Genomic DNA, 72,089 nt, shown 5'->3' with positions numbered 1-72,089 from the left:
ATCATCTTTGACATAAATAGCAGTAAGGTCACTTTTTACACACCTACTATAGTAATGAAAATAAAGACAAAAATAAACAAATGGGACTTAATTAAACTTAAAAACTTTTGCAGAGCAAAGGAAGCCATAAACAAAATGAAAAGACAACCCTCAGAATGGGAGAAAACACTTGCAAATGAAGCAACTGACAAGAGATTCATCTCCAAAACAAACAAACAGCTCATATAGTTCAGTATCAAAAAAAAAAAAAAACAATCCAATCAAAAAATTGGCAGAAGATCTATAAAAATATTTCTCCAAAGAAGACATATAGATGACCAAGAAAAAAAATTTTGTAATGCATTACTTGTTGACACTCCCAGAGATTAGTTTAATTGATTAGAAGGAGAGTCCAGGAATCTGTTTTCAAGCACCATCCAGTTTATTCCAATGGGCAGCCAGGGTTGAGATCCTCAATTCTGAAAAGGGAGTTTCCTCATACAAATGGGCAGCTCCCTCCTCTGAGTTTATCCCACAACTTGACTACTGCTCTGCTACCCTCCACACTGACAGAGGATGAGATGGATGGCATCACTGACTCAATGGACATGAATTTGAGCAAATTCCAGGAGATGGTGAAGGACAGGGAAGCCTTGCATGCTACAGTCCATGGGGTCGCGAAGAGTTGAACACGACTTAGCAACTGAACTACAATCCTCCACACTGACAACCTTGCTTTGAGCTCCACACCTGCCCCAGGAATTCACCTTCCAGTTCTGTGTGCTCTGACACCTAATGAAAAACACCTTCTCCCCCTAGTCCCTGCCCCTTGCCAGGTAACCATTGTCACAGGGAGAGGGACTGAATTGATTTTTCTAAATTAATGAAAAGACATGATACAAACTGGATTATTTTTTAAAGAAATAAAGTATCAGTATCTTGACCACTGCCAACGGATTTGCTGATTTTGTTTGTTTGTTTCTTCTTAGTTCCAAATACGTTAGATATTTTGCAAATTTTCTGTTAGCAATATTTTCCATGAGGCTATGTCATTTTCATGGCCATCACTTTAAATGTTTGCGTAAACTCTCATTGAAATGATTAATCATAATTTATTTCCATGCTGTTGCATGTTGAGGTTGCCTTCAATTTGTCACTGTTGATACACAAAGCTGCAATGAAAGTCTTTCTGTATCAAACTTGTTCTGGGTCATGGGCTTTACAGTTCTGTCTTGTCGACCCATGTGAATTTCCAGCTTTAGTCATGCCATACCTTCTCTTTGTCATCAGATCTACATGTCTTAACAAGAGAAGCCAAAGCAGAATTTCCATGGATATTTTCAATGGGGGTGCTCTAGGCATTGGGTGAAATGATGCTTTACTGAACGAGATTTCCCTATGCTCTGTAGGAAGTTTGGCATCCTTGTCCCATCCATGAGATTCCAATCGTGTCCCTTGTTTACCATGACAACCCAAAGCACCCCTTCTCTGTGGCCTGAGAAGCCAGGGTTTGTTGACCCCGGCACATTGCCCATTGGTTTCTGTCTTGCTTTCTCAGACTCTAGTCAGAGTCCCTCAGGGGAGACTCTCAACAAGAGAGGCTTTAAGAGTTGGCCACATATATAGGATCAGCTCTAACCCGAACCCAGGCAGGCATCCTCATTCTCACTCACCCACTTCTCTTTCCAGCATCTTTGAGTTTGGCTTTCGGCCACTTCATTATACTCACTTTTGCTTTTGTGTTTTTTGGCCACACTGTGTGGCAAATGGGATCTTAACTCCTTGACTAGGGATCAAACCACACTCCCCGCATTGGAGGCACAGAATCTTAACCATTGGACCACCAGGGAAGTCCCACTATTCCTTTTTTAGAAGACCATTTCCTTTACACCTTTCCTTAATTTTTCCTCCACTGATATCTCCACTGACAATCTTCTCTTATGCAATCCACATGCAGGACACTTTCCAGCCAGTATCCAGCACAGTTTATGGGTTAAGATTACAAACTCAAAACTTGGGTTTGAACCCCTCCTTGTACACTTTCTAGTTTGTCACCTGAGGCAAGGAGGGTATTTGAGGCCCAGAGAGGCACATTTCCTCATCTGTAAGACAGAATGATGATACTAATAAAACCTCACTGGGAGCTGGTTGAGGAATGGGCTTGAAAGTCATCAAGATACCTCAGAGTGGAAGTGGGATTTAAACCCAAGGCAATTACAAGAAAAACATCAATATGTTTCCACCAAACTAGCTCACCCCTCTTTCATGAAAATATGGAAATCTTTTTTATCTTACACCATCATTAACTATTTAAGCCATTTGGAAGAAGAATATTGGGGCTTCCCTGGTAGCTCAGATGGTGAGGAATCTGCCTGCAATTCAGGAGACCTGGGTTCAATCCCTGGGTCCAGAAGATCCCCTGAAAAGGAAATGGCAACTCCAGTATTCTTGCCTGGAGAATCCCATGGACGGAGGAGCCTGACAGGCTGCAGTCCGTGGGGTCACAAAGAGTCAGACACCACTGAGCGACTAACACTTTTACTTTCAAGATTGGAAATAGTACAATCTTGAGAGATATAGAGAACAGTTCTGTGTTTACACTACCTGTGTAAGGAGTGCTGAGGTCTTTGCTTTTCAGTTACAAATACAATAATATAGAAATGCTATATCACATGACATTTGAAATCCATAGTTTGTTTGTTGCTTCAAATAAAAGAGTTTTATAATGTACTCCTCCGTTTTCAAGGCCTGTACTCTGTATGGGTCAAAGACTTCTTGATAATCAAGATTGCTATCATTTATTCTGTCCTTGCAGTTCTCTTATAATTGCAGCCTTTGGGCTAACATTTAGACAAAGCTTACAATGGATTTGCAAAGGTGAAGTTATTGAAAAAGATTTTAAACCACTCAGATTAGATATAAACCCCATGACTGAATTTAATAAACTGGAAGAAAAGAAAAGTCAATTTTTGTCACGTATTATATAAAGAAATAGCTAGAAAGAATGTGTGTTCATGCCGCACACACATGCCAAGATCCTAGTTATTATGCAGTCCCACCTACCCCCACCATCACTCAAAACGATATGAAATCAATTGTCATCCTTTCTCTATTTACCAGGTGTAGCATGGGTAGCCTCGCTGACAGTGATGCTTATCCAACACAGAACAGACAAATGCAATGCACCTGAGGAATCTGGACTGAAAAAAGAAAAGCATGTTTATTCACATCCCATTTCCTCTTGGAGAATATCAACCCCAGAGAAAACCATTTCCAGTTTACATCTCATGATTGCAAATACTTCCTGAATTTCTTTTTGGAATGCAGCCCTTGGAACAAACTGGCTTTCCCCAAAGAATGTGAAGTCTATCCTCTCCAAAGCTTGACGTGTGATGACACACTGGCCACCAGGATACCTTGCTTGGTCCTTCAGCATGATTACTGCATCTAAACTTTCCCTTTCAGAATTTTAAAAGAATATCCAGGCACTGATCTCAGCACAGACACGGGTTTATTTCCTGATCTTGTGGTTTTATGGCAATGATTCTCCAACTCAGTATCAGATCACCTGGGAAACCTGAAAAAGATACAAGTAGTTTCTCCCCTACTTCAATAAGTCTGGTGCCTGCATTCTTCCTTAGCTGTCAAGGTGATTTTGATACACATCAAAGTTTGTAAGTCATTAAACTACTAAGCTCCTCCAATTGTTGCATATATCCATGCTCAGTCCCTTCAGTCATGACTGACTCTTTGCACCCCATGGACTACAGCCCACCAGGCTCCTCTGTCCATGGGATTCTCCAGGCAAGAATACTGGAGTGCGTTGCCATTTCCTCCTCCAGGGGATCTATCCAACCCAGGGGTCAAATCTGCATCTTCCTGTTTCTTAATGCACTGAATGCGGATTCTTTACCCACTGAGCCACCAGGGAAGCCTCCTCAAACTGTTGTGTGCATACATATCACCTGAGAATTGAGTTAAAGTGCAGACTGTGATCCAGCATGCTAAAGGAAGATTCCAGAGTCTGCATTTCTAACCACTCACGGAGGAAGCAGTGCTGCTGATCCACAGTCCACATTCTCCGCTCAGGATGATTTTGCCCATACCCCTCCCCCCAAAGGGGACATTTGGTAATATTTGGAGTCATTCTGGGTTGTCAGAAATGGTGGGGAGACTGGCATCTAGTGGGTACAATTGGTTTTATTGTTGTTTAATCACTAAGTCATGTCCAACTCTCTGTAACTCCATGGACTGGAGCCTGCCAAGCACCTGTGTCCATGGGATTTCCCATGCAAAGAATACTGGAGTAAGTTGCCATTTCCTTTTCCAGGGGCTCTTCCTGATGCAGGGATCAAAACCTCCTCTCCTGCATTGGCAGGCAGGTTCTTTACCACTGAGCCACCTGGGAACCCCAGTGTGTGTAGCAGGATGATGCTGAATATCCTTCAATGAACAGGACATCCCCTCATCCCACCCCTGCCTAACCAGGAATTGTATAGCTCAAAAGATCAATAGAGTTAAGATTAAGAAACCCTACTCAAGGACATGTACATTTAAAAAGAAAAAAAAAATGGTAGGAAACCAGGCTCATAAAAGAGAATTAAAATAGCAAAGTCACCAGTTTGCTTAACTCGAAGAAACAGTAAAATGAACATCTTCTCTCAGAGTTGCAGCCACAGAAGGATTTGTGACTTACAGAATATAAAAAGAAACCTACATGTTTGCCCCTCTGGTTCTGAAGTCTCAGACACCTAAGGGAAAAGTGACAAGCTCTGCCAACCATCAGTATTCTTACAAGAGCCTACTGTTTTTGGATTCTAGACAATGGTCTACATATTTTACTTTCCACCCAGATATTGCAAAATCATGTATATTCACAGAGGAAAACCTCTCCTGTAAATCAGATTTTTAATGGTCCTGCTGACTCAGTTAATTAAAACCAAAATTTAAGGAAGGATAGGTACATGCTGAAATGGTTAGATAGCACTACTGACTTAACGGACATGAATCGGAGCAAATTCTGAGAGACAGTGACGGACAGGGAAGCCTAGCATGCTGCAGTCCATGGGGTCACAGAGAGTCCAACACAACTAAACAAAAATGACACAGTACATGAAGGAGAATTACCCTGCTTTTCCTGAATCGTTCTAAGAAATAAACTGGCCCTTCACTATGGATATGTAGTATAGTATATCCAGACTTCACTGCGAAATTTCACAAAGCAGTTTGCCAGTTACCCTGACACATTTAGTTTTATCGCAGTTTTACAGGGTCTGGAGTCCTCAACCATTTTACAAAGAAATGATACTGTCTGTTCAGCCTGTCCAAGTGTGAAAACAGGCTCTGTCTACAGGTCTGGTGATGAGGTGAGATGAGATGGGGAGAAAGGGAGTGGATAGCCAGCCTGAGATATTCCAAGGAGCTCCTGCTCAAGTTGGTGTATAGCCCAGAGAAAGAGATGGGTGTGGACAACTTTGGGACATAACCCTCTGCTGTTGTCCCCATCCTGCTAATTAGAATAGCATGAAGAAGAGATTTCATGGCAGCAGAAACAAAGATGAGAAGACTCTGGACAATATCTTCCAATCAAGAGTAAGGCAACATGGCACCATGGGATCAACCAGAGTGGAAACCCATTCACCTGCTCAGTAGTCCATGTAGATGAAAAGCTCTGAAGAAGAGTTCTCAACTACTCCATGGTGGATATATTCTTGGCACCACCTCTTGGCTGGAGGAGGTCATGCTGGATGAAGTCATGGTGGTCATGGTGGAGGAAAGGGAACCTTGGCTGAGGTGTGTCTATAGAAGCTTAGGGGTAAGATGAGTTGATATTTAAAGAAGGGAGAATGGCCAGAAGACTGGTCACAAATATCCCCAGATGTGCACAGTCTTCAAGACCTGGTTTGAATGTCTCTGCTTAACTTTCCCAAGAACAATGATGGTTTCCTCATTTGCATTCCCATTTGTAATCTTGGTACGTGGCTGGATCATACAGTTTATCACAGGCACCAAACTTCAGTGTCTGGAAAGTCTTGTGCTTTTACTCACCTTTGAGCCTACCCCAGTAGCTATCTCAATGGCCAATGGCCAATAAATATTTCAACATAATGACATCTTAGAGATAGGAGACGGGAAAAGAACAGCCACAGGCTGTGTGAAACTCACTGCAAAATCAGACCCAAAGGTCTAGTGGACCCATGAAGAAGTCATCTGTTGTTTCTGAAGCCCAGTGTTGTTTCTGCAGCCATTATCAGGAGTTGTTCAGTTGCTAAGAAGTGTCCAACTCTTTGCAATCCCGTGGACTATATGTAGCACGCCAGGCTCCTCTGTCCTCCATTAGCTTCTGGAGTGTGCTCAAATTCTAGTTCATTGAGTCGGTGATGCTATCTAACCATCTCATTCTCTGTTGTCGCCTGCTCCTCTTGCCCTCAATCTTTCCCAGCAGCAAGGTCTTTTCTGATGAGTCAGCTCTTTGAATCATGTGGTCAAAGTATTGGAGCTTCAGCTTCAGCACCAGTCCTTCCAATAAATGTTCGGGATTAAATTCCTTTAGGACTGACTGGTTTGGTCTCCTTGAAGTCCAAGGGGCTCTCAAGAGTCTTCTCCAGCAACACAACTCAAAAGCATCAATTCTTTAGTGCTCAGTCTTCTTTATGGTTCAACTCTCACATCCTTATATGACTACTGGAAAAACTATAACTTTGACCATATGGACTTTTTTGGCAAAGTGGTATCTCTGCTTTTTAATATGCTATTTAGGTTTGGCACAGCTTCCACTTTTCCCCCTTCTCTTTGCCATGAAGTGACAAGACCAGATACCATGATCTTAGTTTTCTGAATGTTGAGTCTCAAGCTAACTTTTTCACTCTCCTCTTTCACCCTCATTAACAAACTCTTTAGTTCTTCTTCATTTTCTGCCATTAGAATAGAGTGGTATCATCTGCATATCTGAGGTTGCTGATATTTCTCCTGAAAGCCTTGATTCCAGCTTGTGATGCATCCAACTTGGCATTTCACATGATGTATTCTGCATAGGTTAAATAAGCAGGGTGACAGTATACAGTTATCACACTCCTTTCCCAAATCTGAACCAATTGTTCTATGTCCAGTTCTAACTACTGCTTCTTGACCTGCATACAGGTTTCTCAGGAGACAGGTAAGGTGATCCGGTACTCTCATCTCTTTAAGAATTTTCCACAATTTGTTGTGATTCACACAGTCAAAGGAGGAGTGGTTCTAATTATACCAACATATCTGGAACATGGCAACTAATAAACTGTTTGGGGGTGTATGATATTTTTCAAGCATCCAATATAAATTTTTAAACATATTAAATAAAACAAGTCATTCATAAGCAGTAAGTCTGCAAGTAAGAATGATGTTTTTATTGGCCTTTTGTGGGTCAGTATTAACTAATTCTATATATGAGAAAGTGCTTTTCAAAATTAAAATGTCACATATGCATAAATTATCATGACTATCAAATTATAGTCGCTATTGTTAGTTCTATAGTATTGCCCAAAAGGATAAGAGCCTCAAGTTTACATTTAGAGATTAATAGTTTCTGTCTTTATGTCTTTATTTTCCTTGTCAGTAAGTTTTGCCTAGAAGCAAATATCATCACATCAGAACATCAGAGCCACTGTGTGTTGGGCCATAAGCTATTGAAACAAACTCCACATGGAAGATCAGTACAGTTCAGTCACTCAGTTGTGTAATACTCTTTGCAATCCCATGGACTGCAGCACACCAGGCTTCCCTAAGATAGGCCAAAAAAAAAAAAGGGAATAAAAGTCAGTAGTACAGTCAGATCAGACACACGAAAAAGTTTTTGTCTTATTCTGATTCAAAGGACTCACCCTACTTGCATCAAATCAGAATCCCTCCACTCACTTCTGTTGCAAGATTATGCATCATTTTGTTCTTGTTTAGTCGCTAAGTTGTGTCTGACTCTTTTCAACCCCATGGGCTATAGCATTCCAGGGCTCCCTGTCCTTCACTATCTCCCAGAGTTTGCTCAGATTCATGTCCATTGAGTCAGTAATGCTATCTAACTATCTCATCCTCTGTCACCCCTTCTCCTCCTGCCTCTGATTTTTCCTAGCATCAGAGTCTTTTTCAATGAGTTGACTTTTTGCTATCAGGTAGCCAAAGTATTGGAGCTTCAGCATCAGTCCTTCCAATGAATATTCAGGGTTGATTTCCTTTAGGATTAACTGGTTTGATCTTGCAATCCAATGGGCTCTCAAGAGTCTTCTCCAACACCACAATTCGAAAGCATCAGTTCTTCAGCACTCAGCCTTCGTTATGGTCGGACTCTCACTGGCACATGAGATATTTAAAGATATTAGTGTTGGAATGAGAGATCATGTGTGTGTGTGTATATGTGTGTGTGTGTGTGTGTGTGTGTGTGTGTGTGAAAGAGAGAGAGAAAATGATGGAGCAAAAGAACAGAGATTTGTTGTTCTAATCTCCTCCACAGGTAGAATTTCTTTCCTATCATAATAACCTGGGTAAACTGCTCCAAACTCGGCTAATCTGTGGAAATGAGTCTTCTCATTAAACCTCAGGGAAAATCTTTCCATGAGGCATTCATCTGTGTGATGAAGTGGACCCTTCCCAATTATATACCCTCTTTTGTTGTTAAAAGTCTTGCAAACACAAATGTCAGTATAGGGGTTAAGCAAGTTCATTTAGTTTTGTTTGCACAAATTTTATTAGTGTTTCTTTTTGCAGTGCTTTTGATAATCAGTCAAAATCAACTAAAAGGTAAGAAAATACATATGATCCAAATGAGTGAGGGAGAAAAGAGATGGAAACTCTGCTAGGAAAATGTGCATCTGAAGTTGTGGCAGCTTGGTCCAGGGTTGATGAAGGGAAGAACAGAGATGCCTGGGAAGAAAGAGGAAAGGGGCAGACAAGATGGGAAAGTTTCCTAAGAAAAGGGGTTTTTGTTTCTTGGGGGGTTTTACCGCAAAAGGAATGCTCCTTCCTCTATAGTCTCACTCCCTTGCGTTGATTGTAACTTCCTTACTACTTTGCACAGTTACTTGCATGAAATTTACCATAACTGAGTGGCATGCTTGTGTGGACAAAAAGTTCCTGGAGACTAAGGCCACGTTGATATGGGAAGTACTCAGTGGATACATAACCACGTTCCTCTAGGGAGGACCCATCTGCCCTCTATCTCTATTCCAGTCTGATTCTGGTATGTTTCCACTCCACAGAGTTTCCCACCATTGGAATTATTCACTTGTTCATTCATGCAAAGAGTTTGTGCCTTCTGAGTGCCAGGCACTGAACTTGGCCACAGACAGTGCTTGGAAAGTCACAACTATTTCAGGCACAGGCAGCTACAGGCAGCATCCATCTTCCTACCTCTAGACACTCGGGAACAACAGGTCAGTTGAACCAACTGGCTAGAGATCAAAGTAAAACCTGGAGCTTCTAGAGGACAATCCAGCTCAGCTGGTGAGCTGGCTTCTCTCTAGGCTCTGTTCTGCATGACTCCATTCATCCCACACTATTTATGGACCACCTACTATGTCCCAAGTAACTTTCTAGGCAGTGGTGGTACAAGAGTGAACAATTCAAAAACAAGCCCCAAAACTCTGCCCTCACAGAGTTTACCTTCTAGAGGGAGGGAGTGCATGTGCATTCTCATCACCTCCAACTCTTTGCAACCCCATGGAGCACAGCCCACCAGGCTCCCCTGTCCACAGAATTCTCCAAGCAAGAATACTGGAGTGGGTTGCCATTTCCTCCCCCAGGGGATCTTCCTGACCCAGGGATTGAACCCATGTCTCCCATATTTCCTGCAATGGCAGGCAGATTCTTTACCACTCAGCCACCTGGGATGTCCTCTAGAGGGAGAGAGGAAGATAAATAGGACTTCCCTGGTGGTCCAGTGGTTAAGACTTCTCCTTCCAAAGCAGGGAGTGTGAGTTAGATCCTCAGTTGGGGAGCTAAGATCCCACCTACCTTGGGACCAAAAATCCAAAATATAAAACAGAAACAATATGGTAACAAATTCAATAAAGACTTTAAAGACAAACAAAAACAAAACTTTTTTAAAAAAAGTATGAAACAACTACATGTTAGCCAGTGGTTCAATTCAGTTCAGTTCAGTCACTCAGTCATGTCCAACTCTTTGCGTAAGTGCTAACAACTTCTCTGAGCCTCAGTTTCCTCATCTGTCAAATGGGGATAATGGATCAAAGGAATGTCGCAGGACTAAATGAGTTGATTCACAAACAGCACTTTGATTTCTGCCTGGGTCATACATGCTCAATAGATGTCAGCCATCATTACTGTGATCATTATTCTGGCCTCCACCCAGCATTCAGGTGGCCATAGCTTAGCAACAGTGTGTGGCTTCCGTGTAGTCTTGGCAACAGTGCTTGGCACCCACGCACCCGGCCGTGACAGCTCTGGGTGAAGATAAATCACGCTTTGTTTGGGCTCGACAAGTGGAAACAGAACACTAACACGGTCTTCTCCCACGCTGGAAAAATTCCACACAGCATGTGCAACACTCCTTCAAATTAGTGGGGGAATAGATTAGGACACAATGAAGGGTTTTAGTCAAGAGGGCAAGAGCTGATTTTAACCCAATAGAGCCTCTGAATCCAGTGAGGCCTCAGGGCATAAGAGCATACGCTCTGCATATTCAGGTCAGACATGCCTGCTTTATGTCTTAGTTTACCACTTAGTTGGTAAAGTGACTTGAGCAAGTCATTTTTCCCCTCCAGCCTATAAAAATAGGCTAAGAGAATGCACAGGTTCAGAGTGAAAATAAATGCATGTGCGTGGAATATGTTGTTTAGTTGCCAAGTGGTGTCCAACTCTTGGCAAGCCCATGGACTGCGGCCCACCAGGCTTCTCTATCCACAGAATTCTCCAGGCAAGAACACTGGAGTGGGTAGCCATTCCCTTCTCCAGGAGACCTTCCCAAGCCAGAGATCAAACCCAGGTCTCTTGTACTGCAGGCAGATTCTTTACTGGCTGAGTCACCAAGAACCCTGGAATACAGTAAGAGCTCAATTAATGTAGGCTGCCCCTTCAACTCTCCTAAGGAGGAGAAATAGTTTCTACACTGCAATTGTAAACACTGTAAAAGTTGCTTTCTGACCTAGACTTGAATCAGAAGGTAAATGTTTATAGACACATATTGAGGCTATGGAGTCTGTTGTAGAGAAATAAGAGGGAAACTAAGCAGTAAAGGGGCTTCCCTTGAAGCTCAACTGGTAAAGAATCTGCCTGCAATTCAGGAGACCTGGGCTTGATTCTTGGGTCGGGAAGATCCCCTGGAGAAGGAAATGGCAACCCACTCCAGTGTGCTTGCCAGAGAATCCCATGGACAGAGGAGCCAGGAAGGCTACAGTCAATGGGGTCGCAAGGGTCCGACACGACTTACTGACTAAGCCACCACCACCGAGCAGTAGAGACATAGAAGTCTTGAGGATGGCATTTGTGATGGAAGATTCCTGGGAAACAGGTCGAAAAAGTCCCCAAGGCTCTGCCGCCGATAGGCCAAACATTCTTGAAAGAAGTAGAAGACGTGTGATCTATTTTTGCAAGCATATTACCTACCCCTGAGAAGGAAAAGGGAAGACACATGTTCTACATGCCTTCCGCCAGACTGACAAGAAATAGACCAGAAAAGCTGCCAGCTCCTCACAAGAAGACATTTTTTAAAGAAATTAAAAGAGACAAGCTCGATCAAGATAAGCTAGTTCCAAAACTCTGCCAAAGCAGTAAAGTCATTTTTATTCATGGCAACTGCCCTAGAATTAACCCGGAAAAGAAAACCCCAAGTGCACACACAAAAATTACCACACTTACTTTTAATGCAATCAGAGTAGCATGAGGGCAAACCCCAGTTTCCGCGTTTGCTTTCTGAATCTTCAAAGAAACCATAGGTTTGGGGGAATTGTATAAAATATGCATACTCAGCAGATACTAGCTCTGCGAGGTTACTGGGAAATGAAGGCCATTAACACAAGGACAAAGGTCTAGGGGAAGCAAAACCACGTAAAATATGTTTGGGGAAATAGCTGGTGGAAGCCTGTAGAGGAAACTAGGAAAACGTATCCCAAAGGAGATGTCCTGATAATTCATGGAGGGTCCACCTTGGTCCACCTTATCAACAGGCCCCAAGCACTGACCTTCTGGGAGTCAGGAAGCCTGAGCTGCACCTGTACCTCTGATCTCTAGTTATGGAACCCCAAGTACGTCACTGTAGTCAGCTGTTCCTCAGTTTCCTTATCTGTAAAATGGGTATAACATTTAACCTTGGAGGGCTTCCATAGGGTCTTGTTCCCAGAAATGCTTTGTGAGCCAGAATCCTGTGTGAGGGTTAGGTCACACATAGGGAGATGCACTTCCATTCTCCTCGGTACGACATGGAGTATGTGTAAAGTGTTTGACATGTGCAGCAAGTTAATCTCAGAGCCCTGAATTGTCCTTTTCATTTAACACCAGACTTTGGCAACGCTTCCTGCATTGGGAGAGAAGAGACATAAACACCCCACCCCGAGATGTTCAAAGCTGAGATGTGCTCTCATTAGCATGCCTGGAAACCCCGCTAGCCTAGCAACAAGACTCAGAACTATCACACTCTTAAAGGGAGTCTAAAATATGACACAAATGAACTTAGCTACAAGACAGAAACAGACTCAGAGATATAGAAAACAGACTTCTGGTTGCCAAGAGGGAGGTAGAGGGGTGGACTGGGAGTTTGGGGTTGGTAGATGCAAATTATTACATTTAAAATGGATAAACAACATGGTCCTAATGTATGACACAGAGAACTATATCCAATATCCTATGATAAACTATAATGGAAAAGAATATTTTTAATGTATAAAAAAATATGTATGTACTACTGCAAATCTTGTTATAAATAATTTCAGACATAGTATTCATCTAAGAACACTGTTTCATTACAGATTAAATAGGGGGCTCAGTGGTAAAGAATCCACCTGCCAATGCAGGAGGTTCAAGAGATGCAGGTTCAACTGCTGGGTTGGGAAGATCCCCTGGAGAAAGGAATGGCAGCCCACTCCAGTATTCTTGCCTAGAGAATCCCCATGGACAGAGGAGCCTGGCAGGCAACAGTCCCGAGGGTTTCAAAGAGTCGGACATGACTGAGCACACATGCAAATATTTAAAGAGGAATATAATAATGTAACTGAAAAATACCTTGTTCAAATACATTGAATTATTTTATATTTTGTATTTAGTATATCCACTGAATTTACTTTGCTTTCGCTTATTTAAAGAAATGTTAATTATTTCTTATAAATACTGTTTTCCTCTTAATGAAAAAAAAGGCGGGGGGACAGAAACCGCTCAAGTTTGAGGGCATTGAGCCCTACATTTCAGACCTCGAAGGTCCCCATGTTGTCTCTGGTCATATGGAGGTAACTTCTAGAGAGGCCCTACAACCCAGAGTGGTGGAAAGAACCTGGAATCCGTGGGGTCATACCCCCTCACTGCATCACATGGCAGCCGCCAGAGCATGGGGACAGGGTTTCAACTCAATGGGCCTAATTTCCCTCCTTTGTAACATCTCACCATGAACTCCAACTACCTCCAAGGGTTTCATGAAGTCACAGATGTAATGCACTTGAACTCATTAAATAATTTAGGACAATAGAGAACCACTAAAGGGTATTGCCAGAGCCATCTAGGCCTGCAGGGAAAATGCTGATCTTTGTTCTCAGAAGCTTTTCAAAGCCCTTCCCAATAGACAGGGCCCCCAAGGGGACATTCCTGGCCTCTTTGGCCCTCATTGTAATCAAAAAAATAAGATTAAGGAGAGAAAAAAGTCTAGTGACTCAAAAATATATATTTTTCTGTCAGCACACACATACTATTGGCCGGCGGTAGTAAAATATAATTATCATAATACGTTTTCTCAAAGGTTGGTTTTTATATCTTCAACTGTGTTAAAAAATGAATTTTATCCACATCAAGAAATAACTTGAAAAGTGTAAAAAAGGGAAAGAGAGTATAGCAAAATCAATATTAGTAAGAGTGAAATTGTAGGACGAGAGGCAATAAAAACCTTTCCTCAGCCAAGGAAAGAGATCTCCTCGTAAAATTATAATAAATTACTTTAGTTTGATCACTTCGTAAATTGCTTGAATATTAGTATCACTGAGGCTACATTTCCTTTCAAAGAATGCATTTCGGCCTTGGCTCTGATACAAATCAGATTAGGGTGGCATCATCCTGACAGTGCTATCTTATTAACTTGTAAGGAGCTCATTATTTTAAACATAACCCCACTTTCTTGCCATCTCAGACTTTCCTCCAAGATGTCATTTTTATTTAGATGTTGCATCCTGGTCCTTCCAGCAAGATTATCTATGGACATCAATTGTTGAATCTCGTCCTTCTAGCAAAATTATTTATGGACACCAATTCTTGGATTTCACATCATTTTCATGGGCTACACGATATTACTCTTCCTTTGATTTCTGCCCCCCAACCATTTAAAAATGTAAAAAAATTTTCTCAACATACAGGCTAAAATTTTTCTCACTCCCAAGAAGCAGGGAATGAGCTGGATTGGACATACCATCTGGAATCTCCTGATCTGCCCCAATTCTTCTGAAATCATCACCACTCTTACCTTGCAGAAGGGTCCATATCTAGGGGTCCAGGTATCTGTCCTCTGCCTGTAACCCTGGGTGGTCCTGGAACAGCTTGGTGTCCTGACATATCTCTGATATTTTGACAGGTGATTCTTTCTTGTCTGACTCAGAATGATACCACTTTTATTATTATTATAAATTATTAATTTATTCATAAGATACTTAGCTTTTCAGAGTTATTTTTAGATTGGAGGGTAATTGCTTTGCAATGGTGTGTTGGTTTCTGCCATGCAACAACGTGAATCAGCCATAGGTATTTAAAAAACAGCCATTCACAAAGAGACCTAAGATCAGAATGTTGTATGAAGGACAAAATGCTGGCCTTGAGGAGAACTGCATTGCTCTTATAGTTAACTTTGAAGGATTTAGAATGAGACGCTGGGGGACCATTAATTCTTTATAAACCCATGTTTTCATTAAAAACAAAACAAATGCAATGACAGAATGATAACCCTTCTAAGCTCTATCTCCTGCACCCTCGTCTAGATGACTTTGAGGTTCCTTGGTGTCTCAGATTGTCCAGAAAATCCTAGATTATGTTGAATAATGACAATAGTCACAACCTGGCAGTCAGCCTTCCTCTGCTATAAAATTCTAGCACTTCACTGCAGTTTAGTGAAAAGGATGCAGATGGTGGGCTGGCAGGGTAGAGAGTTGTCATGAGAAAGAAACGGAAAAATTGCAAAAAGTAACTAGGATGTTCATTGGAGGGACTGATGCTAAAGCTGAAACTCCAATACTTTGGCCACCTCATGAGACGAGTTGACTCACTGGAAAAGACTCTGATGCTGGGAAAGGTTGGGGGCAGGAGGAGAAGGGGACGACGGAGAATGAGATGGCTGGATGGCATCACCGACTCTGTGGACATGAGTTTGAGTGTACTCCGGGAGTTGGTGATGGACAGGGAGGCCTGGCGTGCTGTGATTCATGGGGTCGCGGAGAGTCGGACACGACTGAGCGACTGAACTGAACTGAACTGAACTGAACTGAACTACGAAATAATCTTTCAAAGCGGAGTTGCCCAGTACAGTGTAATGCAAGAGCAGACAACCCACATTCCTGAGGCCCAAGGGAGCTTTGCTAACACTGCCGTTGTTGGGCAGCAGTTACCATGCTTGAACCAGAATTCACTGGGCCAATCCCAGGTCGGTGAAAGGTCCTGAAACCCCCAGAACCAGCATTGTCAAGTTCTAGAGACTGCCAGTGAACGTGCTGCCTGGTGAGGTCAGCATTGTGCCTCTCTGGAGGGAACTCTGCCCAGAGTGAGAGGCCCATAACAAGTGCTTGGCACAAGCTCACTGAGCGGGTGCCTCCAGTTCATCCAAGACCACGGGAGTGTCAGCATGGCTTCTATTTGATTATGGAGTCGGAAAAGTATGGTAATGGCAGAGATGAACTGGGAGATTGGGATTGACATAGACAGCTAGTGAAAACCTACTGTATAATTCTACTGTATAAAACCTACTGTATAACTGTACTCAATGCTCTGTGGTGACCTAAATGGAAAGGAAATCCAAAACAGAGGAGATATGTGTATATGTACAGCTGATTCACTATGCTGTACAGTAGAAATTCCAAACATTATAAAATAACTATACTCCAGTAAAATTTTTTTAATTAAAAAACAAAACATACAGGGAGACCTCAGAGATGCGACAGGCTCAGTTCCAGACCATTGCAATAAAGTGGGTCACATGAAGTTTTTGGCTTCCCAGTGCATGTAAAAGGCATGCTTTCACTATACTATAGTCTATTGAGTGTGCACTAGCATTATGTCTAAAAAAACATCTTATGTATGTTAATGTACTTTAATTAAAAAATACTTTTTATTGCTAAAAAATGATAACCATCATCTGAGCCTTCAGTGAGTTATAATCATTTAGCTGATGGAGGGTCTGAAATACTGTAAGAATTACCACAATGCGACACAAAGATAATGCTAGAATTCCCTTTACTACTTTAATTATAAAAGAGAAATAAAGTAAAATAAATAAATGATGAAAATTATGTGCATTTCAAAAAATACATTCTCGGGCAGGACTAGTCTGTGATCACTCACTTGGCCTGACTTCATTTGGTGTCAAGAGATAAGCAGTTGAATATCAATATCTGTTCTCCTATTGGCATTTTGGAAGCAGAAAAAAGTCAGTTTATTTGTACATATATGAAGAATCATCATGACAGCTGCAAGCTCCATGCTGGTTCAGGTGGCTGTTCTAGTGGGTCAAATACCATGAAGCATGTATAACTTTGATGAATATTTTCAAAATAGGAAACAACTTCTGATAAAATTCCAAATAAAACAAAGCATAGGTTTTCCTTAATTTGTGTGTACGTAAACTTCTCAAACATTTAGGGTAAATTCAACCATGCCAAAAAAAAAAAAAAATCCAACAGTCAGGTCATTGTAAACAGGCTCTTCACCTACATTAACATCTAGCATCAACTGGTTTATACAACATGCTGGAGATGGAAAAAACTCTTCCCTATAAATCACAGGATAACTACCATTTCTCCCACCAAGTGCCAGGAGGCCCCCTCAATCACTGCAAGATGCAAGTATACTCCCAAAATGCCCCCTAGAGGGTAAAACCACCCCCCAGAGAGGATTACTGCTATAGGAGATGGATGTGACTTCAATGTAATGCCAAGAATATCTACCCGCTTACTTACTGCTTACTCTGTGCCAGGAAACATGGAAGCACCCTACATACATTAACCCCTTTAATCCATACAGCAATCATGTTATTTCAGAAATGAAATACTGAGGCTCTGAGAGGTTACAGAGCTTGCCCAAGGTCACATAGGCCATGACTGAACAGAGATTCAAATGCAGGCAATGTGGCTCCACAGTCCAGGATCAAAACCCCAACTATCCTCCTGTTTATCTGTACATATGTGTTCATTGCATCTGATTCTTTGTGGCCTTCTGGACTGTAGCCCACCAGGTTCCTCTGTCCACGGAATTTTCCAGTCAAGGATACTGGAGTGGGTTGCCATTGCCTTCTCCAGGGGTTCTTCCCAGCCCAGGGATCGAACCTGCATCTTCCACATCTCCTGAATTGGCAGGTGGACTCTTTACCACTAGCACCATCTAGGGAGCCCTTATGAATGTAATAGTGCACCAAAGTCTGTAATCTGTTCTATAACACTCTAACTGAACCAGATCTATGCAATGAAACCAATATTTTTCTGTCTCCATTTAATTCATTAATCTATTTTTCTACCCCCACCCCAAATATTTCCATATATTATCTGGGCCAGGTCCTATCCTAGTGGATACACATGAAATAGAGGGCAAAGCACTGTCTTCAAGAAGCTACATTCTAATGGATAAGACACATATTAAATTCATAGAGAAGATTTTTTTCTGAGATAACAAGAATTCTTAAAAAAAAACAAAAACCATCAACAGACTTCAATGGCAGTCCAGTGGTTAAGGCTTCACCTTTCAATACAGGGGTTACAGTTTGATCCCTGGTCAGGGAGCTAAAATCCCACATGCCTCTGGGCCAAAAACCAAAACATAAAACAGAAGTAATACTGTTACAAATTCAATAAAGACTTTTAAAATGGCCCACATCAAAGAAAATATTTTTAAAAAGATAAGAAGAATTGCTATGAAGAAAATAAGACTGCTAGGAGAGAAAGGAGCAGGGAGGGGCTTATATTACACAAAGGGGTCAAGAAGGGTTTCTCATTAGAGGTAAGATGGAAATGATACAGAGGAAGTGGCCAGGTGAAGACCTGGGGGGAAACCCTACACAGAGGCAACAAATGCAAAGGAGGAGGAGGGCAAGAAAGATGAGCAAGTGTGGACAGGAGACAAGGTTGAAGGAAACGTGGAAGCATCACTGAGGTCGCAGGAATGACCAGGAGGCTTCAGCCAGCGGCAAACAAGTCCTTAAGAAGGGTCACTGATACACAGATGTTTTTCCTCTGGCCCATACGATGCTTCACCTAATCTTAGGAATGGGATTTTTCCCATGAGGTTGCCAGCGTTTCTCTGATGTTATTCAGAGACACATCTGCTTGCACTGTTGTCCACTCAGAGTACATGGCTGGCAGCCCGGCATCAAAGCACACTTTTCAAAGCATCATGACAACACTTCACAAATAACTCTCTGACGATGATATATGAGTTAGCCCTGCTCGTGAAAGGGCAGGATGAGGCCTGGAATACCCACTTCAAGCTGAGGTGAGCGGCAGACTATTTGAGAAGAGACTGCTCTTGGTGACAAAGGGTGGTAAAACTTGGGACCTATGGCTGAGCAGCCAAGACATGCATACCATTCTGGACATCCCACAGATTGTTTCCCCATACATGACTCTGATCAGAAATGAAAATGATATGTGAGAATTTCAGCACTTGTATATTATGAGTTGGCACAAGTCCTTGCTCTGGGAAAAATATTTAACAATATACAGTTTACTGATAAGGCAACAACAACAAATCTGTCAAGGTGTTTTCTTTTTTTTCTAGCTGAAGTATAGTTGATCTACAATGTTGTGCAATTTCTGCTGTACAACAGAGTAACCCAAAACACCTTATGGAAAAATTTGAATGAACTTTTTGGCCAAAGTTCATTCAAGTTTTTCCATAAGGTGTTACGGAAAACCCAAACAAACATTTTGTCCAACCCAATATATACACTGTTTCTTATATTCTTTTCCTTATATTTCTTATATTCTGTTTCTTATGTTCTATAAACTATGGTTTATCACAGGATGTTGAGTGTACTTCCCTGTACTATACATTAGGATCTTGTTGTTTATCCATTCTAAACGTAACGGTTTTCATCTACCAACCCCAGACACTCACTTCATCCTTCTTTCAAACCCTGCTCTTGGCAATTGCAGGTCTGTTCTCTCTGAGTCTGTTTCTGTTTTGTAGACAGCATCACTTGCGCCATATTTTTGACTTCACATGTAAGTGATATCATATGTTTGTCTCTCTCTTTCTGACTTACTTCACTTAGTATGATAATCTCTAGTTACAATCATGTTGTTGCAAATGGTAGGATTTCATTCTTTTTATGGTTGAGTAATAGTCCATTGTGTAAATATACCACATCTTCCTTATCCATTCATCTGCTGATAGACATTTAAGTTGCTTCCCTGTTTCAGTGGTGACTGCTATGAGCATAGGGGTGCATGTATCTTTTTTAATTACAGTTTTGTCTGGTATATTTCCAAGAGTGAAACTGCTGGAACATATGATAATTCTATTTTTAGTTTTACGAGGAACTTCCATACTGTTTTCTATAGTGGATGTACCAACTTACATTCTTATTAAGATGTTTCTTAAATGCCTAAAGTTTGTCTGCAATATTCTTGGGCTACATATTTGGTCAAAAGCAAAATGGAGAGTGAGAGATATTCCTGGTAACTAAGGAAACTATCTATGTGTGTACATCTGGGGGCACAAATGACTCCACAGTATTCTGCATGTGGCTCTGATAGACTCATACACCATGGCTCGTGTACAACTCCTCCAGGAGGGGGAACATTTCTCTGATGCCCCACCCCCCAGCCCATAATTAATGTCCAGTGAACCCCTGCTAAATAAACAGCTCTATCAGGTCTGGGGAACCATCAAGAGGAATCTGCCTATGATAGGCTCCTGACCCTGAACAAGTAACTTGACCTCTCTCTGCTGTGAATTTCTTTGTCTGAAAAATGGGAATTATACATAATAGCACCTATATCAAAAAGTTTTTGTGAAAATTAAATTAGTTAGTGTATGGAAAACACTTCAAATAGTGCCTGGTTATCATGCGAAGAGTTGACTCACTGGAAAAGAATCTGATGCTGGGAAGGACTGGGGGCGGGAGGAGAAGGGGACAACAGTGAATGAGATGGCTGGATGGCATCACCGACTCGATGGACATGAGTTTGAGTGAACTCCGGGAGTTGGTGATGGACAGGGAGGCCTGGCGTGCTGTGATTCACGGGGTTGCAAAGAGTCGGTCACGACTGAGTGACTGAACTGAACTGTTATCAGTACCATGGGCTTCCCTGGTGGCTCAGTGATAGAGAATCCACCTGCTAATGCAAGAGACACAGGTTTGATCCCTGAGTCAGGAAGATTCCCTAGAGAAGGAAATGGCAACCAACTCCGGTGTTCTTGCCTGAAAAATCCCATGGACACAGGAGCCCAGTGAGCTACAGTTCATGGGATTGCAAAAGAGTCAGCCACAACTTAACAACTAAACAACAACAATATCAGTACCATTATTGTCCTCATCAAAATCTTCATTCTCACCCAAAAGAGAGAATGGTTTTAAAGCAATAATGCCATCCATCATTTGGTCATGTGTACATATAATTATATCTTTCTTGTTTATCCCACTAAATTTTATGCTTCCTGAGACTGATCCCCCTTTTCAGAGCTGTATCCCCAGGACTCTGGTTTGACATATGTTAGTTACAAAGTGCTTGGTTGTTGAATGAATGAAGAAATGAACAAACATCCCCCTCCTGAGATCCTGAAAAGTCCCTTTTTAATATAATGACATTAGCAGGCTTGATACATCAGCCCCAGTCTTCTTTTTGTGAAACACTTAAGCATTCTGTGAATGCACACCTTTTACTAGAACATTAAGGAGGGTGGTGAGAAGTCGTGCAGAAGTTAAGGGTACTAATGCATGTGAAATTGCTCACCCTCGGGGAGAATTCATGGGAAGTTATTTTTACCCTCAGATGCATTCAGGCACAGGAGGCTCTTGCATGACCAACTTAATTTCAGGTTAGCAAATGAACATTAAACACAGGGATCGGGAGCTGAATGCCTTGACCTTTTTAGAGGAACAGAGGCCAGCCACAACTCCAATTACCTCTAGCAGAACCAGAAGTCTAACATGCCATTTAAATTCAGAATCAAAGAAATTTATCAGAGGAAAGACTTGTAGAGACCCAGTAGTATAAACCTCTGGTATTACAGATGAGGCAGTTGAGGACCAGAAGGAAATAACTGGACACGATACACAGCAATCATCATCGGACAGTCGGGGTTTAGACCCAGGACTCCCGACTCCTGATCCAACCCCTTTCCTCTACCTCCCATTGGTTTAAAGTTAAAAATCATTATCAGAGGGTCTCTTGTAAGCCTGCTGCTTTGTAACAGCAAGGATGATACATATTTTACATGTCCATGACTAAAAGGCAGATATTTGTACTTGCATATCGGTGAGCCAGTATTTGAAAGTCAACATGATCTCCATGCTATGACTGATTTGGAAACTAATATGATGGAACCCTGGCTCATATATCGGCAAAAAGGTGATGGTAGACACCACCAGATGGTGGGGGCAATCACGTATCATATTTCAGTGCCAGACACGACTGCCTTTTCCTCCTTTGCAATGCTACATGATGGTTACTGGTTTGCCTCATTTTTTCCCTCCTGCACCATTGTGGGTGTGTATTTGCTTAGGAATGGCACTGCATTTTTTAGAAGAAAAAGAAAATAATTTTATTATTGAATACGCATTACATTAGAATGTGATGTATGCTATTGGCAATTTGTGAAGAGATTGCAAAGACAGAAAGAAACATCACCCTGTTAAGTAGCTAAGCAGAAGACACAAGCCATTGCATACATATTCTCAAGATAAACAATAATCCTAGAGAAGTTTCGAAAGTACTATTTATCAAATATCAGTTCAGTTCAGTTCAGTCGCTCAGTCGTGTCCAACTCTTTGCGACCCCATGAATCACAGCACGCCAGGCCTCCCTGTCCATCACCAACTCCCGGTGTTCACTCAAACTCATGTCCATCGAGTCGGTGATGCCATCCAGCCATCTCATTCTCTGTCGTCCCCTTCTCCTCCCACCCACAATCCCTCCCAGCATCAGAGTTTTTTCCAGTGAGTCAACTCGTCGCATGAGGTGGCCAAAGTATTGGAGTTTCAGCTTTAGCATCAGCCCTTCCTATGAACACCCAGAATCAATCTCCTTTAGAATGGACTGGTTGGATCTCCTTGCAGTCCAAGGGACTCTCAAGAGTCTTCTCCAGCACCACAGTTCAAACGCATCAATTCTTCGGCGATCAGCTTTCTTCACAGTCCAACTCTCACATCCTTACATGACCACGGGAAAAACCATAGCCTTGACTAGACGGACCTTGGTTGGCAAAATAATGTCTCTGCTTTTTAATATACTATCTAGGTTGGTCATAACTTTCCTTCCAAGGAGTAAGCGTCTTAATTTCATGGCTACAATCAGCATCCACAGTGATTTTGGAGCCCAGAAAAATAAAGTCTGACACTGTTTCCACTGTTTCCCCATCTATTTCCCATGAAGTGATGGGACCGGATGCCATGATCTTTGTTTTCTGAATGTTGAGCTTCAAGCCAACCTTTTCACTCTCCTCTTTCTCTTTCATCAAGAGGCTTTTGAGTTCCTCTTCACTTTCTGCCATAAGGGTGGTGTCATCTGCATATCTGAGGTTATTGATATTTCTCCCGGCAATCTTGGTTCCAGCTTGTGCTTCTTCCAGCCCAGCGTTCCTCACATATAGTTCATATTAAACTTATTTGGGAATTGGGGTGACCATCTGTATTAGATAATTGGTTTTATACAGTAGAAAAATAAACTCACATCTTTATGACAACAGGTAGATTTCAGCCACTAGCCAACCAAAGTTAGGCTCCTACTCTCCCACAGAAATCTAAACAGAGTTAGGGTGCATTCTTCCTTGGTAATTCGAATGGCATTGCATTTCAAATGTCCCACAGGAAGCTGGCCATCCACAGTGAATCTATTTATAAAAATAAACAATCCTTTCATTTGGTCATATGATTGTAGAATTTGGAAGAATAAAAACAGCAGCTAACCATTTTTTGAGCACAAACTATGTCCTAGGAACTGTGCTAAGTGCTTTACATGCATTACCTCATTTGTGCCACACAAACACGAGGTAGATACAACTGCTATTCCCATTAAATAGATAAGAACACTGAGGCATCATAGCAGATACGCACGAAGGTGACCCCTAATGATCCCTGACTCCTGGTGCCCATGCCCTGTGTCATCCTCTCCCCTTGAGGATTTAGGACCTGAGACTCACTGCAATCAATAAAATATGCAAAGGTGTTGCTCTGCATTATAATTTCCATCTTTCTAGGAGACATTCTTTATTTAAAAGATTATTTTTTTATGTAGACCATTTTTTAAAGTCTTTATTGAATTTGTTACAATAATGCTTCTGTTTTATGTTTTGGTTTTTTGATCTCAAGGCATGTGGGATCTTAGGTCCCAGACCAAGGATCGAACGTGCACCCCTTACATTGGAAGGCAAAGTCTTAACCGCTGGACCACTAGGGAAGTTCCTAGGAGACACTCTTTATTAACTCTTTCTTGCCAGCCAGCTTTGACAAGGTAAGTCATTGCACAAAGACAACAACATCACAAGGAACTAGGGTGACCTCCAACCGATAGCCAGCAAGAAGTGGAGGCCCTAAAGCTCACATTCTACCAGGGTCTGAATTCTGTCAATAATCATGTGAGTGAAAGCAGATCCTTCCCCAGACAAGCCTCAGATGAGACTCCAGCCCCTGGCTAATCACTTCGCCTAAACAGAAGAATCAACTGAGCAATGCCCAGATTCCTGCCCCACAAGAACTGTGAGATGATAAATGTGTGCCATTTTAAGCCATTAAGCTGCACTGATTTTTTTTTATGCAGCAATAGAAAACTCACACACGCATGGATAAGTTAAGCAATTTGCCCAAGATCATTTAGCTGATGGATGTATTAACTAGGTTTGAACACGGAGCGTTTATCTTCCAAATCTAATCTGGGACAATCATGGAGTTCAGACCTCTGAGCTCCTTCCCATTCTGACAGATGGATGCATAAAGTCTTTTCTTGAAGATTTCTTCTAATGGAAATGCTGCAGCTGCCCTTGTTTTCTCACCTGAGGTCCATGACACTACAGACCAGTGAATCCACACATAGGAGCATCATGGTTCAGCAGCAACTCCCAGAACTTAAGTCAGAAGATCTGAATCTAAACATTTCCATCATCCTTCTTCCTACCGCTTCCTACAGCTCAATCCATTAGTAATTTGCATAACTTCTCTAAATCTCACCTTGATCTTTGGGAATGCCCCACCCTCATAGTATGACCATGGACCTGGGAACTGAAAGAGATTTTACAGGTAAAGCATTTGGCCCTGTGGTGCCCAGGATAAGGATAATTGGTATCTTTATCCAAAAATTCAGTTCAAGTTCCATCTCTTAGACATCCATTAAGTCTTGGTCTTTGCTCTGGACTCCAGACCTACATATCCACTGCTTATGCAATGAGTTTACTTGTGTATCTCTTTAGAACCTCACCTCTAAACATATACTCTTCGTCTCCCCAGATACTCTGATGAATAACCCCCTCCAATGCAAGGAGATCAAATCAGTCAATCCTAAAGGAAATCAACCCTGAATAGTCATTGGAAGGGCTGATGTTGAAGCTGAAGCTCCAATAATTTGGCCACCTGATGCATAGAGCCGACTCACTGGAAAAGACCCTGATGCTGGGAAAGACTGAAGGCAAAAGAAGAAGTAGGTGGCAGAGGATGAGACGGTTAGATAGCATCACCAACTCAATGGACATGAATTTGAGCAGACTCCAGGAGATAGTGAAGGACAGGAAAGCCTGGCGTGCTGCAATCCATGGGGTCACAAAGAGTCAGTCATGATTTAGAGACTGAACAACAACTTCCAAGGCTCCCCTTTTATGGGGAGGGAAACGTTCTCTATCTGGTTACACAAGTCGAAACCCAAGTGTCAACTCTGACACCCGCTTCTCATGCTTCTTGCCTCAGCCAATTCATTATTAAGTCCTCTTGGTTTTCAACTTCACTCCCCTGGAACTTATCCTGCTATTTTTTCACCTCCATCAGCTTGGCCTTATTTTCTTTTTAATTTTATGTATTCACATATATATTGTTTATTTTCGGTTGTACTGGGTCTCGGTTGCAGCTCAGGCTGTTCTCTACTTGTGACAAGTAAGGGCTACTCTCCAGTTGCAGTACATGGGCTTCTCACTGCTGTGACTTCTCTTGTTGCGGAACATGGGTTCTAGGGCATGTGGGATTCAGTAGTTGTGGCTTTCAGGCTCTATAGCACAGGCTTAGGTGCCCTGTGGCGTGTGGGATTTTCCCAGCCCAGGGATTGAACCCTTGTTTCCTGCACTGGCAGATGGATTCCTGACCACTGAGTCACCAAGGAAGCCCCTTGTGCCTGAACTCTTGGAAAAGCTGCCTAGTGCTCCACACTCTGACTGCTCACCTACTATCTTCTTGGCTCTGCAGTCACTATGTTTACTTGCTGTTTTAAAGTGAAATTTTTATTTCAGGTACAACATAGCGCACAAAATGTACATTTATCATAAGGGTACACCTTGCTGAGCAACCACCAAGTGAACATAACCACAAAACCAGCATCTAGATCAAGAAGCACACCATCCCCAGTTTCCGAGAAAACCCCACTGTGCCCCTTCTAGTCACTGACACCCTCCTTGTTGTAGTATTCCATTATCTACACATGAATATACTAAGATTTATTTATTCCTTTTTCTGCTGATAGATATTTGGGTTGATTCCAATTTGGGGCTAATCTGAATAGCACTGGTATTGATACTGTGTATTTGGTACAATGTAAATACTCTGGTACTTACATACATGCATTTTGGCAGACATAGGTATGCATTTCTGATGGGTATGTCTACATATAGGAGTAGAAGTGCTGGGTCACAGTGTAGGAGTATGTTCAACATTTGTAGACGCTACTGAACAGTTTTTCAAAATAGCTGTACCAACTAACACTCCTACCAATGGAGTCTCATTGTACTGACTGATTCATTCTTTTCAGCATCAGATACCCTTTACCATTTTCAATGTATTTCTATTTCATTATGGTGAGGGTCCAACTTTTAGAACATTGTGCTTTTAATTTGCATTGCCCTGATTCATAATGATGCTGAATATTTTTCATATGTTTTTATAGCTATTTCAGTTCAGTTCAGTTCAGTCGCTCAGTCGTGTCTGACTCTCCGCGATCCCATGAATCACAGCACGCCAGACCTCCCTGTCCATCACCAACTCCCGGAGTTCACTCAAACTCATGTCCATCAAGTCGGTGATGCCATCCAGCCATCTCATTCTCGGTCGTCCCCTTCTCCTCCCGCCCCCAACCTTTCCCAGCATCAGAGTCTTTTCCAGTGAGTCAATTTGTCGCATGAGGTGGCCAAAGTATTGGAGTTTCAGCTTTAGCATCAGTCCTTCCAATGAACACCCAGGATCGATCTCCCTTAGAATGGACTGGTTGGATCTCCTTGCGGTACAAGGGACTCTCAAGAGTCTTCTCCAGCACCACAGTTCAAAAGCATCAATTCTTCGGTGATCAGCTTTCTTCACAGTCCAACTCTCACATCCATACATGTCCTCTAATGTAAGGTGAATGTTAAAATCCTTTGCTCACTTAAGTGGCCTGCTTTTTAGCTTTTGGTCTGTAAGGGTCTGTATATGTGTTTAAAGAACTCTAACCAATATGTCAGCAAACGTGAAAAACTCAGCAGTGGCCACAGGACTGGAAAAGGTCAGTTTTCATTCTAATGCCAAAGAAGGGCAATGTCAAAGAATGCTCAAACTACTGTGCAGTTGTGCTCATTTCACATGCTAGCTAAAAAGCCTTCAAGCTAGGCTTTACCTGTATATGAACAGAAAACTTTAAGATGCACAAGCTGAGTTTCACAGAGGCAGAGGAACCAAAGATCAAATTCCAACATTTGATGAGTCATGGAGAAAGCAAGGGAATTCCAGAAAAATATCTACTCTGCTTCATTGACTATGCCTTAAGCATTTGACTGTGTGGAACACAACAAACTATGGAAAATTCTTAAAGAGATAAGAGTACCAGACCACCTTACCTGTCTCTTGAGAAACATGTATGTGGGTCAAGAAGCAAGTTAATTAACAGAATCAAACATGGACCAACTGACTAGTTCAAAATTGGGAAAGGAGTACATCAAGGCTGTATATTGTCACCCTGCATATTTAATTTACATGCAGAGCACATCATGTGAAATGCCAGGCTAGATGACTCACAAGCTGGAAACAAGATGGCCAGGAGAAATATCAACAACCTCAGATATGCATATGATACCACTCTAATGGCAGAAAGTAAAGAGGAACTAAAGAGCCTCTTGATGAGGGTCAAAGAGGAGAGTCAAAAAGCTGGCTTAAAACTCAACATTCAAAAAATTATCATGGCATCCAGTCCCATCACTTTATGGCAAATAGAAGGGGAAAAGTGGAAACAGTGACAGATTTTCTTTTCATGGGCTCCAGAATCACTGTGGATGGTGACTGCAGCCATGAAATTAAAAAACGCTTGCTCCTTGGAAGAAAAGCTAAGAAAAACCTACATAGTATTTTTAAAAGAAGAGATATCACTTTGCCAAGGTAAGGTTCATATAGTCAAAGCTATGGTCTTTCCAGCAGTCATGGGAGAGTTGGACCCATAAAGAATGCTGAGCACTAAAAAACTGATGCTTTCAAATTGTGGACTGTGGTGCTAGAGAAGACTCTTGAGAGTCTCTTGGACAGCGAGGAGAACAAACCAGTCAATCCTAAAGGAAATCAACTCTGAATATTAATTGGAAGAACCATTACTGAAGCTGAAGCTCCAATACTTTGGCTACCTGATGTGAAGAGTTGATTCATTGGAAAAGACCCTGAAGTAAAGATTGAAGACAAAAGGAGAAGAGGGTGACAGAGGTTGAGATGGTCAGATAGCATTACAGACTCAATGGACGTGAATTTGAGCAAACTCCAGGAGATAGTGAAGGACAGGGAAGCCTGGTGGGCTGTAGTCCATGGGTCACAAAGAGCCAGACACAAGTTAGCAACTGAACAGTAACAATTATTTGTATGGAAATGAGTCTTTTGTGAAATATATGCATTTTAAATATCTTCTTTCATCTCATGAACTGCCTTTTCACTCCCTCTGTGGTATCTGTTGAAGAACAGAAGCTCTTCATTTTAATGTAGTCCAACTTACTGATTATTTTTTCCTTTCTGGTTGGAGCTTTGAATCTACTACTTAAAATGATTTTGCCCAATCCCAAATTATGAAATTATCCTCCCACATCTTCTTCTAAAAGAGTTTGTTTTTGTCTTATTTTTGCTTGCATTGCCTTTCACAAGTAGGTTACAATCCACCTGTCATTCTTTTTCACGTGAATCATCCAACTGACCCAGCAGCATTCATTTTAAAAAAACCATTCCACCACCACATTGCAGTGTCGCCATATAAATCAAGTGACTGTATATGTGCGTGTCTATTTCTGGTTCTCTCTTTTGTTTCATTGGTCTTTTGTGTCCATCCAGGTGTCAATATACACTGTCTTAACTACTGTTGATTTTAATAGGTCTTGGTACATAATAGTTCAAGCTTTTTACCTATTTTTGCTCCCTCTAGATTGCCTTAACTAATCTTAGCCCTTTCCATTTCCACATAGATTTAAGAATCATCTCATCAATTTCTAACTTCAAAGGGTGAGGGCTTTTGATTGAGACTGAATTGAATCTGTGGATGTAGCAAAAGTTGACATTTTTACAAAAATGCATTTGTGATCTATGAATATGAATACTTTTACTTGTCTTTTAAATTCCTCTCATTAATGTTTCACATTTTCAGAAGAACTCATTAGATTTATCCCTAAGTATTCAATTTTTATGCTATTGTAAATGCATCTTTATTAACACTTTACTTCCTGCTCTCTTGTTGCTAGCATATTAAAAAAAACCTTTCTTGAAGTATAATTTACAATGTTGTGTTAATTTCTGCTAAACAGCAAAGTGACTCAGTTATACATTTATAGACATTCTTTTTTATATTGTTTTTCATTATGGTTTATACCAAGACATGGAATATAGCTTCCTGTGCTACACAGTAGGACTTTATTTTCTATCCATTTTATATGCAATAGGTTGCATCTATTGGGTTGGCACGGAGAAGGCAACGGCAAGCCACTCCAGTACTATTGCCTAGAAAATCCCATGGATGGAGGAGCCTGATAGGCTGCAGTCCGTGGGGTCGCTAAGGGTTGGACACAACTGAGCGACTTCACTTTCACTTTTCACTTTCACCCATTGGAGAAGGAAATGGCAACCCACTCCAGTGTTCTTGCCTGGAGAATCCCAGGGACGGGGGAGCCTGGTGGGCTTCCGTCTATGAGGTCACACAGAGTTGGACACGACTGAAGTGACTTAGCAGCAGCAGCAGCATTGGGTTGGCAAAAAAGTTCATTTGGATTTTCCACCACATATTATGGAAAAATCCAAATGAACTTATTGGTCAACCCAATATCAATCCCAAATTCTAGGTTCATCCCTCTCCTACTCCCCTTCACCCTTGGCAACCACAAGTTGGTTATCTATGTCTGTGAGTCTGCCCCTGTTTCATAGATAGGCTTTCTTGTGTCATATCTTAAAGTCCATATGTAAGTGATATCATATCATATCATTTCTCTTTCTCCTTCGGACTTACTTCATTTTGTATGATAATCACTAGGTCCATCCATATTGCTGCAAATGGCATTATTTTTTTCTTTTTAATGGCTGAGTAATATTCCTAAATACATATATATCACATTTTCTTTATCTATTCATCTATTGATGGACATTTAGGTTGCTTCTATGTATTGGATATTCTGAATAGTGCTGCTATGAATATAGGGGTGCATATATCAGCTTGAATTATAGTTTTGTCAAGATACATGCTCAAGAGCAGGATTGAAGAATCATACAGTAATACTTGGCAATACTATTTTTAGGTTTTTTTTTTCCATAGTGACTATACCAACTCAAATTCCCACCAACAGTATAGGAGGCTTCCTTTTTCTCCACACTTTTTCCAGGCTTTTAAACAAGTTATTTTTTATAGTGCTCTTGCATCTAATAACCTTCCAAGTTTGTATATTACTTCTAACAATTTGTGGGCAGATTCTTTTGGACTTTGTACATAGATAATCATTTTCACCTACAAACAGTAACAGGTCTTTTTCCCAATCACTGTGATTTTTATTTCTTTTTCTGACCTTATGACATTGTCTAGGACTTACCGAAAGTAATTATCAGGGAAATCTTTGTTTTATTCCTGGTCTCAAGAGGAAATGTTTTCACTATTTCACCGTAAAATATGATACATAAAATCTGCTGTATGCTTCCTGAAGATCTTTAAATCCGCCTTCAGTGGTTGCCCTTCCATTCCTAGGTAGCATGTTCTTTTCAGAAAGAAAATTTGGTTATGTTACTCCCTCCTTGGAGGTTTTCATCATGCCCATGACGTCCTCCCTTCCCTTAGAAACTTTGTGTCTGTTGCCCTTCACTCTCCAATCTCCATTACCTTCTGTTTTCTGAGCATACCGTACTCCCACCACCAGAGTTCCTTTGTGGGTGCTTTGCTCCCTGCCCTGGAAGGGTCTCAAAGCATCTCCTTTATATGTCCTTCTCCTTGTTGAACCTTACTCAGCCTTCAGATATCTGCTGCAGGGTCACCTCCTCAGGGAATGCTTCATTGATCACTGCGACCTAGAGCAGATCAGGCTATTTAGGGACAAGCATAACTCATAGAGCCATCTGCCTTGCCTTCTAGCTCTCACCCCTCCCCCAGACTGTCCGCACTGAAAACCTTCTAAGCACAAAGATTGTCCTCTGTTATCATCTCAGGGTCCAGCTCAGTGCCCACCTCCAAGTGACTTGGTGCTTAATGAGTATTTGTTGAATGGATAAGTGCCTGAGTGAACGAATGAATGAGAGGATAAACGAACAAACCAACTCAGACAATTCACAGCAATCTCTTATCTTGCTAAAACTCAACATTCAAAAATGAAGATCATGGCATCCAGTCCTATCCCTTCATGACAAATAGATGGGGAAAAATAGAAACACTGACAGATTTTATTTTCTTGGGCTCTAAAATTACTGCAGACAATAACTGCAGCCATGAAATTAAGACACTTGCTCCTCGGAAGAAAAGCTATGATAACCAAGTGTGTTAAAAATCAGAGACATCACTTTGCCAACAAAGATCTGTCTAGTCAAAGCTATGGTTTTTCTAGGAGTCACGTATGGTTGTATGAGTTGGACCGTAAAGAAGGCTGAGTGCTAAAGAATTGGTGCTTTAAACTGTGATGTTGGAGAAGACTCTTGAGAGTCCCTTGGACTGAAAGGAGATCAAACCAGTCAATCCTAAAGGAAACCAGTCCTGAATATTCATTGGAAGGACTGATGCTGAAGCTGAAGCTTCAAAATACTTTGGCCACCTGATGCAAAGATCCGACTCACTGGAAAAGACCCTGATGCTGGGAATGATTGAGGGAAGGAGGAAAAGGGGTCAACAGAGGATGAGATGGTTGGATGGCACCACCGGCTCAATGGACATGAGACTGAGCAAACTCTGGGAGATAGTGGAGGACAGCGAAGCCCAGCGTGCTGCAGTCCATGGGGTCATAAAGAGTCAGGCATGACTGAGCGATTGAACAATAACAACCACAGCTGTAAAATGATGAGCTTCATGGCTTTTAATTTTGACATCTTCTGATTCTCACTGGAGAATATAATGTTTGCAAAATATATGAGTTACCTTTTGATGGATGTGATCATTCTTCTCACCTTCTCTGGTTTTGTTGGTTTTGCTGAATTTGAAAACATAAAACCTAGAGGGTATGCTTTTGTGAGTGTGACCATCTGCACTCTGAGTTCTTCTTAGCCTTGTTGGAAGCAGAAGGAAGACTCTGTCCAAAGGGGTGCCCTACTATCAGAAAATGGAATGTCCTAAATCAGAGCTTCACAGAATACACAGGTCTCATGTTCTGGAACCAAACTAAAGTTAACTGCCCTGTCATGGGGTTTCCCTGGCTACTTCATAAACTGAGTCTTTCCCAGTGTCATCCAGGAAGAGTTCTCTTCAACATTGGAATGAAGTCCTTTTATGCATAAGATCCAAACTTAACTCCACATAAATTTGAAGATGAATGTTTACATCACAATAAGAATCTTTCATTAAAAAAATGCCTCTCAATATTAAATTCTCCCATGCTTTTAGTAAAGGAGTTGCTGTAAAATTGTGACTCCATTAAAAAGAAAAAAAAGCCATTTGTACATATCAGTTTAATTTTCTCTGTAGTATAAAGAGAGCTACATCTACATGGTGAACCCAAATGTTCTAGAGAGACCCCGTGCCCTTCCCGTGCCCTTCACGGGTACTCTCTATTACTTTATCCTGTTTCATTGCTCTTGAAATGTAATCACTTTCAAAAGTTACCATGTTTCTATTTTGCCCTTTATTTTGGTTTTTATTTGCCTAACTTAATGAAAATAAAAGCTCTACAGGGACCAGGACCTGTCTGTTCTGTTCACCACTATGTCCAGCACCTAACAGTGTTTGAATGAGAGTTTGTTACTGTTGTTTAGTCACTAACTTGTGTCCGACTCTTTGTGACCCCATGGACTGCAGCACACCAGGCTTTCCTGTCCGTCACTATCTCCCAGAGAAGGATGAGAGTAGGTACCTGATATATATTCAAAGAATGACCAGGCCAACTACCAACCAACTTACCTATAGACGCAGAACAGATAATGCCAGGTTAGAGATAACTGAAGCAAGTGGAAATGTTTATTATGTAATAGTTCCTTGATCTCTAAAATAAATATTGAATAAGTTAATGTTGACTAAAACTTTTTTTCTAAGTTAAGCTCTTTCCCCGACTTTCTTTAGGAAATCTAGCAATCCAGTAGATTGCTTTAACTGACTGCATGTATCAGTCAGCCTAAGATAACATTTGCTGCAGTAACAAACAACCCCCACATCAAAGGGACTTACAAACATAAGGAAATCATTCTCATTTATGCCACATGTCACCCTAGGTCAACAACAACTCCTTTCCATGTTGCCTTCAATCTGAAACCCAGGCTGATGGCGCAGGCTTCATTTGGGACACTGTCCCCTAAAACTTGGACTTTGACATGACAAAAGGTACTTCCACTCATATTGCCTTGGCCAAAGGCAATCACACGATCAAGCCTGACATCACTGTAACAGAGAAGCACCTCAGGAAGGGAACTGGAATATTTGGTACACCTGTTCTGTGGTTTCAGCTTTGGGAGTTAATGGGAGAGAGAATGATGGGAAATTCCAGGTCCAAACTCAAAGAAAAAAATAAGGACCGTTCCCATTCAACCCTTGAAAATCAGCTAGGATCATACTCTGCCAATTCTGAGCTTACACAGATATGCTCAGAAGAAGCCCTTTGATGACAGTTTTGCCCACCTCTAAATAGGAGGCAAGATCAATAAAGTAACTGCTTGGAACTTTGCTTGTAGTTCACTGATTAGGGTTCTGAGCTTGCGCTTCAGGGTCATTCATTCAAGTCCCTGGTTGGGTAAGTTCTGCATGCCAAGGCCTGTGAAAACAACAATAAAAACCTAACATGATTCTGGCAACCTTTGAAAATGATAGCTAAAGTCAATAACTCCTTGATTATTCACTAAAGAATTGCATAGATGTTGCTCAGCGGCCTTAAAGGTTATACAAATAAAAACATTTTAAAAAAATAATAAAGTAACTGCGCATTATTCCCTGCTCCTGACCTTCCCCAAGAGCTCACATTCTTCCTGGGGTTTTCCTTCTACCTGCTTGGACAATCTGTCTCTAATAGAGAGGCATAATTCTGGAAACTGTGATCCTTTAATTCCCAGTGGCATTATCTTAAGGCAGAATGATTTGGCTAACAGCAGCCAGCTTTCAGGAATAACCTTTCAGTAAAAGGTATTCTGAGCCACTACTTTCAAGAAATTATCTCTCCCCTCCTATAACTCACTACTTAAGGGGAGATAATTTCTTTTCAGAGACTTAGAAGTAATACTAAAAGAGGAGAATAAAGGTAGGAGAATTTTTGAGATTCCCAATTTCAGGCTGTGTAAATGAGAATGGAAGAGGTGACTTGGAAAGAGAATAACTTTAGTGAGAGAAAAAAATTCACAATTTCAGCATCGCTTTTGGACCTCCTACTATATACAGTGACATGTTGTACAATGCCCTAGAAACAATTCTAAATGATACAGCCCAAGTATCTGGAGATGCTTCAGCTAGGAGAGACACAATTAATATATTCCATGGAGTGAAGGAAGTAGGGTTGTTCTGAAAAAGAAGTCAAGCCTGGGACAATTGTAAAGTTATCCTGTAGGTGTTAAATTCATAGATAAAAATGAATAGTAATTGGCTGGGGAGAGTAGGAGTTGGCTTGTTGGCACTAAGTAAAGTAGATATGATGGGGAAAAAGGGCATCCAGGAAGAGAGGAAAGTCTGATTAAGGAACAGAGGGGTGGGGATGAGATACACTGCCATCTGTACCCACAGCGCACAGCAGTTGGAGTTGAGAGTATACACAGGAAAAGCCAGCCTGGAAAGAGAAGCAAGTCAACCATGGTATTTGCTGAAGGGAATGGTGAGCTCCAGAAGGGTGAGAGATGCTCTACCCAACGGTCATTAGAAATTATCCCCACTATCCCAAGTGCAAACAACTAACCAACATCTTCTTTCAGTCAAATCCCAAGCACAACTAGAGTAAAGAACAGCTTACCTCTAAGAAAGCATAGGGGCTGGGACTGGGGGGAGAGAATATTTGCTCCACATTAAACACAACAAAATTCATCTTCCTGAGATGTTAAGCTGTATCCTGCTACTGGCAGGATCGGATGGTATCACTTATGGTTTTCTACCTCTCCAAGCACATGCTGTTAAGAGTTCGAAGCAACTCCTGGGACTTGCCTGGTGGTCCAGTAGCTAAGACTCTGCATTCCCAAAGCCAGAGGCCTGGGTAAGGGAATTAGATTCTATATGCCACAACTGAGAGTTTGCATGCAACTAAAGAAGGCCGTCTAGTCAAGGCTATGGTTTTTCCTGTGGTCATGAATGGATGTGAGAGTTGGACTGTGAAGAAAGCTGATCGCCAAAGAATTGATGCTTTTGAACTGTGGTGCTGGAGAAGACTCTTGAGAGTCCCTTGGACTGCAAGGAGAGCCAACCAGTCCATTCTAAAGGAGATCAATCATGGGTGTTCACTGGAAGGACTGACGCTAAAGCTGAAACTCCAATACTTTGGCCACCTCCTGCGACGAGTTGACTCACTGGAAAAGAGTCTGATGGTGGGAGGGATTGGGAATGGGAGGAGACGGGGACGACAGAGAATGAGATGGCTGGATGGCATCACCGACTCGATGGACATGAGTTTGAGTGAACTCTGGGAGTTGGTGATGGACAGGGAGGCCTGGCGTGCTGTGATTCATGGGGTTGCAAAGAGTCGGACACGACTGAGCGACTGAACTGAACTGAACTGAACTGAAAGAACTCTCAAGTCCCAACTAAGACTCAGCACAGCCAAATAAATAAATAATAATAAATAAATATTTTTAAATGTTTTTTAAAGAATTGGGAATCCTTAGTTTTCATATGTGCTCAGTCATGTCTGACTCTTTGTGACCCCATGGACTGTAGCCCACCAGGCTCCTCGGTCCATGGGATTCTCCAGGCAAGAATACTGGAGTGGGTTGCCATTTCTTTCTCCAGGAGATCTTTCCAACCCAGGCATAGAACCTCTGCCTCCTGCATCTCCTGCACTGGCAGATCCTTTACCACTGAGCTACCTGGGAAGCCCCACTCTAAACCAAGAACCTGGAATAAAATACTAATAAGTCAAATAGTAAAATTCGCTACTTGAAAGAAGGAAATGCCCCCAATGAGGCAACACAACAAATTCAAATTTGAGAGAGCAAATATACTCTCCCCCTCAATCCCAGCCCCTATGCTTTCTTAGAGGTAAGCTATTCTTTATTCTAGTTGTGCTTGGGATTTGACTGAAAGAAGATACTGGTTAATTGTTTGCAAGGAAAGGCATGAACTGTGTCTAACTGTGATGCTATTAAAGTACTCTGATGTAAGCCATAGATCTAGTGCAGAGAATTTACAGCTGACCTATAGCAAAGATAAATAAAACTATATTTTACTCTTATCCAGAGAAGAATCCAAGTTTATGCTGCATGAAACACATATATTGAGTTGGTCAAAACGTTTGTCTGGATTTTCCATAAAATGTTAAACTTTTTGACCAATCCAGTAATTTGGAAGCATTTTTAAGGGAAAAATTTTAAATTACAAATTCAAAATGAGATTAACAGTAAATATTTGTTTAAAAGACGTCCCTGGTGGCTCAGGCAGCAAAGAATCTGCCTGCAACACAGCAGGCCTGGGTTTGATCCCTGGGTTGGGAAGATGCCCTGGAGAAGGGAATGGCTACCAACTCTGGTATTCTTACTCGGGAAGTTCCATGGACAGAGGAGTCTGGCTGGCTATATAGTCCATGGGGTCACAAAGAGTCAGACATGACTGAGTGATTAACATATCAGGGATCTGAATTCTGGTTCTACAAGTTCATCCTTGTGAACTTCTCAGGTGGGACTAGTGATAAAACCCTGCCTGCCAATGCAGGAGACATAAGAGATGTGAATCTGATCCTGCCTGGATCAGGATGATCCCCTGGAGGAGTGCATGGCAACCCACTCCAATATTCTTACCTGGAGAATCCCATGGGCAGAGGAGACTGGCAGACTACAGTTTGTAGAGTTGCAAAGAGTCAGACACAACTGAAGTGACTCAGCATGCACACAATACTGCTAAAATGCCAGCTCTAAGTGAGGCCTTCCCTTGACTATCCTATATGAGCCTAGCTCTCCTGGCACTCCTTATTTCCTTTAGAACAAAAAATGAAATAGTAATATTTACAAACATTCTTAAAAGCTGGCAGATAACACAAATATCACAAAGTCCAGAAAAATCTGAAAAGCGACACAGTAATATTGTTATCAACTAACTTCCTAATATACCTTCGTATTCACTGTTCCCTATATATTGTGACTACATTCTCTTTCATTAACTCTGCCTTTGATAGTGATTTTACAATATTTTCATAATGAGAACACAAAAAAGTCTGTCCTATAAAATAACTGGTCCAAAAAATGTTGGTTAATTCAGGATGGCTTTATATTTTTGTCATTTCTCCCATTGGGTGGACTCTGTTTTTCCTCCCCTTAAATCTGAATGCAGCAAAAAATGACACTATTTTCCAGTCTAAACCTAAAGAAAACTGGTAGCTTCTGCTTGTTTCCTTCTTTGACTTCCCACTTAGAACCCAGCTGCCATACTATGAGGAAAGTCAGGGCTTCCCTGACAGCTCAGCTAGTAAAGAATCTATCTGCAATGCAGGAGACACAGGCTTGATCAGGAAGATCCTCTGGAAAAGGAAATGACAACCCACTCCAGTATTCTTGTCTGGAAAATCCCATGGACAGAGGAGCCTGGTGGGCTACAGTCCAAAGGGTTGCAGACAGTCAGACATGACTGAGCAACTAAGCACACAAGCATAAGGAAAATGAAGCAGCCTGCTGGGGAGTCCACAGGGAAAGAACAAAGCCCATAAGCTCCCACCTGGTGGCCAGCACCAGTACCAATTAAATGAGATTATTTTTGACCTTCCAACCATCTCAGTAGCCTAGCCAACACCTCATGAAGCAGTATAACCATCGGGTCAACCCACAGAATTGTGAGAAATCATAAATGTTTTAAGATACCAAATCTTTGAGTGGTTTATTATTTAGAAATAGCAGTTTTCTTCCCAAAACTTTATTATGAAAATATTTAAACATAAAGAAATGTTGAAAGAATTGTAAATACTCACACATCTACCTCCTTGATTCTATAATTAACATTTTACTATACTTGCTTTATTATATATCTGTTTGTCCATCCATCTCAATATTTTTTACACACTTCAAAGATGGAGACACCAGCTCACATCACTCACAACAACTTCAGTATGCATATTAACTTGAATTAAGGATTTTTCTTTTCCTTTGAGGTAAAATGTACATAAAATGCAGTATACAAATCTTAAGTGTGCCATTCTGAGTTTTGACACAGTCATGCACCTGTGAAACCCAAACCCCCGACAAGATGTAGGACATTACCATCACTCAGAGAGTCCTCTCCTATTCCTTCTCATCAATCCCTGCCCCCACTTTTCCATGAGAAACAACTCTTTGAGCTTTAATTCTACCACAGACAAGAGCTTTACCAGTCAGAGCTCAATAAACAGCGAAGCATACAGCATATTCTCCTCTGCATCTGGCTTGTTTTCACTCAACATAATGTTTATATGAGATTTATTCATATTTTTGTCTGCATCAGGGGTGTGTTTCCTCTTAGAACTGAGAAGCATTCCTTCCTATAAATACACCACAATTTGTTTATTCATTCTCTTATTGATGGACACCTGGGCTGCTTCCAATCTGTGGCTGTTATGAATAAAAGCTGCCATAAACATTCTGTGTTAAGTCTTTCTGTGGACACATGTTTTCATTTTAGTTGACTGGATACCTAAGAGTGGAGTTTCTGGGTCAAAGAGTAGATGCATGCCTAGTTTTATAAGAAACTTACAGCCCTTTATCTGGGGTGAACTTTGTTTTCTTTATTAATGATAGTTTAGAAAACTTCCTTTCAGCTTCACATCTCATTTTTGGTAATGTCACATCTGTAATATCCTCTCTGTAGTTTCTCTCTTTTTTTTAAATTATTTTAAAATATCAACCATGTCATTCTTTTTTTTTTTTAGCGATTCACAATTTTATTGGAGGCTAATTATTTTACAATATTATATTGGTTGGTTTTGCCATACATTGACATGAATCCGCCCCGGGTATACATGAGTTCCCCTTCCCAAACCCCCTTCCCACCTCCCTCCTCCCCTTATCCTCCCTCTGGGTCATCCCCGCATACCAGCCCCGAGCATCCTGTCTCATGTATCGAACCTGGACTGGTGATTCATTTCCCATATGATAATATACATGTTTCAATGCCATTCTCCCAAACCATCCCACCCTCACCCTCTCCCATAGAGTCCCAAAGACTGTTCTATAAATCTGTGTCTCTTTTGTTGTCTTGTATACAGGATTATCATTCACATCTTTCTAAATTCCATATATATGCGTTAGTATATTGTATTGGTGTTTTTCTTTCTGGCTTACTTCACTCTGTATAATAGGCTCTAGTTTCATCCACCTCATTAGAACTGGTTCAAATGCATTCTTTTTAATGGCTGAGTAATATTCCATTGTGTATATGTACCAAAGCTTTCTTATCCATTCGTCTGCAGATGGACATCTAGGTGCTTCCATGTCCTGGCTATTATAAACAGTGCTGCGATGAACATTGGAGTACATGTGTCTCTTTCAATTCTGGTTTCCTCTGTGTGTATGCCCAGCAGTGGGATTGCTGGGTCGTATGGCAGTTCTATTTCCAGTTTTTTGAGGAATCTCCACACTGTTCTCCACAGTGACTGTACTAGTTTGCATTCCCACCAACAGTGTAAGAGGGTTCCCTTCTCTCCACACCCTCTCCAGCATTTATTGCATGTAGACTTTTGGATAGCAGCCATTCTGACTGGTGTGAAATGGTATCTCACTGTGGTTTTGATTTGCATTTCTCTGATTATGAGGGATGTTGAGCATTTTTTCATGTGTTTGTAAGCCATCTGTATGTCTTCTTTGGAGAAATGTCTGTTTAGTTCTTTGGCCCATTTTTTGATTGGGTCATTTATTTTTCTGGAATTGAGCTGCAGGAGCTGCTTGCTTCATTTGCTATTATTTTCTCCCATTCTGAAGGCTGTCTTTTCACCTTGCTTAGAGTTTCCTTTGCTGTGCAGAAGCTTTTGATTTTAATTAGGCCCCATTTGTTTATTTTTGCTTTTATTTCCAATATTCTGGGGGGTGGGTCTTGGAGGATCCTGCTGTGATTTGTGTCGGAGAGTGTTTTGCCTACGTTCTCCTCTAGGAGTTTTATAGTTTCTGGTCTTACATTTAGCTCTCTAATCCATTTTGAGTTTATTTTGGTGTATGGTGTTAGGAAGTGTTCTAGTTTCATTCTTTTACAAGTGGCTGACCAGTTTTCCCAGCACCACTTGTTAAAGAGACTGTCTTTTCTCCAATTTATATTCTTGCCCCCTTTGTCAAAGATAAGGTGTCCATAGGTGCGTGGATTTATCTCTGGGCTTTCTATTTTGTTCCACTGATCTATATTTCTGTCTTTATTCCAGGACCATACTGTCTTGATGACTGTGGCTTTGTAGTAGAGCCTGAAGTCAGGCAGGTTAATTCCCCCAGTTCCATTTTTCTTCCTCAAGATTGCTTTGGCTATTCGAAGTTTTCTGTATTTCCATACAAATTGTGAGATTATTTGTTCTACTTGAATGGTTTTGCTTACCAGGGAAAAGGCTCAGATGATTCCAGCCATTTGATCTGGCTAGGCATACCCTGCTTAGAGTTGGTCCAGCTCTGCCAGGTCCTCTCCAAGTATGGGAGCCAAGGTGGCCATGATGTTTAGGTCAGCCATACTGGCCTCTAAGCAGGCAGTGTTGCCTGTGAATCGTTCTCCTTAGAATCAAAGATGTTTATGAGTTCATCAAGGGTCTATGGTTACTGCGTGAGTTAAACTTTTTTTTTTAACTAGTATCTCCCTCCAGCTTCCATCTTCCCAACTAGAATGTAAGCTTCCCTGAGGACAGAATCTTGCTCCTTCTATTCACTGCTTCATCCTAGTCTCTTAAATTCGTGCCCAGAGTAGGAACTCAGTAAACAAATGAATAGATGGATGAATGGATGGCTGGTCTCATTTCTCCTTTGCAACCCAACCTTAAAGATTTACTTCTTTATTGGCCTATAGCTATGTATGCTGAGGCTTGAGGCTTCTGTACAGCAGTTAGCATTTTTGGTCTAGGTGACATTCCTCTGTCTGATTTCATCCTAGGAATGAGAGCCCCTCCAGGTCAGAGACTCCATCTAGTTTAGCGATCTGACTCCATAGTACCCAGAAATGTACTCTGTACATAGTAGATACTCAAGAAGTGTCAACTTGTTCTCTGCTTACCACGTACACCAAGGGCTCTTAACCTGGGGATCCCCAAATTGCAGAAGTAGCCTTAATTCCTGAGGTTGACTACAAAATGTTCTCACAGTATACTTTTTTAGGGTGGGGAGTTTATCACACTCTCAAAGAGGCTACTGACCCAAAGCATGGTAAGAATCACTGCAGTAGATTTTGCCAAAAGCTCGTTTTTATTTCCTTTATAAATAAAGGACTTCTGGCAGAGCCTGGTTACATACTTAACAAGCCCATTTCCTTGCTGTCTTTGCCACACAGCTGGACTGCATTTTCCCAGCCTTCCTTGTAATTAAATGAGGCCATGAGACTGACATCCAGCCAGCGGAATGTAGGAGGAGGTGAGGTCCCCACTTCCTGACTTGAGCCCTGAAACCTCCTAAGTGATGCTCCATCCACTCTTTCATTGTCTGCACATGCAGGGGTTCCAGGAAAGTCCTAGAAGGGATTGCCTTGGAGTGGGTAGAACCATAAGATGAAAGAAGTCTGAGCCCTGCACAACCACTGAGAAAGTTGCCTATTGGATACCTATTTGGACTCTAGATTTAAGCATTAAATAAAATCTTGTGTTATAGTACCATGACTTTGGAGTATGTAACAGCAGCTAGCATTAGTCACCCTGATTAATACAACACTAAGAGGTATTTTTGTCTGTAGTATTTCCTGCCATGAGTGATTTGTCAGTCTGGTCTTTCTCCCCCATACAAGAAACAACAATGTCCTTTCTTGTCAAATGCTTGTGATTATGACATTGCAACCTAGACTAAAAATCAATGTGATCCTGCCTGCTGAGTGCCCAAGTGCCCTTCTGTTGAGAGAAATCGCACAAGGCATAGGAGGTAGGGGACCTAACACTATGGAAGAATGCTTCCTTTCATCTATAGGTCAGGGGGAGACAGTCTTCTCCTGGCTTCCTAGCAGTTGTGGCATGGGTGTGTGACCTAAGCTTCATCAAACTGAATGCTGTCAAGGTTAAAGAAAGAAAGAAGCAAAGCAACATTAGATTCACAGGTCCTTTGACATGGCAGCATGAGTCTACACAGGGAGATACTCAATGACCCAGCAATGTTGTCCAGACATAAAGATCCTGGTGGCCCACTGATTCCTCCTCTGGGGTGGACTGACTCCTTTCCTCCTTGGCTTCTGCTCATTTTCCTTAGCTTGGATCTCCAGCCTTCTGCAAACCAGTCAACAGCCTTCAAATATATTCCTTTTCTGCTTTACTGAAGTTGGTTTCTATTGTTTTCAACAAAGGTCCGTATCGTCAAAGCTATGGTTTCTCCAGTGTACGGATATGAGAGTTGAACCATAAAGAAGGCTGAGTGCTGAAGAACTGATGATTTCAAACTGTGGTGCTGGAGAAGACCTTGGACAGCAAGGAGATAAAATCAGTCAATCCTTAAGGAAATCAGTCCTGAATTTTATTGGAAGGACTGATGTTGAAGCTGAAGTTCCAATACTTTGGCCACCTGATGCAAAGAGCCGACTCATTGGAAAAGACATTGATGCTGGGAGAGACTGAGGAAAAGGGAAGAAGGGGGTAACAAAGGATGAGATTGTTGGATGGCATCACTGACTCAATGGACATGAGTTTAAGCAAACTCCAGGAGATTGTGAAGGTCAGGGAAGCCTGACATGCTGCAGTTCGAGTCACGAAGAGTTGGACATGACTTCAGTTCAGGTCAGTTCAGTCACTCAATCATGTCTGACACTTTGTAACCCCACGGACTGCAGCACACCAGGCTTCCTTGTCCATCACCAACTCCCGGAGCTTACTCAAACTCATGCTCATTGAGTCTGTGATGCCATCCACCCATCTCATCCTCTGTTGAACCCTTCTCTTCCTACCTTCAATCTTTCCTAGCATCAGGGTCTTTTTCAATGAGTCAGTTCTTCGCATCAGGAGGCCAAAGTACTTAGTGACTGAACAACAAGAATGCTGGCTTCCCATCTCTGATACAACTTCCTACTGACCAACAACATTTAAAAAAAATTTTTTTTCTTCTTTTTAAAGCAATGTTTTTTCATGGCAGCAAGTTAGAATATGTGATTATTATAATGAACTTTTGATTATTCCTAATCTTATTAAACCAGAAATAACCTTTTATATTCCTTTGATAAAATGAACTTCTAATTTATTTGTAAACTTTATTTTATTTATTGTTGACTGCACTGGGTCTTCACTGCTGTGCACAGGCTTTCTCGAGTTGCAGTGTGTGAGCTTTTCATTGTGGTGGTTTCTTTTGCTGTGGAGCACAGGCTCTGGGTACCCAGGATTCAATAGTTGTATCACACAGGCTCAGTAACGGTGGCACATGGAATTAGTTACCCCACAGAATGTGGAATTTCCCAGACCAGGGATCAAACCTGTGTCCCCTGCATTGGCAGGTGGATTCTTAACCATTGGACTACCAGGGAAGTCCATAACCTATTATATTTCCTACAAGTTTTGTTTACCACACAAATTTGTAAAAGAAAAAAAAAAACACAATTATAGTATTTTTTACAATTTTATAATCTTACATCAATTATCTATATTATTGTTTTATTCAACAAATAATTATTATGTGGAAAGCATGTGGAGAAATCGGGATACTCATACATTACTGGTAGGAATGTTAAATGTCTAGCCTCTTTGGAAAACAGTTTGGTGGTCACCAAAGTTTAAGCAGAGTTACCATATGATCTAGGAATTCTACTCCTAAATATATTTTCCAAGCAAAATAAAAGCACATGTTTGCACAAAAATTTGTGCATGAATGTTCATAGTAGCATTATTCATGTTAGCCAAAAAGAAAAATGTAATATTATTTGGCAATAAAAAGGAATGAAGTATTGATTTATGGTACCACACAGATGAACCTTGAAAGCATTATGAAAACTGAAATAAGCCAATCACAAAGGATCATGTATTGAATCATCCCACTTATATTAACTGTCCAGAATCAGCAAATCTATAGATATAGAAAGTAGATTAGCTGCAAAGAACTTGGCAGTAAAAGGGAAATGAAGAGTAACTCTTAATGGATACAGGGTTTCAATCTGGGGTGATGAAAATGTTCTAAAATTGATTACTGCCTATAGCTATGAATATGCTTAAAAAACTGATTTATGTTCTTTAAATGGGTAATTTGTGTAGTATATGAATTAGATCTCAATGAGATTCTTACCAAAAACATTTTTATTGTAGGGTTATTCTATGCCACACTTTGTGGTGGTCACTGTGCACATAAATAAGACTCCACCCCTTCCTAATATCCCCTCTTATATGTACACCACGATTATGTAACAAACTCTCAATCATGGAAAGGTTAGATTGCTTCCAACACTGGGGTGAATTACATTGCAAAATTATCTTTATCCACCTCTCTCATTGCTTTCTTAGAAGACATTTCAAGAAATGGAATTATTTAGGTAAAAAATATGAATTTAGTAATGCTCGAGATGCTCTGAGATGCATTCATCCTCAACATCTGAGAGGTATACTGCCATTTCTGTTGATGAGTCCATAAACGGCAGACCATTGTCCATTTTCTTGAGGCTTACTGGGCTATGTGATATATGAGCCAAAGAAAGGCAGGCCAGGACAGGTCATTTCTACCACCATTCCCAAAATTTACTGAGGTTAGACCAAGCCTGAGTTGATATATAAGAACTTCCCTTTCCTTGCCATCCCCACGTTCTGCCTCCATGCCTTCAATCCACACTCCACCTTACATATTGAAAAAGTAAGAAACGTTCCAAAAATGGACCCCAAAAGTAACACATGTTATTTTTGAAGTAAAAATGAAAAGATTAGAGAGTGTTTATACTCTGATGATGTGCAATTCAGGAAGAATGGAAAGATGATTGGTAAACATCAATGAAGAGCAAGAAGAACATACACTGTACCTCCAGCCATGGATTCTAGGGGTGGATGAGGGGAAATAGCCTCCACTTACAAAGACTCCAGGGAAAAATGAGTGCTCAGAGGAAACAGGTTTCAGTTATAATAGAAAGCTAAAGGGAATATCAGGGAAGTTGAAGATTTTTTCAATTTTGCAATGACTTCCAGAGGGGTTTCCCAGGTGGCGTAAGCAGTGAGAATTCTGCCTGCCAATGCAGGAGACACAAGAAACATGGGTTCAATCCTTGGGTCGGGAAGATCCCTTGGAATGAGAAATAGCACCCCACTCCAGTATTCTTGCCTGGAAAATTCCATGGAGGGGGGATCCGGTGGGCCACAGTCCATGGGGCCACAGGGAGTTGGACATGACTGAGCAGAACAACATGAGGTCCAGAAGAAGGATATGAAGTAGTGAGAAAGGGCCACGCCCTGAGTATCTGAAGAATTTAGTCTGCGATAGTAGGGATGAACAGCTTCCTACAGTGCACAGGGGCAAAGGCATGCTGAGATTATTCTTCATGACTTTAGCGTGGAAGAAAGGGAAAAGAAGCCTGTTTACAAGAATATACATAGTTCTGGAACACAGTATAGTGTCTTCACTCAGGAAGCACAATAACTTTTAAGATCAATAAATTTTTTAAGATACACATTTAGACAGATTATTATAAACCCACAAAATACCAATCCAATATTTTTTATAAGCAGAAAAAAAGACAACTACAACAAAGAAAAACGATCAGTCAGACAACCAACTTCTCAGAAACACAAATGGAAGACAGTTAAACAGTGGAGTAATAGCAGTATTGCTAGTAAACAAGGGTTTTGACCTGGAATTCTTTGCTTAATAAACCCATTTTTCAAAAATGATTGTAAACAAATATTTTGTCTACCAAAAATTTACTATGAAAATATATTACTGTAATTAGTATTGTATTAATTATTATGTATTACATGCCTTGCATCAAAAAAAAAAAAATGAAACGACCTGAGTTTTGTAAGGGCTGAGAAAAAAGATAAACAAGTGTGCCAAGGTATCAAGAGAAGAAAATATGGTACCCATGAGATGGGTGATCTGGAACAGCCTTCCCTCACTGAGATATGGAAGCACATCCACAGCCACATGAACAAAGCCCAAGGCTCTCTCCCCTAAGAGTAGGCAGCCTTGGTCCACTGGAGTCTCTCTAGGCCTTGGGTCTTTGCACAGTAACAACTATAGTCCATCAGTTACTAATTATTTCTCAAATTATTCTCTGAGGCATGGGAATTCATGGGAACCTAGCAAAGCAGGATTCATTTCTTTGTGTGCCAGCAGTCAAACTGCTTTCATTCTCCAGGTCATTCTTCTAATCTGTAAAATAAGAATGTCCTTCCCAACAATGCTTAAGACAGGGATACTGGGGTCAGCAATAATGATGACACAGTCACAACTACAATGTCACAGCACCTTTCAGTGTCTGTGAAAGCACTGAGAGTTATTGTACCCTTTCATGTGGGCCCCTACTGGATGACAGGGCTAGTCATGAAGACTCAGCTGCCTTGACCCCTCCTTCTGTACATGAAGGTGAGCATTCTAATGTGAGCCGAGAAACAAGACCTCTTGCTTTGTCACAGGCTCAAGTTCACTTTGTCTTTTAACAGATCCCCTCTCCTCACTGCTTTTCATGTTCTGCACATTATATAACTTTGCTTCTGACAGAGCTCCATAATTTCAAGAATCTATAAAATGTTTACTCTGGCTGATTTAAATATGGCAGCAAATTCTTCAATATTCCTCCCATTAGGAGATGGAGATCTCTGTCTCTCCCTTTGAATTTGGCAGGTTTCTGACTGCTTACATCAACAGAATATAGCCAAAATGACACTATTGGACTTTTAAGGCCAAGGCACAGCTCCTCAACCGTTTTTTATTCATTATTTCTTCCCTCCCTAGAAAGCCTTTTTAGACATTTTTTTTCTCATTGCATTTTCATCTCCATAACATTTGGTTGGCCAAAAGATTCTTTCGAGTTTTTCTGAAACATCTTATAGAAAAGCCTAAATGAACTTTTTGGCCAACCTAAAGATAATCACGATGGTGTGATCACTGACCTAGAGCCAGACATCTTGGAATGTGAAATCAAGTGGGCCTTAGACAGCATCAGTAAGAACAAAGCTAGTGGAGGTGATGGAATTCCAGTTGAGCTATTTCAAATCCTGAAAGATGATGCTGTGAAAGTGCTGCACTCAATATGCCAGAAAATTTGGAAAACTCAGCAGTGGCCACAGGACTGGAAAAGGTCAGTCTTCATTCCAATCCCAAAGAAAGGCAATGCCAAAGAATGCTCAAACTACCGCACAATTGCACTCATCTCACACGCTAGTAAAGTCATGCTCAAAATTCTCCAAGCCAGGCTTCATCAGTATGTGAACCGTGAACTCCCAGATGTTCAAGCAGGTTTTAGAAAAGGCAGAGGAACCAGAGATCAAATTGCCAACATCTGCTGGATCATGGAGAAAGCAAGAGAGTTCCAGAAAAACATCTATTTCTGCTTCATTGACTATGCCAAAGCCTTTGATTGTGTGGATTACAATAAACTGTGGAACATTCTGAAAGAGATGGGAATACCAGACCACCCGACCTGCCTCTTGAGAAACCTGTGTGCAGGTCAGGAAGCAACAGTTAGAACTGGACATGGAACAACAGACTGGTTCCAAATAGGAAAAGGAGTACATCAAGGTTGTATATTGTCACCTTGCTTATTTAACTTATATGCAGAGTACATCATGAGGAACTCTGGGCTGGAAGAAGCACAAGCTGGAATCAAGATTGCTGGGAGAAATATCAATAACCTCATATATGCAGATGACACCACCCTTATGGCAGAAAGTGATGAGGAACTCAAAAGCCCCTTGATGAAAGTGAAAGTGGAGAGTGAAAAGGTTGGCTTGAAGCTCAGCATTCAGAAAACAAAGATCATGGCATCTGGTCCCATCACTTCATGGGAAATAGATGGGGAAACAGTGGAAGCAGTGTCAGACTTTACTTTTTGGGGCTCCAAAATCACTGTGGATGCTGATTTGCAGCCATGAAATTAAAAGACACTTACTCCTTGGAAGGAAAGTTATGACCAACCTAGACAGCATATTAAAAAGCAGAGACGTTACTTTGCCAACAAAGGTCCATCTAGTCAAGGCTATGGTTTTTCCAGTGGTCATGCATGGATGTGAGAGTTGGACTATGAAGAAGGCTGATCGCCGAAGAATTGATGCTTTTGAACTGTGGTGCTGGAGAAGACTCTTGAGAGTCCCTTGGACTGCAAGGAGATCCAACCAGTCCATTCTAAAGGAGATCAATCCTGGGTGTTCATTGGAAGGATTGATGCTAAAGCTGAAACTCCAATACTTTGGCCACCTCATGCGAAGAGTTGACTCACTGGAAAAGACTCTGATGCTGGGAAGGATTGGGGGCAGGAGGAGACGGGGATGACAGAGAATGAGATGGCTGGATGGCATCTACTCGATTGGCATGAGTTTGAGTGAACTCTGGGAGTTGGTGATGGACAGGGAGGTCTGGCGTGCTGTGATTCACGGGGTTGCAAAGAGTCGGACACGACTGAGTGACTGAACTGAACTGAACTGAATATTTTAATTCCACAAATATATTTTTTGTATTGTATGTATATTTGTGTTCTTTACATTTAAAAAAATGGTATTTTTGACACCTTTCCACAAATCAATTTTCAACGCACAGAAAGCAATATCACCTCTGTTGAAAATGCATGGGCTAGGCCATAAACAGAGAAGGCAATGGCAAGCCACTCCAGTACTGTTGCCTAGAAAATCCCATGGATGGAGGAGCCTGGTAGGCTGCAGTCCGTGGGGTCGCTAAGGGTCGGACACGACTGAGCGACTTCACTTCCACTTTTCACTTTCACACATTGGAGAAGGAAATGGCAACCCATTCCAGTGTTCTTGCCTGGAGAATCCCAGGGAAGGGGGAGCCTGATGGGCTTCCATCTATGGGGTCACACAGAGTCGGACACGACTGAAGTGACTTAGCAGCAGCAGCAGCAGCAGGCCATAAAAGGCCATGTAGCTTCTCATGGATTCTCTTGGAAATCTGCTCTTGGAGTTTTTAGGTGCTACATATGAAGTCTATATATATGTGAAAACCACCCAGAGGCTGCCACACTGGACGGACCATGTGGAAAGACAACATATACATACAGAAAGATGCCCCATGAGTCCAGCTATTTCAACCATCAGGCACATGAGTCGTTCCAGCCCAGGTTCCAGACATAAGTGAAGAACGCTTCAAGAGGACCCCAGCTCCAGCGGCTACCTGACTGCAATCACACTAGAGAGACAGAGACAGATTTGCCCAGCCTAGCCAATCCCTAGAAGCAGAGAGATAATATCAAATAATTTTATCACTATGCTCTGAGACGGTTTATTACTCAACAGATAGCTGGAACACTTATAATGTACCAAAAGCTCTCCTAAGATTTCCATACTTACTCATCCATTTTATCCTCACAATACTCTATGGGGTAAATACATACATTTCACAGATGAATTCAATTCTGGCAGCTCATCCAACAACTGTAGGACTGCACATTGCTTGGGAACGACCACTCCATGATTTCTTCTAGCTGTAACCTTCTTTGGTTCCTCCACCCATCATAATACCTGTTTATCCATTCTTTTATTCAACAAGCCTTTATTAATCATCACAAGCTAGGTATTATACTAAGTATTAAGGATACTAAAATGAGTTAAAAGTCATAGCTCCTATATTCAAGGAGCTTGCAATCCAAGAGAGATAAAAATGCCATCAATTCACTTGATGAGTATTATGGTAAGTGCAAGCCCAAAAATATAGATATAAGTGAAGACCCAATCTAGAATAGGGGAACAGGGTGGACAGGGAAGTCTTTCTTGGAAAGAGTGGCCTTTGACCTGAGTTTTACAAGACAAAGAAAAGGTCCAAGATGGTAGTATAGGAAAACCCTGAGCTCACCTTCTCCAAAGGGCACACTGAATATACACCTGCTGCTGCTGCTAAGTCACTTCAGTCGTGTCCGACTCTGTGTGACCCCATAGATGGAAGCCCACCAGGCTCCCCCTTCCCTGGGATTCTCCAGGCAAGAACACTGGAATGGGTTGCCATTTCCTTCTCCAATGTGTGAAAGTGAAAAGTGGAAGTGAAGTCGCTCAGTCGTGTCCGACCCTTAGCGACCCCACGGACTGCAGCCTACCAGGCTCCTCTATCCATGGGATTTTCTAGGCAAGAGTACTGGAGTGGCTTGCTATACACCTACATATAGAGAAATCCTCCAGAAGAAAGCCTGAGGGCTGACAAATAGCTACTGCATGTGAAAGGACCACATAGATGTGGGTAGGAAAGGCAGAGACACGGTATCCACAGGAAACCCACTCCTGTCTCTGTGACCTACAGTAAGAAAGGATATTGCTGAAGAACTGAGCTCAGATTCACCCATAATGGGAGACAATGAAAAAAACAACAGCTTAAAAGGCACCTATAATATAGGGGAGATAAATCCATCTACTAACCTTAGAGCTTCTGCCAAATGAGTAACAAGCCTTCTCCAGGGTTTGAGGTACCAGTGAGCACCATTGTGTCCCTCCGAGACTCCCCCTGACACATTCCCACTCCAGTTCCAGCCTTCTGCCAAAGTGGCCTCAGGCACAGTACCCCTAAGGTACTTACCCCTACCACAGACCTACCAGCCACAGCTGCACTGTCAAAGCCACCAGTTACAAGTAGTCTATACAGGGAACACTTCCATACAAGGCCAATCCCTCAAGAACACAAGAGGTGGCTTTTTTGTTTAATTCATAGAAACAAAAAAAGAAGGTCAAACAAAATAGAAGGGCAGAGAAATATGCACTCAACATAAGATAATGTAAGTGTAAAAAGTAAATTATCATAAATAAAGGGAGAAATTAACAATAATACAATAATAGTAGATGACTTTAATACTCCACTTACATTAATGGGTAGATTATCCAGACAAAAGAATCAATAAGGAAACACAGGCCTTAAATAACACATTAGATCAGATGAACTTAATAGATATAAGAAGATCATTGCATTCAAAAACTGCAGAATACACATTCTTCTCAAATGTACAAGGAATATTCTCTAGGATAGGCTACCTTTTAGGCCACAAAACAAAAGTCTTCAAAAATTTAAGAAGATTGAAAACTTTTCAAGCATCTCTTCCATACCACAATGGTATGAAACTAAAATTCGACTACAGGAAGTTGTCTTGCATGACTACAAAACATACTACTAAACAATCAATGGGTCAAGAAAGAAATCAAAAACTATCTAGAGACAAATGAAAATTAAACACAACTTTCCAAAATCTATAGGATGCAGCAAAAGCAGATCTAAAAGAAAAGTTCAGGCTTCCATGGAGGCTCAGTGGTCAAGAATCTGCGTTCCAGTTTAGGAGACACAGGTTCAATTCCTGATCTGGGAAGATCGCACATGCCACAGAGCAGCTAAGCCTATGTGCCACAACTATTGAGCCTGTGCTCTAGAACCCAGGAGCCACAACTACTGAGCCCACAAGTCCCAACTACTGAAGCCCACACACCCTAGAGCCTGTCCTCTGCAACAAGAGAAGCCATCACAGTGAGAAGCCTGCACATTACAACTACAGAAAAGCCCACACAGCAACGAAGACTCAACACAGTCAAAAATAGATAAATAAAAGAGAAGTTCATAGAGACACAGTCTCGTTTAAAGGAAAAAAAGAAAACTCAGGTATTGAATCTAAATGTACATTTAAAAGAACTAGAAAAAAAAGAACCAAAACCCAAAGTTAGTAGAAGGAAAGAAATAAGAAAGATCAGAGTGGGAATAAATGAGAGACTAAAAAAAAGAAAAAGTCAATGAAGCTAAGAGTTGGTTCTTTAAAAATATAAACCAAACTGACCAATCTTTAGCTATGGAAGGAAGAAAGGAGAAGGAAGAAAAAGGAAGAGGAAAGAAAAAAGGAAGAAAAAGAGAGAGGACTCAAATAAAATCACAAATGAAAGAGGAGAAAATACAAACATCACCGCAAAAATACAAAGGATCATGAGAAAATACAACTATATGCCAAGAAATTAGACAAGCTAGATGAAATGGATAAATTCCTAGAAACATAAAATCTTTCAAAACTGAATCATGAAGAAATGGAAATCTGAATAAACCAACTATCAGTCAAAAAACTGAATTGGTAATCAAAATCTCCCCTGAAGATGGCTTCATGGGTGAATTCTACCAAGCATTTAAAGAAGAATTAATGCCTATCTTTCTCAAATTATTCCAAACTATTGAAGAGGAAGAAATACTTCCAAATTCATTTTATGAAGCCTGCACTACCCTAGTTAACAAAACTAGACAAAGACACCATGTGTATACACAAAAAAATTATAGGCCAATGTCATTGATGAATATAGATGCAAAAATTCAAAATATTAGCAAACCAAATTCAATAATACATTAAAAGGATCACACATCATGATCGAGTGGAATTCATTCATTTTTACACCCATAAATATATCAATATAACACACCACATTAACAAAGAATAACAGTCATACAATCATCTCAATACATGCAGAAAAGGTATATGACAAATTTCAATATCATTTATGATAAAAATTCCCAACAAAGCAAGTATAGAGGGAACATATCTCAACATAATGAACATCATATATGACAAACCTACAACAAATATAACAGTCAATGCTGAAAACTTTTCCTTTAAGATTAAGGAAAAAAAGAAAAACAAGGATGTCCACTCTCACCACTTTTATTAAACATAATATTGGAAGTCCTAGCCACAGCAATTAGGTATGAAAAAGAAATAAAAGGCATCCAAATTGGAAGGGAAGAAGTAAAACTGTCACCATTTGCAGGATACATGATGCTATATAGAAAACCCCAAAGATTTCACCAAAAAATGAACTATCAGAAAGAGAAATTAAGAAAACAGTCTTGTTAACAATTGTATCAAAAATAATAAAATACCTCAGTATAAATTTAAACATGTACTCTGAAAACTGTAGGACACTGAGGAAAGCAATAGGAGATGACACAAATAAATGAAAGGATACACTATGTTCGTGGGTTAGAAGACTCAATATTGTTAAAATGTCCATTCCACCCAAAACAATTTACAGAATCAAAAAAATCCTTATCAAAATATCAATGGCATTTTTCACAGAACTACAAAAAAGAATTCTAAAATTTGTATGGAACCACCAAAGATCCTACATAGCCAAAGCAATCTTGAAAAAGAACAAAGCTGAAGATATCATGCTCCCAGACTTAAAATTACACTGCAAAGTTGTGTGTTTGTCACTTAGTCATGTCCAACTCTTTGTAACCCCATGGACTGTAGCCTGCCAGGCTCCTCTGTCCATGGGATTCTCTAGGCAAGAATACTGGAATGGATTTCCATTTCTTTCTCCAGGGGATCTTCCTGACACAGGGATCAAACCCAGGTCTTCTGCATTACAGGCAGATTCTTTACCATCTGAGCTATAGGGAAGTCCAACTACACAGTTATAGTAATCAAAACAGTACAGTACAACCAATATATGGAAACAACCTATGTGTCCACCAATATGTGAATAGATAAAGAAGACACACACACACATATATACACAACAGAATACTAACTGGTCATTTAAAAAAAAACCTTGCCATTTGCAGTAACATGGATGGTCCTAAGCGAAATAAGTCAGACAAGAAAAATATCACATGATTTCATTTATATGTAGAATATAAAAAAGAAAGCAAAACAGAAACAGACTCATAGACACAGAGAACAAATTTGTCATTGCCGGGGTAGGAGGGGGAGGCAAACATGAAACAGATGAAAGGGACTAAGAGGTACAAATTTCCAGCTATAAAATAATGTACACATACAAAATATAGACAATAATACTGTAACAATTTTATATGGTGATGAACTTCATAATATATAAAAATACCAAATGACTATGACTTAAACTAATATGAACAAGCATGGTTAGTTATAACTCAATAAATGAATAGGAAAAGAGGATTTAGCCAAGAAAAAGACAGGGGCTGATATTCCAACAGGCTGGATGGCATCACCGACTCTGTGGACATGAGTTTGAGTGAACTCCGGGAGTTGGTGATGGGCAGGGAGGCCTGGCGTGCTGTGATTCATGGGGTCGCAGAGAGTCGGACACGACTGAGCGACTGAACTGAACTGAACTGAATGTCATGGAAAAGTAACGTACATTCAGGAAATAATCAGTGATTTTCAGGAATTTGGGCATGAGTGAACAGAGAAGATGGTGCAAGGTGAGCAAATCATTTGGTTTGCCTGAGACTTTCGAAATTTTAAAACCAAAAGTGTTACATTCTGTGAAGTCCCTCAGGCTTAAGAAAATAGGACAACTGGTCACCTGAGGCAGATCAGGGGGGAGAGCACATAATGATATGAGTGGACTAGAAATTGTGAAGTGGGGTCTAGAGCGTCATGAGCCTGTAAGCCATTCTTGGTTGTTTTCATTTTATCCCCAGGATAAATAGGAGACAATGAAGGATCTTAGGCAGGGCTAGAGACTTAATTATTTAACACCAAACTGAGGTTGAACCAGAGCTCAGGTTGAACCCTGAGAACTAACTCCATGTACTTGGGGCACAATAGTGAACTCCTTTAGTGTTCAGGGAACCTTTCCAACATCATGAGATGTTTGCAGACATGGAACTAGATGCCTACCTGCATTCCTAGGTGACAGAGAGCCCAGAATGCTGGTGAAGAAACCATAAATCTAATCTACAAATCTCTCTCTACTACATACTGTCACACTCCTGTCTTTTTTTAAAAAAGGAAGATAAGCGAAGTGAAGTGAAGTGAAAGTCTTTCAGTCGTGTCTGACTCTTTGAGAAACCATGGACTATACAGTCTATGGAATTCTCCAGGCCAGAACACCAGAGTAGGTAGCCTTTCCTTTCTCCAGGGGATTATCCCAACCAGGGATTAAACCCAGGTCTCCCACATTCCAGGCAGATTCTTAACCAGGTGAGCCACAAGGGAAGCCCAAGAATACTGGAGTGAGTAGCCTATCCCTTTTTTGGGGTGTTAGTTCTAGAAGGTCTTATAGGTCTTCATAGAACCATTCAACTTCAGCTTCTTTAGCATTACTGCTCAGGGCACAGACTTGGATTACTGTGATACTGAATGATTTGCCTTGGAAATGAATAGAGACCATTCTGTTGTTTTTGACATTACATCCAAGTACTGCATTTCGGAATCTTTTGTTGACCATGATGGCTACTCTATTTCTTCTAAGGGATTCCTGCCCACAGTAGTAGATATAATGGTCATCTGAGTTAAATTCACCCATTGCAGTCCATTTTAGTTCGCTGATTCCTAAAATGTTGATGTTCACTCTTGCCATCTCCAGTTTTACCAATTTCAATTTGCCTTGATTCACAGACCTAACATTCCAGATTGCTATGCAATTGGACTTTACTTCCATCACCAGTCACGTCTGCAGCTGCGTGTTGTGTTTTTTGGCTTCATCGCCTCACTCTTTCTCGAGTTAGTTCTCCACTGATCTCCAGTAGCATATTGGGTACCTACCGACCTGGGGAGTTCATCTTTCAGTGTCCTTTTTGCCTTTTCATACTTTTCATGGGGTTATCAAGGCAAGAATACTGAAGTGGTTTGCCATTCCCTTTTCCAGTGGACCATGTTTTGTCAGAACTCTCCACCATGGCCCATCCGTCTTCGGTGGCCCTATACGGCATGGTTCATAGTTTCATTGAGTTAGACAAGGCTGTGGTCCATGTGATCAGATTGGTTAGTTTTCTGTGATTGTGGTTTTCAGTCTGTCTGCTCTCTGATGGAAAAGGATAAGAGGCTTGCAGAAGAGGCTTTCTGATGGGAGAGACTGACCGAGGGGGAAACTGGGTCCTGTTCTGATGGGCGGGGCCATGCTCAGTTCAGTCAGTTCAGTTCAGTCAGTCAGTCATTTCCGACTCTTTGCAACCCCATGGACTGCAGCAAGCCAGGCCTCCCTTTCTATCACCAGCTACTGGAGCTTACTCAAGTTCATGTCCATTGAGTCGGTGATGCCATCCAACCATTTCATCCTCTGTCAACCGCTTCTCCTCCTGCCTTCAATCTTTCCCAGCATCAGGGTTTTTTCAAATAAGTCAGTTCTTCGCATCACGTGGCCAAAGTATTGGAGTTTCAGCTTCAGCATCAGTCCTTCCAATTAATATTTAGGACTGATTTCCCTTAGAATGGACTGGCTGGATCTCCTCACTATCAAAGGGACTCTCAAGAGTCTTCTCCAGCACCACAGTTCAAAAGCATCAATTTTTCAACACTCAGCTTTCTTCGTAGTCCAACTCTCACATCCATACATGACTCCTGGAAAAACCACAGCCTTGACTAGATGGACCTTTGTTGGCAAAGTAATGTCTCTGCTTTTTAATATGTTGTCTAGTTTGGTCATAACTTTTCTTCCAAGGAGCAAGTGTCTTTTAATTTCGTGGCTGCAGTTAACATCTGCAGTGATTTTGGAGCCTCAAAAAATAAAGCCTGCCACTATTTCCACTGTTTCCCCACCTATTTGCCATGAAGTGATAGGACCAGATTCCATGATCTTAGTTTTCTGAAAGTTGAGCTTAAAGCCAACATTTTCACTCTCCTCTTTCATTTTCATCAAAAGGCTCTTTAGTTCTTCGCTTTCTGTCATAAGGGTGGTATCATCTGCAAATCTGAGGTTATTGATATTTCTCCTGGCAATCTTGATTCCAGCTTGTGCTTCATCCAGTCTGGCATTTTGCATGATGTACTCTGCATAAAAGTTAAATAAGCAGGGTGACAATATACAGCCTTGACATACTCCTTTTCCTATTTGGAACCAGTCTGTTGTTCCATGGCCAGTACTAACTGTTGCTTCCTGACCTGAAAACAGATTTCTCAAGAGGCAGGTCAGGTGGTCTGGTATTCCCATCTCTTTCAGAATTTTCCACAGTTTATTGTGATCCACACAGTCAAAGGCTTTGGCATAGTCAATAAAGCAGAAGCAGATGTTTTACTGGCACTCTCTTGCTTTTTTGATGATCCAACGGATGTTGGCAATTCAATCTCTGGTTCCTCTCCCTTTTTTAAATCTAGCTTCAACATCTGGAATTTCACAGTTCACGTATTGTTGAAGCCTGACTTGGAGACTTTTGAGCATTACTTTACTAGAGTGTGAGATGAGTGCAATTGTGCAGTAGTTTGAACATTCCTTGTCATTGACTTTCTTTGGTATGGAATGAAAACTGTCTTTTTCCAGCCCTGTGGCCACTGTTGCATTTTCCAAGTTTGCTGGCATACTGATTGCAGCACTTTCACAGTATCATCTTTCAGGATTTGAAATAGCTCAACTGGAATTCCATCACCTCCACTAACTTTGTTCGTAATGATGCTTCCTAAGGCCCATTTGACTTCACCTTCCAGGATGTCTGGCTCTAGGTGAGTGATCACACCATCATGATTATCTGGGTCGTGAAGATCTTTTTTGTACAGTTCTTCTGTGCATTCTTGCCAACTCTTCTTAATATCTTCTGTTAGGTCCATATCGTTTCTGTCCTTTATTGAACCCATCTTTGCATGAAATGTTCCCTTGGTATCTCTAATTTTCTTGAAGAGATCTCTAGTCTTTCCCATTCTATTGTTTTCCTCTATTTCTTTGCATTGATCACTGAGGAAGGTTTTCTTATCTCTCCTTGCTATTCTTTGGAACTCTGCATTCAAATGGGTGTATCTTTCCCTTTCTCCTTTGCTTTTCTCTTCTCTTCACAGCTATTTGTAAGGCCTCCTCAGACAGCCATTTTGCTTTTTTTGCATTTCTTTTTCTTGAGGATGGTCTTGATCCCTGTCTCCTGTACAAGTCACAAACCTTTGTCCATAGTTCATCAGGCACTCTGTCTATCAGATCTAGTCCCTTAAATCTATTTCTCACTTTCACTGTATAATCGTAAGAGAGTTGATTTAGGTCATACCTGAATGATCTATTGGTTTTCCCTACTTTCTTCAATTTCAGTCTGAATTTGGCAATAAGGAGTTCATGATCTGAGCCACAGTCAGCTCCTGGTCTTGTTTTTGCTGACTATATCAAGCTTCTCCAACTTTGGCTGCAAAGAATAGAATCAATCTGATCTCAGTGTTGACCATCTGGTGATGTCCATGTGTAGTCGTCTTTTGTGTTGTTGGAAGAGGGTGTTTGCTATGACCAGTGCGTTCTCTTGGCAAAACTCTATTAGCCTTTGCCTTGCTTTATTCTGCACTCCAACGCCAAATTTGGCTGTTACTCCAGGTGTTTCTTGACTTCCTACTTTTGCATTCCAGTCTCCTATAATGAAAAGGACATCTTTTTGGGGTGTTAATTCTAGAAGGTCTTGTAGGTCTTCATAGAACCATTCAACTTCAGCTTCTTCTGAATTACTGGTTGGGGCATAGACTTGGATTACCATGTTGAATGGTTTGCCTTGGAAATGAACAGAGATCATTCTGTCATTTTTGAGATTGTATCCAAGTACTGCATTTTGGACTCTTTTGTTGACTATGATGGCTACTCCATTTCTTCTAAGGGATTCTTGCCCATAGTAGTAGATATAATGGTCATCTGAGTTAAATTCACCTATTCCAGTCCATTTTAGTTCACTGATTTCTAAAATGTGGATGTTTTACAGGCCATACTCAGTACATCTTTAATTCAATTTTCTGTTGAAGGGCGGGGCTGTGTTCCCTCCCTGTATTTTGATCTCAGGCCAAACTATGATGGAGGTAATGAAGATAATGGCAACCTCCTTCAAAAGGTCCCATGCACACACTGCTACACTCAGTGCCCCAAACCCTGCTGCAGGCCACCTCCGACCCACACCTCCGCCAGAGACTCTTGGACACTCACGGTCAAGTCTGGGTCAGTCTCTTGTGGGGTCACTGCTCCTTTCTCCTGGGTCCTGGAATGCACAGTGTTCTGTTTGTGCCCTCCCAGATTCTGTTTCCCCAGTCCTGCGTAGGTTCTGGTGGCTCTATGGTGGGTTAATGGTGACCTCCTCAAGAGGGCTTATGCCATACCCAGGTCTACTGCACCCATAGCCCCTGCCCCTGCAGCAGTCCACTGCTGACCCATACCTCCTCCAAACACAGTTCTGTCTCAGTCTCTGTAGAGTCTCTGGGCCATGCTCAGTAACTCTTTAATCTAATTTTCTGTTGATGGGCAGGGCTGTGTCCCCTCCCTGTTGTTTGACCTGAGGCCAAAGAAAGGTAATGTCAAAGATGTTCAAACTACCACACAATTACACTCATCTCACATGGGCTTCCCTTGTGGCTCAGCTGGTAAAGAATCTGCCTGCAATGCGGGAGACCTGGGTTCAATCTCTGGGTTGGGAAGATCCCCTGGAGAAGGGAAAGGCTGCCCAATCCAGTATTCTGGCCTAGAGAATTTCATAGACTGTACAGTCCATGGGGTCGCAAAGAGTTGGACACGACTGAGTGACTTTCACTCACATGCTAGCAAAGTAGTGCTCAAAATTCTCCAAGCCAGACTTCAACAGTACATGAACCATGAACTTCCAGATGTTCCAGCTGGATTTAGAAAAGACAGAGGTCAGTTCAGCCAGTTCACTCGCTCAGTTGTGTCCAACTCTCCGCGACCCCATGAATTGCAGCATGCCAGGCCTCCCTGTCCATCACCAACTTCCGAAGTTCACTCAAACTCATGTCCACAGAGTCGGTGATGCCATCCAGCCATCTCATTCTCTGTTGTCCCCTTCACCTCCTGCCCTCAATCCCTCCCAGCATCAGAGTCTTTTCCAGTGAGTCAACTTGTCGCATGAGGTGGCCAAAGTGCTGGAGTTTCAGCTTTAGCATCAGTCCTTCCAATGAACACCCAGGACTGATCTCCTTTAGAATGGACTGGTTGGATCTCCTTGCAGTCCAAGGGACTCTCAAGAGTCTTCTCCAGCACCACAGTTCAAAAGCATCAATCAATTCTTCGGCGATCAGCTTTCTTTACAGTCCAACTCTCACATCCATACATGATCACTGGAAAACCCATAACCTTGACTAGACGGACCTTTGTTGGCAAAGTAATGTCTCTGCTTCTTAATATGCTATCTAGGTTGGTCATAACTCTCCTTCAAAGGAGTAAGCGTCTTTTAATTTCATGGCTGCAAGCAGCATCCACAGTGATTTGGGGGCTCCAAAAAATAAAGTCTGACACTGTTTCCACTGTTTCTCCATCTATTTCCCATGAAGTGATGGGACCAGATGCCATGATCTTTGTTTTCTGAATGCTGAGCTTCAAGCCAACTTTTCCACTCTCCTCTTTCACTTTCATCAAGAGGCTTTTTAGTTCCTCTTCACTTTCTGCCATAAGGGTGGTGTCATCTGAATATCTGAGGTTATTGATATTTCTCCCAGCAATCTTGATTCCAGCTTGTGCTTCTTCCAGCCCAGTGTTCCTCATGATATACTCTGCATATAAGTTAAATAAGCAGGGTGACAATATACAACCTTGACGCACTCCTTTTCCTATTTGGAACCAGTCTGTTGTTCCATGTACAGTTCTAACTGCTGCTTCCTGACCTGCATATAGGTTTCTCAAGAGACAGGGCAGGTGGTCTGGTATTTCCATCTCTTTCAGAATTTTCCACAGTTTATTGTGATCCTCACAATCAAAGCTTTGGCATAGTCAATGAAGCAGAAATAGATGTTTTTCTGGAACTCTCTTGCTTTTTGCATGATCCAGCGGATGTTGGCAATCTGATCTCTGGTTCCTCTGCCTCTTCTAAAACCAGCTTGAATGTCTGGAAGTTCACAGTTCACGTATTGCTGAAGCCTAGCTTGAAGAATTTTGAGCATGACTTTACTAGCGTGTGAGATGAGTGCAATTGTGCGGTAGTTTGAGCATTCTTTGGCATTCCCTTTCTTTGGGATTGGAATGAAAACTGACCTTTTCTAGTCCTGTGGCCACTGCTGAGTTTTCCAAATTTGCTGGCATATTGAGTGCAGCACTTTCACAGCATCATCTTTCAGGATTTAAAATAGCTCAACTGGAATTCCATCACCTCCACTAGCTTTGTTCGTAGTGATGTTGTCTAAGGCCCTTTTGACTTCACATTCCAAGATGTCTGGCTCTAGGTGAGTGATCACACCATCGTGATTATCTTGGTCGTGAGGCAGAGGTACCAGAGATAAAACTGCCAACATCAACTGGATCATCAAAAATGCAAGAGAGTTCCGGAAAAACATCTACTTCTGCTTTATTGCAAATTGACTGTGTGGATCACCACAAACTGTGGAAAATTCCTAAAGAGATGGGAGTACCAAACCACCTTACCTGCCTCCTGAGAAATCTGTATGCTGGTCAAGAGGCAACAGTTATCACAGGACATGGAACAACAAACTGATTCCAAATCAGTAAAGGAGTATGTCAAGGCTGTATATTGTCACCCAGCTTATTTAACTTTTATGTAGAGTACATCATGCGAAATGCCAGGCTGGATGAAGCACAAGCTGGAATCAAGATTGCTGGGAGAAATACCAGTAACCTCAGATATGCAGATGACACTGCCCTTATGACAGAAAGGAAAGAACTAAAGAGCCTCTTAATGAAAGTGAAAGAGGAGAGTGAAAAAGCAGCTTAAAACTCAACACTCAGAAAACCAAGATCATGGCATCCAGTCCCATCACTTCATGGCAAATAGATGGGGAAACAATGGAAAAAGTGACAGACTTTATTTTTTGAGCTCCAAAATCACTGCAGATGGTGATTGCAGCCATGAAATTAAAAGACGTTTGTTCATTGGAAGAAAAGCTATGACCAACCTAGACAACATATTAAAAAGCAGAGACATTACTTTGCCAACAGAGGTCCATCTAGTCAAGGCCATGGTTTTTCCAGGAGTCATGTATGGATGTGAGAGTTGGACTACAAAGGAAGCTGAGTGCCAAAGAATTGATGCTTTTGAACTGTGGTGTTGGAGAAGACTCTTGAGAGTCCCTTGGACTGCAAGGAGATCAAACCAGTCAGTCCTAAAGGAAATCAGTCCTGAATATTCATTGGAAGGACTGATGCTGAAGCTGAAACTCCAATACTTTGACCACCTGATGCGAAGAACTGACTCATTTGAAAAGACCCTGATGCTGGGAAAAATTGAAGGCAGGAGGAGAAGGGGATGACAGAGGATGAGTCACCGACTCAATGGACATGAGTTTCAGTAAGCTCCAGGAGTTGGTGAGGGACAGGGAAGCCCAGCATGCTCCAGTCCACGGGGTCACAAAGAGTCGGACATGACTTAGTGACTGAACTGAACTGAGCCTATCCCTTCTCCAGCAGATCTTCCTGACCCAGGAATCCAACCGGGTTGTCCTGCATTGCAGGCAGATTCTTCACCACCTGAGCTCTGAAGCCCTCTCTACTACATACTGCCACACTCCTGTCTTTTTCAAAAAAGAAAGTTAAGAGAACGCAGCAAAGACCAACCTTGACCCTATGTCCCCTTAAGCCACTATCCTGTTTATCTATATTCTCTTTGATGGAAAAAAAATACCTGCTCTGATATTTGTCCATTCCTGCTGTTTCCAAATCTTCACCTCACATTCTCTTTTGAATATATAAGAATCAATCTTTTACCCAGATATTAACATATTACATTGAAAATGTTCATCCCAAGGTTACCACATGCTCTCTATTATCAAATCCAATGTTTAATTCAATCTACATTTCACTCAATTCTCAACATCACTTAATAGAGTTGAGAACTTCCTCCTTTTCCAAATTTCCCCATAGAATTTCATGGCTTCCTGTGTAAATGTCTTATACATCTTTGGTTAGATTTATTCCTAGGTATTGAATAGCTTATGTTATTTTAAAGGCATTTTAATTTTTTAACTTATGGTTGTTTCTGCTGCTGCTGCTGCTAAGTTGCTTCAGTTGTGTCCGACTCTGTGCGACCCCATAGACGGCAGTCCACCAGGCTCCCCCGTCCCTGGGATTCTCCAGGCAAGAACACTGGAGTGGGCTGCCATTTCCTTCTCCAATGCATGAAAGTGAAAAGTGAAAGTGAAGTCGCTCAGTCATGTCTGACTCTTTGTGACCCCATGGACTGCATCTCACCAGGCTCCTCCGCCCATGGGATTTTCCAGGCAAGAGTACTGGAGTGGGTTGCCATTGCCTTGCCCAATGGTTGTTTCTAGTGTGTAAAAATAAAATCAATATTTACATATTTAATTGTATCCAGCAAGCCAGCTGAGATCACATATTGATTCTTAGAGAATATTTGTGGATTTTTTTTGGTTTATCTAGTTTACAATTATGCCTGCAAATTACAACCATTTTATTTATTTTTCTTGCCTTACTTCATTGGCTAAACTTACCAATGTAAGTAGAATCTTGAATAGAAGTGGTGATAGCAGATATAGTTGTTTCATTCCATCCCTCAAAGAGAACACTTTCAGTATCTACCCATTGAGTCAGATTCTGGCTATTGGTTTTACATAGATGTTCATTATCAGACTAGGAACTTCCCTTCTGGTCCTAATATGCTGAGAGTTTTATAATGATTGAATCTTATAAAATGTGTTTTCCTCCAGCTATTTAAATAATTTTATAATTTTAAATGATGTATCAATTCACTGATCGATTTCAAAATGGTAAAGCAACTTTTCATTTATGAGATAAACCTAACATGGGCATGATGTGTTTATATAGTACTAGATTTACTCTGCTTATATATTAAGTTTCATGCATCATATATACACATGTATGTATGTATATATATATTCACATACACACATCTTAAGTTTTATACATCTTAGGATTTTTCTAGTTTACCCTTTCTGGGGGGTTATCAATTATATAGAGACTTCCCAAGTGACACCAGTGGTAAAGAATCCAGCTGCCAGTGCAGTAGACACAAGAGATGTGAGTTTGATCCCTGGGTCGGGATTCCCTGGAGTAGAACATGACACCTCACTCCAGTATTCTTGCTTGGAAAATTCCATGGATAGAGGAGCTTGACAGGCTACGTTCCACAGGGTCACAAAGAGTCAGACATGACTGAGCACATCAATTATACTAATCTTAATCAATTTGGGGCTTTCTAAATATCTCATTGTACATCTTCTTTCTATTTTACTGATTCGATTATTTGTTTTTGTTATTTCCCTTCTTCAGAGGTTCCTGAGTTTAATATGCTATTCTTTTTAGAGCTTCTTGAGATGAAAACTTGATTTTTTTCAACTTTTCTTCTTTTTCTAACATATGTAGTCTGTGTTCTAAATTTTCTTCAAGCATTGTTTTAGTTGCATTTTAAGAGTTTGAGTGTCAGTTTTTAATCATTCAATTAGAGATACTTTTTTTCATTATAATCTTTTCTCTGATTCATGGATTATTTTATAGTATATTGCTTAACTCCCAAACATTTGGGAATATCGGACTGTGAAGAAAGCTGATCACCAAAGAATTGATGCTTTTGAACTGTGGTGTTGGAGAAGACTCTTGAGAGTCCCTTGGACTGCAAGAAGATCCAACCAGTCCATTCTGAAGGAGATTGATCCTGGGTGTTCATTGGAAGGACTGATGCTAAAGCTGAAACGCCAATACTTTGGCCACCTCATGTGAAGAGTTGATTCACTGGAAAAGACTCATGCTGGGAAGGATTGGGGGGCGGGAGGAAAAGGGGACGACAGAGAATGAGATGGCTGGATGGCATCACCTACTCAATGGACATGAGTTTGAGTGAACTCCAAGAGTTGTGATGGACAGGGAGGCCTGGTGTGCTGTGATTCATGGGGTCGCAAAGAGTCGGTCATTACTGAGCGACTGAACTGAACTGAACTTGGCTTTTCATCCCTGGTTTCTTGCTTAATTCCACTGTGGCCAGAGAATTTATTTTGTATAATTTCAAGTGAAATTTACTGATATTTGTCTTCTGGCCACTCATCTGTCCTATTTTGTAAAGGTTCTGTGTGTTCTTGAAACAGTGTGTCTCCTGCACTCATTAACTGTGGTATTCTATATGTGTTAATTAGGTCAATGTTACTCATTTTGTTTTTCAAATATTTATATCATTTTTTTGTCTGCTTATTCTGTTGATTACAGACAGAAGTATCTTAAAATCTATAGCTATGATTTTTTATTTATCTATTTCTCATTTTAATTATGCCCATTTATGATTTACATATTTTGAGGCTATAATAAAATAATTTCTAAGTCAGTAGGTGCATACAAATTTAGATTTGTTATATATTCTTGTTGAAAGAACCCTTTTCTCACTATAAAAATTTCTGTTCATGTCTAGGAAATTTTTTTTGGCTTAAAGTCTACTTTGATATTTTTAAAACTACACCAGATTTCTTTTGGTTAGGGTTCTCATGGTATATCTTCCTCCATTCTCTTTATTTTAGCTTTTCAACGCCTTTACATTTAAGGTATATTTCTTATACACAGTACATAACTACTGTCTCTAAATCTAGTCTGTAAATATTTGTTTTTAATTGGAATACTTTGTTCCTTTACCCTCGGGCTTCCCTGTTAGTCTAATTCTTGATGTGCATATGTGTGTGTGTGTGTGTGTGTGCGCGCGCGTGTGTGTAAGTCACTCAGTCATGTACAACTCTTTGTGACCCCATGGACTGTATGTAGCCCACCAGGCTCCATGGAATTCTCCAAGCAAGAATACTGGAGTATACTGGGGTTAAAATTACTTGTTACTATTTATTTTTTCCCTTTGATTACTGTCCAATTTTTATTATGCTTTCTTGCCTTCTTTCTAATTCAAGTATTTTTATTATTTCACTATCTCCTCCCATAAAATCCTCATTTATATATTATTTTATTATTATTTTAGTGGTTACCCTAGAGATTGCAATATGCATGCTGGCTTAGTAAGATCTATTACTATCTAAATCAGGACATTACTATTTTTTGGACAATGCCAAAACCTTCCACACTTTAACTCCATTTACCGACTTCTTGCCTTTTGTAGCTGCTTTTGCTTATATTTTAATTCTATGTACATTTTAAACCCTACAAGGCATTACTGTTTAAGTTGACAGGCTTCAATTAGATTTATCAGATATATACCCTTTCTAATCCATCTTGAGTAACTATGCTTCCATCTGGAAGCACTTTCCTTTTGCCTTAAGTTAACCTTTTAGTGAAGTTTTTGTTTTCTAAAATATTATTTTAGTTTTTGAAGGCTTTTTTGCTGGATACAAAATTGTAGGTTAGCATTTATATCTTTCAGTAATTTAGAGAGTTTTCATTGCCACTTGATTCCTATCATTTTTGCTGAAGAATTGGCTATCGGTCTCGTTGCTTCTTTGAAGGTAATGTGTTCACTGTGGACGGTGACTGCAACCATCAAATTAAAAGATGATCGCTCCTTGGAAGGAAAGCTATGGCAAACCAAGACAGAGTATTCAAAAGCAGAGACATCACTTTGCCAACAAAAGTTTGTATTGTCAAAGCTATGACCTTTCCAGTGGTCACGTATGGAGGTGAAATTTGGACCATAAAGAAGGCTGACCACCAAAGAATTGATGCTGTGGCATTATGTTGGAGAAGACTCTTGAGAGTCCCTTGTACTGCAAGAAGATCAAACCAGTCAATCCTAAATGAAATCAACCCTGAATATTCATTGAAAGGACTATTGCTGGAGCTGAAGTTCCAATACTTTGGCCACTTGATGTGAAGGGCTGGCTCACTGGAAAAGCCCTTGATGCTGGGACAGATTGAAGGCAAAAGGAGAAGTGGGCGGCAGAGGACAAGATGGTTGGATAGCATCACCAACTCAATGGACATGAATTATGGCAAACTCTGGGAGATACTGGAGGACAGAATAGCCTGGCGTGCTACAGTCCATGGGGTCACAAAGAGTCAGACACGACATAGCAACTGAACAACATCTCTTTCTCTCTTGATGCCTTTAAGATATCTTTTGTATTTGGCTGCCAACACGTTTTATTATGATGTGCCTAGACTGATTTTCTTTTTATTTATCCTGAAGTTTGCAGAGTTTCTTGAATTTGGGAACTAATGCCTTTAACAAGTATAAAAAAAAATTAGTCAATATTGTCTTCAAATATTGCTTCTGCTCCATGAGTTCTCACCTCTATTTCTGAGATTGTTTTGACACATCTGTTTGACCTTTAAATCATGTCCCACATGTCTTTTAAACTAGTTTTTAGCATTTTTCATCCTTTTATCCTCTATATTTCATCTGGAAATTTTCTACTCACTTCTATCCAGTTTACTAATTCTCTTTCCTTGTGTCTGATCTACTATTAAATCTATCTACTGAATTTTTAGCTTTAATTATTTTATCTTTAAGGTACAGTATTTCCATGTCGTTTTTAAAAATAGATTATTCTTTGATAAAATTCTCAATCTTTTCTTCTATTTTCTTGAGCAAAAGAACCAATCATTTTGACAATGTGTGTCTAAAAACTCCGGTATTTGGATCATCCATGTTTTTATTGTTAATTCTAGTCACTTGGTCCTATTTCTTATAATATGTGGCATTAAAATGTCAGATATTGTGAATATGAAAACTAGAAGCTCTATTTAACTGCTGAAACTTCAGCTTAGCTCTCTATTCTCCTAGCAGCTGCGTTGTATATTTGTTTTCTGAGTCTTGCCCCAACAAATGTATGATTTAAGAATATTTCAATTGCATCAATGCAAAATTGCACATATAATTTGGGGCTCATTTTTCTATAATTTCCTCCTTTCTATAACATTGAGCCCCTCAAGTCCTAACTGTCTTGGCATGAATAAATTCTAATCCTTGCCTTCCCAAGCCATCAAGACTTCTATAAGCTCCAGGTCATCTCTTGCTACTCAGCCTTCATTCCCCTTCACTGTGAATCAGCAAGTGTCTGAGGGGAGAAAGCAGAAACAAAAGTGGGGCTCATACAAATGAATATTTTCTTCTTAAAGGATTTGACCTCTCAAGTTCTGGTTACCTTAGTCACTGATATCTTGCTTTTTTTCTTTTTCTATTTTTCATGTATTTTGCCTGATTTTTTTATTGGAGGGAGAGGAGGGTTAGTCTATCCAAGCTGCTCCAATAGAATCCGAAGTTCTATATTACTTTTTTAAAAACCTCAGGACAATCCTGTGCAATAGGTATAAATCCTCATTTTATAGATGAGGAACCAGGGCACTGGGGATTTAAATTATTTCACAAGAAAAATTATCAAAAATATTTAGAAGAGCTGAGTCTTATTTTAAGTTCCATGTTCTTTCCAATCTACCACGGGTACCTCACCATTAGCTCTCTTTGGATAACATCTGGAACAAAATAACTCAGCCGAAAACAAGGATAACAGAATGATTTTTCTGCCACTTAGCTCTCCTGCACAGGCAGGGCTCTTTCTACCTCCTCTCTGATCCTCACCAACAATAGAGAACATACCTATATTTATGAAGTAAGAAACTGTTGAATAATTCATAAGACAGGAGGACTCCTAGCTCAACTCAACCTTGGATGAATTGTCTCCATGGCCCTACTGAGATGAAGAAAAATATTTTCCCTATGCAGTAAATGTGGTTCAAAGAGAGGATTCAATAAGTAAGATGCTATTTAAACATACATTTTCCTGACTAGTACCACACTTTTAACGGAAGGTGATGCTTAATAGTCTAGAAATGCTTTAATCTCTCCTCATACTGACTTCCTAAATTTACAAAACACACAACATTGCTACTAACATTTTAAGGAAGATAGGTGAATGCATCCATACATACTTCATTTTAAGTGTCTGTCCTTAAAAACACATCTGTTATTGACTATAATAGTGTGACTCATAACAAAGGCATTTATATTCATGTAGATATAATCTACACTTCCACAGGTGTCCAAGTATAATGTACAATTGCCTAATGAACCCTTAAAATAAAATGCTGCCAACGAGAACTGTTTGCTTCTCCTATAAAGAAAATGAAACTCCATCAGGCTGGCAAGCCGGAACTTCGGCATCCTAGATATATTTAATATGATGGCTTTCTTACTACAATTTCTGCAGGGAATAATATATAGGAAAATAATGTTTCTCCTTTGTAATTACATTACCATATGGAGTAATTTTTCTTGATGGGGAGGTCATTTCATCTGATGAGTTCTTGAACAGTGAAATGGAAGCTTGGTTCTATGACAGCAAAGGACAGATTGACTTATTAAAACTGTTACATTACGGATTTTTATTAGTCCATTTCACATTTGCTCCCTTTGAAGATCAAAGGCATGAATGCATTTGGAAAGTCCATCAGGAAATATTAAGGACAAAAATTAGACAGAATGGTCATTATTACAAATGGGAAAGTCATCTGGAAATGAAGATTCTAGAGGCGGACTCTAAGAAGTCTCACAAAGACACAATTTGAAGAGCAGAACAGATGTGATGTGAGTATTAATGGAGGAACCATTCTTATAAGATCAACAGCCAAAGTTTTAGAAAAATCACCCAGACATCTGGATTCAGGGCAGTCTGAAATGTATTGAACAAATGTATTGTGCATATTTATCCCTTCAATCCACTGATGCATTCAGCAAGACTGACTGACCTCTCCTGTGCTCAGTTCAGTTCAGTCAGTTCAGTCACTCAGTCGTGTCCGACTCTTTGGGACCCCATGAATCACAGCACTCCAGGCCTCCCTGTCCATCACCAACTCCCGGAGTTCACTCAAACTCATGTCCATCGAATCGGTGATGCCATCCAGCCATCTCATTCTCTGTCGTCCCCTTCTCCTTCTGCCCCCAATCCCTCCCAGCATCAGGGTCTTTTCCAAAGAGTCAGCTCTTTTCATGAGGTGGCCAAAGTATTGGAGTTTCAGCTTCAGCATCAGTCCTTCAAATGAACACCCAGGACTGATCTCCTTTAGGATGGACTGGTTGGATCTCCTTGCAGTCCAAGGGACTCTCAAGAGTCTTCTCCAACACCACAGTTCAAAAGCATCAAATCTTCGGCACTCAGCTTTCTTCTCAGTCCAACTCTCACATTCATATATGACCACTGGAAAAACCATAGCCTTAACTAGATGGACCTTGGTTGGCAAAGTAATGTCTCTGCTTTTTAATGTGCTATCTAGGTTGGTCATAACTCTCTTTCCAAGGAGTAAGCGTCTTTTAATTTCATGGCTGCAATCAGCATCTGCAGTGATTTTGGAGCCCCAAAAAATAAAGTCTGACATTGTTTCTACTGTTTCCCCACCTATTTGCCATGAAGTGATGGGACCGGATGCCATGATCTTAGTTTTCTGAATGTTGAGCTTTAAGCCAACTTTTCACTCTCCTCTTTCACTTTCATCAAGAGACTTTTTAGTTCCTCTTCACTTTCTGCCATAAGGGTGGTGTCATCTGCATATCTGAGGTTATTGATATTTCTCCCGGCAATCTTGATTGCAGCTTGTGCTTCTTCCAGCCCAGCGTTCCTCATGATGTACTCTGCATATAAGTTAAATAAGCAGGGTGACAATATACAACCTTGACGTACTCCTTTTCCTATTTGGAACCAGTCTGTTGTTCCATGTACAGTTCTGACTGTTGCTTCCTGACCTGCATACAGGTTTCTCAAGAGGCAGATCAGGTGGTCTGGTATTCCCATCTCTTTCAGAATTTTCCGCAGTTTATTGCGATCCACACAGTCAATGGCTTTGGCATAGTCAATAAAGCAGAAATAGATGTGCTAGGACAACAAAAATACTATGACACGATTGGTCCTCCCAAAGAGCTCATGGTTGGGTATCAGGGGACAGATAAACCCATGCTAATTTCCTAATGGTGCAATAAATCCTATAAAAGAGAATGTGTGATTCAGTCACTCATTCACCAATATTTAAAGAATACCCACTTGTGCCAAGCTGTGTTCTCAGCCCTGGAGACAGGAAAGGGTGTTTGGGTAGCTATAATTTTAGTAGGGAAGATAGATGATAAACAAGTAAATACATAAACAAAGTTGATCTTATCATTAAACTGCAAGGAAGCACAGTGAAATTTCCAAATGCAACTCTTGCCTAAAGCCTTTGGTTCTGACCCCAGAAGAAAGATTCGACCCTCTGAATCACCACCTGTAAGCCTGATATTATCTCAAGCTCCCTTCCGACTCCACAGATACTCTTAAAACAGAGACCTTTTTCATGTGTTTGGTCTGAGCTATGATGAAGTAACCCTGGGTTATGAGTAATGAGTGATTTTGAGGGGCCACACAATCAAAAGTAACCCCTGCCCCCATCTGCCTTATGAGTAATGGCAGAAAGTGATGAACTTGATCAAAATGCACTTGAAGGCAGGGAAGCTGACTCAGCCACTAGCCTGAAATATTCTGTGGTCTGTCTTCCTACTGTTAACACCTTATTAGAAAATCTATAAGGGCAGCGTCCCTGTCTGTTTTCCTTATCACTGCACACCCAAAACTAGCAGAGTGCCTAGTACACAAAAGGCAATCAATACATAT

The sequence above is a fragment of the Moschus berezovskii genome, chromosome 17 (assembly GCF_049115385.1).
Source record: "Moschus berezovskii isolate FMDL1 chromosome 17, NW_MosBer_1.0, whole genome shotgun sequence".
NCBI classification, from domain to species: domain Eukaryota; kingdom Metazoa; phylum Chordata; class Mammalia; order Artiodactyla; family Moschidae; genus Moschus; species Moschus berezovskii.
This window is presented reverse-complemented; position numbering follows the sequence as displayed.